This window comes from Peromyscus californicus, unplaced genomic scaffold (assembly GCF_007827085.1).
Source record: "Peromyscus californicus insignis strain IS unplaced genomic scaffold, ASM782708v3 Scaffold_9__1_contigs__length_137607984, whole genome shotgun sequence".
Classification (NCBI taxonomy): domain Eukaryota; kingdom Metazoa; phylum Chordata; class Mammalia; order Rodentia; family Cricetidae; genus Peromyscus; species Peromyscus californicus.
In genome coordinates this window covers 36,610,935-36,683,023 of record NW_026294617.1, presented here as the reverse complement: position 1 = coordinate 36,683,023, position 72,089 = coordinate 36,610,935, and the positions used below count along the sequence as shown (strand labels likewise).

At 40.8% G+C, this 72,089-nt stretch overlaps 1 protein-coding gene and 1 pseudogene across 2 annotated transcripts; both read left to right on the top strand.

The window, feature by feature from the left end:
- The first annotated feature begins 33,449 nt into the window (after window positions 1–33,449).
- On the top strand, window positions 33,450–48,330 carry Tm4sf1 (transmembrane 4 L six family member 1). Of its 2 annotated transcripts, XR_008216599.1 has the most exons (6): window positions 33,450–33,844; window positions 35,283–35,372; window positions 35,459–35,604; window positions 38,813–38,993; window positions 41,273–42,522; window positions 47,333–48,330. XR_008216599.1 is itself a non-coding variant. In XM_052731415.1 (5 exons), the coding sequence occupies exons 1-5, from the start codon at window positions 33,668–33,670 to the stop codon at window positions 41,285–41,287; spliced, it is 609 nt and encodes a 202-aa protein (XP_052587375.1). In that variant the 5' UTR covers window positions 33,450–33,667; the 3' UTR covers window positions 41,288–48,330. The 2 variants fall into 2 exon arrangements, 1 of the variants encoding a protein (XP_052587375.1); XM_052731415.1 differs by having other exon boundaries at window positions 41,273–48,330.
- A 5,504-nt stretch (window positions 48,331–53,834) lies between these two features.
- LOC128106014 (proliferating cell nuclear antigen-like) lies at window positions 53,835–56,508 on the top strand (annotated as a pseudogene).
- The last annotated feature ends 15,581 nt before the right edge of the window (window positions 56,509–72,089 follow it).

Below are 72,089 nucleotides of genomic sequence, written 5' to 3'. Positions count from 1 at the left end.
TGCCAGGTAGCTGGGGATGCAAGAGGAAAACACTTTCCCAAGGTGAACACATGACTTCAAGGCATTTGTACTTACAAACTGTGTGGTGTGTCAGAGGAATCCAGAAATGGATTTGATTCTAGGCTTGTCACTTTTTATGTGATGCCAGGCAAACCTTTTGACCTCTTTGAGTATTCATTTTCCCAATCACAACATAGTAACAATGGATAACACCTTCTCTACCCATATGTTAACATTGTTTCAAGCGTCAAATCAAATAGCCCAACTCTGGTCACTAGATATGACAGTCACTTAACAAAAGTGCCCTTTTGGTTATAAATGTAGATGGGATGTGAAGACCATGAAGCTATACATTAAGGGAATTATTATTAATAAAGAGTGTAGCTACCACCCACCTTCTTTTTGAGGTTTTGATTTACTTCTTTGTTTTAGAAAAATATTACTCTAAGGATTAAATAAATGTGGCTCTGAATGCTATGCAAATGTTACTGAAATATTTAAATTTTGACAAAACTGACTCTTTTTTTTTTAAATACTTCTTGAGTGATAAGCTGGATCATAATAATCAAAACCTAAGCAAAATCAAATTCCCTTTTGGAGACATATAGATAGAGAACTTGCTGCTTCTTTGTCTCCTTACATGGTCTTAAAGGAGTTAAAATCTGGGAACCACCTCTGACCTAATTTACCATTGGAAGATCCCGTGCCGGATGAAGCAGGCCACGCATCTGCTCTTCTGTCGAGGGTCAGCAGTCAGGGCGATAGAGAACCTCTTCGAACTCATCAGAGGAAGGGACTTGTGAGCTCCTGGAGCTGGGCTTCGTGTCCGTATTGATGTGGCCAAAAGCTGTGTGTCTGGGTGCAGCATGGGAAGACTTAACAAAATACTCACATCTTGTTTTTATTAAGTAGAATAATACTACGATGCTAAGAGCAGTTTCCATGGCAGTATGGAATGAGGTTTGCAAATATGTACTCAGAGAGGTAAGAATCCAGACAGACCACAGCAGAAAGAATAATGAGTATTTGTTTTTTAACAACTGTATGAAGACATTTTTATTTTCTTTTTAACTTAGTTCTTATTCCTGAATGGGACATATTTAGCCTCATGTAAGATTTGAATGATGTTGGAGCAGGTAAAAATAGAAAAAACAACCAGGGGAGCATCTTTACAGCTTTCCATCTTTACTTCAGTATGGTCCGTGAAGGGTTCACTGCCATCACAGAAACTGTAATTGCTTCTTCCATAATATTATGAGATAAACTTTCTCATAATGGGCCTATGTCCTGACTAAAAGATAAAGTGGTAAATTATTTACAAAATGATACATTATCTCAAATTGTGACTCACTTGTAATTGGTTATTGATTGATATCTTTATAATACCAAGGTTGCCATATGTGTTTCATGTACTAAAGATATAATGGCTTTCTGAACCACTCCGTAAATGGCAGATTGTCTTCATTTTAAATCTAACCCTGTTTTATACTACACAGCATATCCATAGGCCCCTTTATACTACATAGCATACCCATAGGCCCTTTTATATTATATAGCATATCTATAAGCCCCTTTATACTACATAGCATATCCATAGGCCCTTTTATATTATACAGCATATCCATAGGCTCCTTTATAGTACATAGCAAATCCATATGTCCTGAGAATTACCTTTGATTGCCTATATGCATTTGAAAAAATAGAATAACAAGGCATTCCAGGGCTTTCTAAATAGTAGTCAAACAGATAAAATTGGAAGGGATTCCCACGGCCAGTCATCTTAATCTAGTTGAAAAAAATGGTGGATAAATGGTGAAATTTATATATACTGGGTTTCCTATCATAATGTTTATTATTATCATCTGTTACATAAGGGCAACAATAAAAGTGGAAAATGATACTATGATAAATTATGGTTCATAGTACCCATAGATAAGCCTTAAAGATATGTATTTTCTGATATACTATTTCACTTTATTTAACATGAATATGAAACAATGTTTTTTTTTCTCCTGGATACCTACAATGTTAAGATAGTTTTATAGTGAGAAAAGCTAGACATACACAAATGTAAAAATAGCATGAGAAGTGTTAGCTCCAACAAATGTTAACACACAGACAACTTTGTCACCTGTAGTCCACACACAACTACTCCAATATGTTTTGTTTTCCTTGTTTTGTTTTGAGACATTGTCTCTCTACGTAGCCCGTGCTGGTCTGGAACTTGCCAAGACCTAGTCTAGGCTCACTTTCTTCCACTTCCCATGGACTAGGATTAGAGATGTGCAGAACCATGTTTCGACGTATATTCTTTAAGACGTGCATAAGCCTTAAGTCACACTCATTTTTACAATGGACTACGGTTTCAGTATTAGGAAAGATTGGCAGCATATAGGGAGAAGAATGCCCATTAGGACTTAACAATTACTACCATAAACACTAAGGTTTAAATACTCACTTCAAAGCAGGTCCAAGGCATGACTTGATGCCTCAAAAATTATACTTTATTGGTACATGTCACACTATTCCTAATTTCCTTTCATAACTTCCTGTGGATGGGTGGATGAGTACTTTGATGGTCCTCATGGGTTTAGGGGGACAAGGTGGTTTGATAAGCCACCAAGTGGCAGCAACAGAAGCTCCTAGACCCTCCAACAGGTGCAGGGTGCTCTATTTTGCTGTGGACCATATTTGGCCCCAGACACCTCTTCCTTAATATTCTACCATTGAAGTCGCCTTTTCTTGGTCCAATGGTCTTGAGCAGTAGTGAGAAAAGGAAACAGAGGAGATCAGTCTTCTGTAAACAGGGGACTTGTAAATAGACAGTGTTTGCACAGTGCTTTACAACTAACAAGTCATTTCCCCAATGTTGCTATTTTTAAGCATTGCCACAGCCCTGCCAGATAGGTGCGACTGAGTGGGGCATGCGCCAAGGATGAAAGGGAAGTGACAAAGAGATGGAGCTGTGGTCCAAAGATACTCTTGCAAATCATGGTTTTTCCAGTTTTCTTGGCTGCATGTGGGTTAAAGTTTACTTTCCTCTCTTCCTCCCTCCCTCTTTTTCCTGTCTTAGGGTTATTATTGCTGTGATGAAACACCATGATCAAAGCAACTTGGGGAGGAAAGGGTTTATTTGGCTTATAATTCCACATCTGCAGTCCATCATAGAAGAAAGTCAGAACAGGAACTCAAGTAGGGTAGGAACCTGGAGGCAGGAGCTGATGCAGAGGCCATGGAGGGGTGCTGCTTCCTGGCTTGCTCCTCATGGCTTGATCAGCCTGATTTCTTATTGAACCCAGAATCACTAGCCCAGTGCTTGGTCTCACTGACAATGGGCTCCCACATCAATCACTAATTAAGAAAATGCCCTACAAGTTTGCATACAGCCTGATCTTATTGAGGCATTTTTTTTTTTCAGTTGAGGTTCCCTCCTCTCTGACACAGTTAGCTTGTATCAAATGACACAGGACTAGCCAGCACAACTGACCCCTTTTCAACTTGACACACAAACACATCACTGTTAAGCCACACCCTTTCCTTTCTTGTTCATTACCAAGATTACATATTAATGCTGACATCACGACATAAAATATTTTCACTTAAAAGTCCCACAGTCTTCTAAGTTCAAACACTTTAAATGTTCAGTCTCTTTCAAAGTCTCTTATAAAATCCGAAGTTTCTTGACTGTGGGCTCCTATAAAATCAAAACTAAGGTAAATACTCTCCTATTGCAAAAGGAAAGAACCAGGGTACAGTCACAAACAAATTAAAGCAAACCCAACTCCAACTGTGAAAGAAACTTCACTGTCCAATGTCTGGGATCCACTCATAATTTTCTGGGCTCTTCCAAAGAGCTTGGGTCACTTCCCTGGTTCCACCCTCTCCACCACACAAGGTTTGTCTTCTAGGCTCCCACTATCTCCGACTCCACCACTGCTGCTGTTCTTCGTGATCATCCCATGGCACCGGCATCTTCGAAATGCTGGAGTCTTCTGCTGCAACTGGAATGCACTTTCACTAACAGCCCTCTGCTGGGCTCTTCCTGGTGCCAAACCTCACCTTCTTTGAATGAATGACCCCTTCAGTCCTGGGACTTCCACAGGTGTCACCTCAGGCTATCAGAAAACACAGATATTTACATGATGATTCATAACAGGAGTAAAATTACAGTTGTGAAGTAGCATCAGAAATAATTTTATGGTTGGAGTCACCACAGCACGAGGAAAAGTACTAAAGGGTCGCAGCATGAGGAAGGTTGAGAACCACTGTCCTAAATTTTCCCTCAGTTATGAATTTAGATTCCCCCCATAGCATTTACTAGTTGTTCTAATGATTCTGTCAGCAAGAGAAATACAAGACATTTTTCTACTAAACTAGAATTGTTTTAGACCTTGAAAATATCCTCAGGCTCACTACAGTTTGCAAGGATCCTACTATTTCACCGGGTAATCAATATACATTACTTAACTTGAGGTTTTAAAAATTATTTGATAACTATATTTCCATACAATTTTTTTTGAAATTATACTATGTGCATCTTATGGTATGCATTTAAACATACAGCCATGTGAAGACATGTAACTATCACTTGGCTACCATGGGGGTCCCCAGTAGAAATAAACATCTTAAAATGTGCTTTGAAGAGACATTCATAGAAAATATGCCATGGGAACAAAACTCTCCAAACATTTTTTTATGGCAAAGAATCTTTTGTTTGAGATGAGCTGGAGACTTGAGACAGACTTACGATGTATCCCAGGCTGCAATAAACAGTCGCAGGAATGATTTTATTCCTGGAGAAATGAATAATTGTTGAAAGCACACCGAGAACGTGACATGGTTCCTGTGGTGACTCCTAAAAAGAGAGGCTTTGGAGGGGCAGGGCAAGGACATATCTGCTTGTAGCAATCAGCCAAGGGTCAGATTTCACCGTGAAGAAGACATTCTGCATTGAGTCTCGAAAAGACATCTGTTTCATGCAAAAAGTCATGACCTGCACCAGCCTCTACGCAACCCCTCAGCTACAGCTAATCAGATTGTGTATGACGTAATTTAATAATCTAATTTTCAACTGGAAAGCACTAAATCATATGTCAAATATGCTCACATAAGGAAATCTATCTGCTAATGCATGCTGATTCTCAGAAAAAATAAAAAACATTGTGAGTCTTAACCTGGGCATAGATAAAATTTGTTAGATGTGATATGCCACCAGTACATGATGGCTGTTCCAAAGTACAAAGGAGAGTTTAGAAATCAATTAGGTAAGTGTCACAGTAGTGTATAGAGCATAGTATTTAGAAATGGACAGAAAGGTGTGTGGTATACACATATATACTGACGGCTTGTATGTTTACAGCGATAAACTCTGTGGTTTGGGGAGCAGAACAGTTTTCAAGCATTTTCCTCGACTGGTCGTCTTCCTGGAATCTTCTTCCTGTTACCATTTTTTCAACACCTTAGTATCTTCGAAGTTATCACTGCCTTGTACAAACTTCCTCTGACTTTGCTTCTAGACCCAGCCCAGATTTAATTGCCCCTCTTCACTACTAATGCCCTGTTTCTTCTGCTCTCACACCGGACACCTATTTCTTTCCAACCACAATTCAGTGTGTTACTCTGGGCTGTGGACATCTTGATACTGGAACTGTAATTTTGAGTTAAAAGCAAAATAACAATTCCTCAAGATTTTCTGCAGAATTAATAGTGGAAATGAGTGAAGCTAACCATTAAAAGGCGGACAATAAGTCTCAGGCCACACGATAACTGAGGGGTGTGTAAGGAAGGGTGGAGAGGCTAGCTGGCACCAGTCAGTCTCATGTCCAATGTTGACAGGAGATGTGTGTGTGTGTGTGTGTGTGTGTGTGTATGTGTGTGTTCATGAAAGTAGTGGTAATGCAAGAGTAGTGAATGTTTTACCTGTGTATAAATATTTTCAGTGTAGCAAGTATGAAGACCAATTTGTTTTTTATGGTATATAAACGTTAACATTTCTCTAAATTTAAAACAATGTATGCTTTTGCTCATGTGACTATAGAAAATTCAATTTTTATTGAGCCTTATTTCCTAGGTTCACTCAAATGGTAAATGGGATGACAAGCTAGCGAGAACCCTGTCATCAATACCATCTATGGTGGCTAAATTTCTGAGGTACTGGACAGCTCACAGATTCCAACAGACTTCTTATGGTGGTTCCCTCCTCTGCCACATCCAGGTCCACAGAGACCATCAAGACCTCTTGAGTCGGTGCTACAGGAAAGTGCTGACTCACTGAAGCATATCCTAAAATCATTTCCGGTGCTTAAACATTAGGGAGCCCAGGTCTTTCAGAAACCTGCCAGATTCCTGTGACTATTCCATACTCCTAGACCACGCAAAAACAAACTCCCTCTTCAATTCGGTAGAATCTGTGCCTAGAGTCCCAGCACCTTGACTCCTTTGCCCTCTTCTGGGGAGCACGGTCCAAACAAGCTTTAACACCAAATGCCTTGGGTGGGAGCTAGACAGGAAATGTCAGCTAGTTATTTCTTAACACTTCACTCTGACAAGGCTGGGGAGACAACTCTGCTGGTAAAGTGTTTGCTGTGGAGCATGAGGACCTGAGTTCGGATCCCAGCATCGACAAAAAAGCAGAGCTAGGTAGCATGTGACTGTAATCTCAGGACTGGGGAGGCAGAGACAGGTGGATTCTTGGAGTTCATTGGCTAACCAACCTAACCAAATCTGAAGTGTGATTGAAGAAGACACTCAACATTGTTTCCTGACCTTTACATACACACATAGGCCCGCCCCCACATGCACACAAAAACTAACTCCTTGTACAGTTCTTCTGATATAGCTGGAGCCTTTATCCTGTTCTCTCTCAGTCCTAGCCTTCTGAACCTAGCCCTGAGGTTCCCTGCCACCAAAGCCAAGTCCCTGCAGCATGGAGATTCTCAGTCTTGGCAGTTGGCCCAGTTTTCCATATCCTGTTCAAGATTCAAAACAAAGCAAAACCCCACATTCTTATATAAAAACAAGTTAGACGTCGGTTCCTATCAAGAACTCAAATGCGTCTCCTAAGTCCACTATAAAAATGCATTATATCAATTTAAATGATCTGTTCATGTGTGTTTGTGTGACAAGACCCTATAGAGTTATGTACCACACAAGAAACTTTAGCTTCTAACAAAACATCAAGCTGCCTTCCAGGTGCTAAACCATATATATGGAAGTAGTGTCTGTGCTTATTATAAAGCTGCAGCATTTATAAATTTGTTCTGCAGCTTGAATAATTGTGACATTACTTATAATTTCATATTTCAAAGATGTATTTTGGACCACAGAGGACACCACTTGTATCATGGTAAAACTTGGCTCTGTTTTAGAAACAGTATGAGACCCGTGAAGGGAGTTTGAAAAGAGGAAACATTTTAGTGGTCTAATAACATAATATTTATGTCCCTTACAAAAGGCAGTAATTAGGCTACACTTACAACTCAAGACTAAAACTGTACCTCTTTTATGGGTAGGTCTTCATTTTAGAATAAATGTATTATGCTGGGTAAGGTGGCATACGCTTTTGGTTTTAGCACCCTGAAGGTAAAGGCAGGTGGATCTCTGTGAGTTCTAGATCAGCCTGCTCTACACAGTGTGTTCCAGGACAGACTGAACTACATAGAGAGACCTGTTTCAAACTAAAGTAAAATAAATTTATGATGAGAACACAAGAAACTAATATTTGAGACAAAAGTGCTGAACTTGTGATTCTTACATACTTCTCTCCAGTGCCCCAAACAGTTGTTCAAGGCAAGATACCCTCAAGGGTACAATAGTGGCACTAATGTTTTGGGGGTTACCAACAGCTGCCTAATTGAAATTAGGGTACACTAAATAGGAGGGAATTCACGCCTGGTACTCTAAAGGTAGCCAATTAGCCATGGTTGGTGAAATCATGAACCCCAGAGGATACTGTACTACCGTCGCTCTCCCAAATCAGTGAAATATGTAACTGTATTATAAACATGTATCTTTATGCCCAAAGGTGCATGTAGTTTTCATCCCTCATCAAAGAAATTTCTTTTTGAATCAGCTAGAGAATTATTACAGAATTCCACAACTGGTCAAAATACAGAGAACAATTTAACATGGGGTGCCCAGTCCCAACTAATGCATCTATAGTGCAAAGATCAGGTCCCTAACAGGCAGAAGACATCATGGAAAAGGAGGAAGAAAGCTTGTGAGAGCCAAAGGACCAAGGTATCTGGTGTGAGACAGTGTCTTTCAAAAATATTGTTGCCTAAATAAAACCTGCACAATGGCAACACTAGTTGACATTCCAATATGAGTGGGGAAACCCTCACAAGGTCCCACCCCTAGATATAAGGCTACAAGCAATTCATTATTCCTGAGAGAGGAAGAAGGAACTTTCTCCAGGGACAAGCTCCTTGACAGGTTATACAATCCAAGTGATCATCCCTAAATAAATACACATAGAAACAACACCAAATGTTCTCAGCTGCGTGCGTGTGTGTGTGTGTGTGTGTGTGTGTGTGTGTGTGTGTGTGTGTGTGTGTGTGTTAACCTTATATATTCTGTTCAAACATTAAATAAATGAAATCTACTACTTTAAAACTTCTTACTGGGTTGTATCTAGGCAATGAAAATACATGTGGAAGAAGAGGTCATGAATTTGAGAGAGAATTGGGAGCATGGGAGGAGTTGGGAGGGGGAGAGAGAGAGAGGTAGAAATGATGTAAATATAGCACACATATATGAAATTCTCAAATAAGTAAATAAAATCATAAAAATAGAAAATAGTGCTACCAGAAGTTGGTTATGAGGACCTATGATTCAGAAAGTAGAGATAGGATAGTGTGCTGGCTTTGTCTTTGAGTACGCTAAGATTTACTGCTGGAATGGAAAATACTATCAATGTGAAGAAAAGCAAAAGTCAAGGAAGTTGTTGGGAATGTTTTCACTAGGGATTCAGAGTTGAAAACTGCTATGACAGAACTTTTCTCGGCTTTGCTATTGAGTGGGCTGAAGTCCAAAGAAGCGGGCAGGTATGAGTATAAGAGGTATTGCCTAGGAAGGCATTTTAAAGTAGTAGATTTTATCTATTTAATGTTAGAACAGAATTACAAAGTTTAATATATAAAGGACCTATAACTAAATAAGAAGATCTCACAATGGGTCTAATAATGATTGTATTTCAGGGAACAAATGGACACAAATGCCATGTCACATATCTACAGCAATTATGGTGTGACACAAAATGCCTATGACTTTTATTGGTAAAGGCAAGGCTGTGTTAATACTGTTGTGGTTCCTGACTACTTCATAAAGATACATGTCATTTAGGGTTAAAAATAATTCTACCTTACTTCTATATTCTTTCACAAATTTTCACAATTTTTACAAATTTCACAAATTTTACCTGTAGGGTAAATTCTTAGACATGTTTTGAATCAGCAACAGTGACCATATTTATAATTGAATATGTGTGTACCATGCAGTCAGGAAGATGTAGTCATTACAGCATTGAATGAGGGTGTGTTTGTAGTTTAGTCTTTGCCAGTCTGATAGGTAAAATACTATTTTGGCCTATGTTTCACTTTGCATTGACCTCATTACAAGTAAACAAGCACATTTTCATGTATTGAATAGCTGTTTTCTTTTCTATGTGCTCAGTTCCTTTGTTCTTTGCTCTTTGGTTCCTTAGGCTTGTGTGCTGTAAATGCCAGGGAAAGTCACCCAGGGAGACATCAGGTAGACAGCACCCCCTGGAGTTGGCAGTGCAAAGACCTGGATGCTGGTGCCATTGTCTTTTATTATGTTTTCCCTATTTGATTTGTGTGTGTGTGTGTGTTTTTTTTAATCCCTGAATAGAATAAAACAGAATCTAGAACCCTAAGCAGACCTCTTTCTTGGGTAACAACCCTGGCTAAGAAAACATCTAAAAGAATGCATGACAAACTGCTAATTACAGTCATTTCTCACAGGGAGGGTGTCATGGGAAGGGTATAAAAAGAATCTTTAATGACTTTTTTGAAATATGTATTTATGAGTGACTTACATGCAATAAATAAAATAAGTATACATGGTAAAACTAAAGAAGAATATAAAAAGAATAACACAAAAATTCCCTTTCCTGCCTCTTTTCAACATATGAATTAAAGTCAATGAATGGCTACTCCTCCTTCAGCCTGTACAGTGTTTTGAAGTATCTTTCCCACTGAAAACAACCAGCACCCTTAAAGAAGTGACCAAGTGCAGGTGAGGACAGGAGTGTGCAAGGGGAGCCCACTATCTTAATAGGTGAGAAACCCACGAAGATGAAGATAGGGCCAGAAAAGGTCTCAGAATCAACTTAAGAGACACCTACAGGCAGAAAAACTTGTTTTAACACACTGAAAGATGCTAGAAACTCACGGCATTCTGATAATATTGAACAAAATGAAAATTAACTGGTCATACTGAAAAACCAACTGTTTAGTTTGAAAATTAGTAAATCAATAAAAAGGGTCTATTTTCTTTCTGTCTCTTCTTCCCTCCCTTTCTTCTTTGTCACTTTTTGCGGCACTAGGGACCAAACCCAAGGTGGTCCCTATATGCATATATGTTAGGCAAGTAATATACCATTGAACAATATCCCAACTCTAGACTATAATAATTGTCTTAATTTTCTTGTGCAGACATGTCTGTGTTCACCAAAAAAAAATTGATGAAAAGAGAGTTCTCTTCATAAAATGTAGTCCAGCAAACGAATGAAGATAATATAATAAAATGTGCCATTTGCCATTTTGCCGATGACTTGATCTTGGTCACTACCGATGCAAACCTTTCCCAAGCAAAACAACTAGTCAGACTGGAGATACTGTCTAAAAGAGAACAAAATGCCATGGAAAAAACTTGTCTTGCCAAAACCTATGAGACACAGACAGAGAGAGACAGAGGGAGGGAAAGAGAGAGAGAGAGAGAGAGAGAGAGAGAGAGAGAGAGAGAGAGAGAGAGAGCTACAGAGCAAAGAAAGACTATTAAAAGCTGCAAGAGAAAAAGACCAAGTAACATATAAAGGCAGACCTATTAGAAAGACACCTGACTTCTCAATGGAGACACTACAAGCCAGAAGGACCTGAATAGATATGCTGCAGACTCTAAGAGACTGCAAATGCCAGCCAAGACTATAATACCCAGCAAAACTTTCAACCAACACAGATGAAGAAAATTAGGCATTTCATGGTAAAACTAAATTTAAGTAACATCTATCTATAAATCCAGCCATACTGAAGGGGCTTCAAGGTCAAACTCCAATCTAAAGACCTTAACTACATCTAAGAAAACATAGGGAATAAATAATCTCTGACCAGCAAAGTTAAGAAAAAGGAAGAAGGAACACACACACACACACACACACACACACACACACACACACACACACCACCAACAACAACACCACAACCATCACCACCACCACCAACAAATTAACAGGAATCAGCAGTCATTGGTTATTGATATTTCTCAACATCAACAGTCTTACATTCTGAATAAAATGACACAGAATAACAGAATGGGTATAAAAACAGGTCCATCCTTCTTTGAATCCAAGAAACACACACCTTAACATCAAGAGTAAACTTCACCTCAGTGTAAAAAGATGGAAAAATATTCCAAGCAAATGGACCCAAGAGAGAAGCTAGTATAGCCATTTTAATATCTGACAAAATAGCCCACAAACTAAAACTAATCAGAAAAGATAGCAAAGGATACTACAAACTCATCAGAGGAAAACTCACCAAGATGACATTTCAGTTCTATGCCACAACCACAAGGGCACCCAAGTTTGTAAAAGAAACACTACTGTATCTTAAATCTCATATTGATCCTCACACATTAACAGTAGGAGACTTCAATACACGACTCTCTCCAATAGATAGGTCATCCAGACAAAAACTAAGCAGAAATACTGGAGCTAACAGATGTTATAAATCAAATGGCCTAACAGATATTTAACAGACCATTTCACCCAAAACCAAAAGAATATACCTTCTTCTCAACACCTCATGGAAAACTGACCACATACTCAAACACAAAGCAAGTCTCAACAGATATAAGAAAATTGAAATAATTTTACATTATTTCAATTCTACATCCTATCTGATCACCACATATTAAAGCTAGATGCTAACAATAGAAACAACAGAAAACTTACAAACCTACAGAAACTGAAAAACATTCTACTGAATAAAAAATGGGTGAAGACAGAAAGTAAGAAAGAAGTCAAAGACTTTCTAAAATTAAATGTAGATGAACACACAACATACCCAAACTTATGGGACACAAAGAAGGTTGTTCTAAGAGAAAAATTCATACTACTAAGAGCCTATAAAAATATGGAGAGCTCTCACACTAGCAACTTAACAGAACACCTAAACACTCTAGAACAAACATCAGAAATCACACCCAAAAGGAGTAGACAGCAAGAAATAATCCGACTCAAGGCTGAAATCAACAACAACAACAACAACAAAAGCAAACAATGCAAAGAATCAATGAAACTAAGGGTTGGTTATTTGAGAAAATCAATAAGATTGACAAACCCTTATTCCAAGCTCACTAAAAAGCAGAAAGAGAAGATACAAATTAACAAAATTAGAAATGAAAAGGGGACATAACAACTAAAATTTAGAAAATACAGACAATCATAAAGACACGTTAGAAACCTGTATTCCACCAAATTGAAAAATCTAAAAGAAATGGATAATTTTCTTGATACTTACAACTCACCAAATTTAAATCAAGATCAGATAAGCAACTTAAACCAATCTAAGTAGAAGTAATCATTAAAAGTCTTCCAACAAAAAAAAATGTCCAGGACTAGATGGTTTTAGTATAGAATCGATCAGACTTTCATAAAAGAATTAATGCCAATATTACTTAAATTATCACACAAAATAGAAACAGAAGGAACATTGCCCAATTCATTTCATGAGATCTCAGTTACCCTGTTATCCAAACTACATGAAGAAACCAACAAAGAGAATTACAGCCCAATTTTTCTTATGAACATAGATGCAAAAATACTCAGTACAATACTTGCAAACCAAATCTAAGAACACATTGAGAAGATCATTCACCATGATAATCAGTCTTCATTACAGAAATGGTCAACATATAAAAATCAACAAATGTAATCCACCAACAAACTAAAGACAAAAACCACACGATCATCTCATTAGTTGCAGAAAAGGCCTTTTACACAATCCAACACCCCTTTATGATAAAAGTCTTGGAGACATTAGGGGTACAAGGGGGAATACTTCAACATAAAGGCAGTTTATAACAAGTCCATGGCCAATGTCAACATAAATGAAGAGACACTCAAAGCAATTCCACTCAAGTCAGGAACAAGACAAGGTTGTCCACTTCCTCCACATGTATTCAATATAGTACTTGAAGTCTTAGCTAAAGCAATAAGACAACCAAAGGAGATCAACAGATACAAATTAGAAAGGAAAAAGTCAAAGTATCTTTATTTGCAAATGATGGGGTAATATACATAAGTGATGTGAAAAATTTCACAAGAAAACTCCTATACCTGATAAACGCTTTAAGTAAAGTAGTTGGATGCAAAATTAACTAAAAAATCAGTAGCCCTCCTATACAAAAATAACAAATAGTCTAAGAAAGAAAGCATGGCAACAAAACCTTTCATAATAGTCTCAAAATATATAAAATATCTTGGGGGTATCTCTAACCAAGTAAGTGAAAGAATCATATGATAAAAACCTTATGTCTTTGGAGAGAGAACTTGAAGAGGCTATCAGACAATGGAAAGATCTCCCAGGCTCAAGGACTGGTAGGATTAACATAGTAAAAATGGAAATCCTACCAAAAGCAATTGACAGATTTGATGCAATTCCCATCAAAATTCCAACACAATTCTTCACAGACCTTGAAAGGACAATTTTCAACTTCATATAGAAAAAAAAAAACAACACAGGATATCTAAAACAATCCTGAACAATAAAAGAACTTCTGGAGGTGTCCCCATCCCTCATTTCAAGCTGCACTACAAATCTATAGCAATAAAAGTGTATGTTATTGGCAGAAAAACAGACATGTTGATCAATGGAATTGAATTGAAGACCCAGATGTAAATACACATATCTTTAACACCTAATTTTTGGTAAAGAAGTCAGAAATACACACTGGAGAAAAGACAACATTGTGAACAAATAGTGCTGGTCAAACTGGAGGTCTGTCTGCATGCAGAAGAATGCAAATAGATCCATGTTTAACCATCTTGCACAAAACTCAATTTCACATGGATCAAAGAACTCAACAAAAAACCAGATACAGTGAATCTGAAAGAAGAGAAAGTAGCAAATAGCTTTGAATTCATTGGCACAGGAAAAGACTTTCTGATCATAACATCCTTAGCACAGGCATTAAGATCAACAATTAATAAATGAGACCTCATGAAACTGAGAAACTTGTGTATGGCAAAGGATACTGTCATTTGGACAAAGCAGCAGCCTACAGAATGGAAAAAAGATTTTCACCGACTACACATCTGATAGAATGCTAATATCCAAAATATATAAAGAACTCAAGAAACTTGATATCAAGAAAACAAACAATCAATTAAAATTGGGGTACAGATATAAATAGAATTCTTGGGGGTGGTGGTGGCACACGCCTTTAATCCCAGCACTTGGGAGGCAGAGGCAGGTGGATCTCTGTGAGTTTGAGGCCAGCCTGGACTACAGAGTGAGTTCCAGGAAAGGCACAAAGCTACACAGAGAAACCCTTGAATTGTCTTGAAAACAAAACAAAACAAAACAAACAAACAAACAAAAAACAGATATAAACAGAATTCCCAATAGAGGAAACTCAAATGGTTAAGAAACACTTAAATGTTCAACATCCTTAGCCATCAGGAAAATACAAATTAATTCATTTGACATGTTTATCTTATACCTGTCAGATATAAGTGACAGCTCATGCTGGTAAGGATGTAGAGTAAGAGGAACACTCCTTTTTGGTAGGAGTGTAAACTCTTGCAGCCACTATGGAAATCAATGTGGCAGTTCCTCAGAAAGATGGGAATCTACCTACTTCAAGACCCAGCTATACAATTCTTGAGCATATAACCAAAGGTTGCTTCATCCTACCACAGAGACATTTATCAACCATGTTCATGGCTGCTTCATTTAATAGCTAGAAACTGGAAACAACCCAGATGTCCCTCAACAGAAGAATGAATAAAGAAAATGTACATTTACACAATGGAGTGTTACTCAGCTGTTAAAAAATGACATTATGAAATTTTCAGGCAAATGGATGGAACTAGAAAAAGAAATCATCCTGAGTGAGGTATCTCAGATACAGAAAGACAAATATGGTATGTATTCATTTATATGTGGTATTAGCTGTGAAGCCAATGATAACCAAGCTATAATCCATAGAACCACAGAGGGTAGGTCATAAAGTAGACTATGAGGATGACATAGACTAGGGGGAACAGATAGATCTCATTAGGAAAGGGAAATAGAATAGATAGATAAGGATGGAAGAGGGGGATGGAATGGAAGGAATAAGTGGAGGCGGTGAGAGCTTTGAAGGGAATACAGAGAGAGACAGTTAAAATTAAGAGGTTTTTGAAGGGTAAGTTGTATGGAAACCTAATACAGTAGAAGCTTCCTAAAATATATATGTATATGAAAGAAATCTAAATGAAATTGCCAAATAATGGGGGAGACAGAGTTCTACCTGGTCATCTCTTGTTGCCCAATGAAGTTTCCAATACCTTGATTGGATTACATCTAATTGAGTTGTTATCCAAAGGGGTCTCACAGGAATCCCCAAATAACCCAGGCTGTTGCCAAGGCTATTGGTTGCTCTCCACAAAAGGACAGGAAGACCCCATTGCTGAAGACAACACCTACACAACCCATTGAAAACAGATATTGAGGTAGTGCCTACATAGGTGTAGTGTGGGACTGGGCAGGACACGGGAAAACTTCCAACTACAACAGAGCCTTCATCCCTATGTTGCAGTGTCTTGGTACAGGAAGGCACTCTGTACACTATCAAAAGAGAAGCATGAACACCAAGCCAATCACAAACTCTTTATCTACAATGGCATACCACATGCAAGACAGTCTAGTGTAATGGTGGCACAAAGCTTGTAGGAGTACCCAATCAATAACTGATTTGATTTAAGCCCTACCTCACAAGATGAAACCCATATGAGGTACTGCTTGGGAGACCATAACCTGAGACTAGATAGCCCAGAGATCTAGAGTAAAACTAAATAATACTGGTCTAAGATAAGAAAAAAAATGGAGTGATAAAATTGATGTTTTCTGCACCCCAATAAGCCTCTCTGCCGACCCAGCAGCAATCCAAATCAAACCAAATCAGACCAAATTAGAAAAAGCCCTGGTTTAATGGGTAGAGCATTCCTGGGTGATTCTCCAGCCCCCTAGAGAGGAGATGGGGACAAGAGATCAGAAAACCATGTGTCTATTTTTCTGGGATGCAGTTTAAATACCCTGTGGAAGTGGTCTTGAGCATCTCTGAGGGAGGAGTTATGTTTGGCAGGCTTTGGGAGGGCAGGTTTGAGGAAAGAGATGGTGTGGGGGAGTTGAGGAGGACCTTCCACCAGAACAAAAATGACCCCAATGACATTCTGCTATATTCAGAAATCAGAGCCTTGTGTAGCTGTCATCAGAGATGCTTCCTCTTGCAGCAGACTGAACAAAAATAGAGACCCACAGCTAGACACTATGCAGAGAGTAAGAGACCTTGGAACACTCGGCCCTAAATGGGATGTCTCCATCAAATCCCTCCCTTCAGGGCTCAGGAAACCCTATGGAAGAGGAGGTGGAAAGAGTGTAAGAGCCAGAGGGGATGGAGGACACCAAGAAAATGACATCCTCTAAATCAACATAATCTAAACTCATATGAACTTACAGATACTGAAGAAGCATGCACAGGGCCTGCACAATCTGCACTAGGTCCTCCACATATATATTATGGCTTCTAGTTTAGTGTTTAGGGATTCCTCAGTGTGGGAATGAGTGCATATGTAATTCTTGTACCTTCTCTTGGGCTCTTTTCTTTCTGCCAGTTAGTCTTGTCCAACTTTGATGTGATAGATTTTTTAAAAAATCTTTTTATGTTATATTTTAAAAAATGATTGATTGAATGAATGAATGAATGAATGAATGAATGAATGAAAATCTATCCACTAGGGTAAAGGTTAACAACTGAGCTATCATTTATACCTGCTGGGAATGGGAAAATCAGTTTTCTTCAATGGAATGACACTGGGTGTATCATTCGCTTCAGGACAGGTCTTATGTTCAAGAGTTGTTGACCAACATATAATTAGATATCACTATTCTTTGTGTGCTTTAATTTGGTTACAGTTTTGTTTTGTTTTTTTTTGAGGCAAGGTTTCTGTGTAGCTTTGGAACTCACTCTGTAGCCCAGGCTGGCCTTGAACTCACAGAGATCCGCCTGCCTCTGCCTCCTGAGTGCTGGGATTAAAGGCGTGCGCCACCACCGCCCGGCTTTGTTTTTCTTTTTGAGTGGTGTTTTATTTTGTTTTCTTGTTTTGGGGGGTTTTGTTTTGAGAAAGAACTTAAAGTTGGGTGAATCGGAGAAGGAGAGAATCTGGAAAGACTTGGGGGAGGGGAGGAACATGATCAAAAATATATTCAAATTTAAAAATTGGGTTAAATAATTAAAATATTTCAAAAGGAAAAATACTAGTAATTTGTACTATTTTGCATATTATAGTAGATACATTTTAAAAATCCACTTGTTAAGGATATATAATGAAAAACTTATGGATGAAATAATATGTTTAGAATATTTTTTAAATAATATTGGAATAAATTGGGGTATTAAAGCACTAACATTGGTCATGGATAATTGTTGGAGCTGGTTGAGGGGAATCTGTGAGTGTCTACATGTTATTCTAATTTAATGTTTTTAAACTTTTAAAATAAAACCAGTACAATCCATTCTCTTTTGAATAGGATGTTGTAGCATGAGCAGAGCTGAGTTACCTTGTTTCTTTCAGGCCCTATTGCTACATTAAAAACATAAAAAACAAATTTTAAAATTCTCCTGATTTATGTTTCTGCCTACACTTCATAGGCAGGAATAGCCATGTAGCTAGGCAACCTAGGAAGTGAGAGATGGGTATGTAGACTATGGTGAGACCAGCTTCCTAGGAAGCAGATTCTTCATGGTGAGGAATGTGTAGCTTTTTGGGTATCCTGACCTGGTAGTCATCACCTGTAAGATACAGGGATCACAGGAAGAAGGGTCAGATGTCACCAAAAGGTTTATTGTCACACAGGTGCAACAGAAGCACAGGCTTAGCCCGTTAGGAAGCTCTGTGGCTAGGTGGGCCTTGTGGGTTGTTCCAGTTGAGATCTGAGGCTGTGTGTGCTTTTCTTCTCCAGGTTTGCAGGTAGTCTGCTCTCTGGGAAGGGGCTTGCCTTGTATCAGGCAAGTTGCTTAGACTAGGGATAACCCCAAGAGTCCTGGCTATGCATGACTAATATTTTATCTCAGCATCTTGTCATGTAAGAGGGTGGGGGCCTCAGGCCAGGAGGCATCCCAACAGTGCCCCACAGAATGCTACAACACACCATCACACTATCTTTACTGCCCACCAAGCCCAAAATTATAGGTCCTGGGTAAATAACATGTAGAAATTAGTCACAACTGGCCAGTATTTTACCTCAGATTCCTGAGAGCACAGCCAGCCACATGAAGTGACAAAAGGTGATGTGTCAGTCATACCCTTTGTGTGACATGATGTCTTGCATTTCACAGTCCTGGCATTCTCCACATGCCAAAGCTCTCAAGATTATTTCTAATACAATTTTAATGGTGAAATCTAACATTTAAAAAATTTTGTCTTGAAATGGTTGCAAACTCACTGAAGTTTTAAGAATATTGCCTAAGCCTCCCATACATTCGTTAGCTGCATTTGCAGACTGGGAAGATTTTGCCACTGCTAAACAATGTCATAATCAAAATCAGCTAACTCGACAGTTATACAGTACTATTATCTCATTACAGTCAACACTCAAGTTTACCAATTATCCCTAAAATGTTCTTTTTAAAATTAAAAACACTTATTTTATTTATTTGTTTATTTATTTATTTATTTATTTATTTATTTGTTTGTTTAGTGTGTGTGTGTGTGTGTGTGTGTGTGTGTGTGTGTGTGTGTAAACAGGCACAAACATGCAGTGAAGCATGTATCTGAGATCAGAGGACAACTTTAAGGAGACACCTTTTACCTTCAACCTTGTTAAGGAAGGATCTTTCTTGTTGCTTTCTGCCTCTGCAGAAGCTAGCTGGCCCAGTTCTAGATGATTCTTATGTCTCTGTCTCCATAGGAGGCTGGGATTGCAGTTGCCATCACAGCATCCAGTTTATCTTTTCCTAAATTAGGGTTTTGTGCTGTGACTTCAATGGCCTTAAGGACTGAACTGGCAGGGCAATGAGGGGATGAAGTAAAGGACAGCCACAGAGCCACACAGCCACACAGACAATGTACAGAATGGTTGGATCAGGTGGGCCTTGTGCTCTGATGAAGACACACTAGCAGCCGGGAAACTCAGTCACCCAGAGTAGGAGGAAGCTTTAGCTGATAATTTCTATCTACACTGTTAACATTGAAAATAGATCAGGAGAAGGCTTTGTATTCATATGGGTCTGAAGGTTAAGGTACTTGACATGGTAATGCTCATGTCAATATTCATTCATTTAAGACTTACTCTACTCCTCACAGTTTTGGGTTCATTTAAAAAGTCCTATAATCTTAAAAAAACCTGAAGACTTCATAAGTTTCATGTCTATTAAAAAATTTTAAGTCTCTTAACTATAAGATCCCATAAAATAAAAAACAAGTTAAATATTTATTTTTTCCCCCTGAAGGAAAGGTTTCCTGTTCTCCGTTGTCCTCTCTTGGCCTCTTTTCAGGGACCCTGACCCTGACATATGGCATCAGTCCTTAGCTTCTCTTCATGACCCCATAATCTTGCATCTCTCATGCCTTCAAAACCAGTTTCAGGTGGGAGACATATGCATTGCCAAGCTTGGCTACCAGCATTGGCTTCTCTGGACCATAGATTCAGCATGCTGACCCTAAGGAAATACTTCCCAGAAGACTTCACCTCAGTGATGCCGAAATCTTTTATCACCGCTAATTTTTCACTTTTCATCTAACCAACATTGATGATGCTAGTAAAGCAAAGGGTTCACTTCAATGATGCTGACCTCTTTGAAAACCACAGCTGCTTCTTCAGCCCCAGCGTGACCAGCAACTACAGATTCTTAGTCAAAATATGAACCTGTATAAATGGTCCCTAGTCTAGTTCTTAAGTCTCTGCTCCCCTCTGAAACTTCACAAGGCAGACCTCCATTGCACATTATCTTCCAAGCTCCCATGGGATTTCATTAAGCTCTGGGCACTCAATGACTTTTATAGCCCAAGGTTCTAAATTATCCACAAAATAGTCTAAAGGCATAAAATGCAGCAAGGTCAGGTCCCAAAACAGCAACATCCTAGTTTCCTTGGTAGTTTCTATGTTAATCAGGAGTCCCTAGAGGAACAGAATCAACAGAAAGAATATAGGGGATGTATGAGTTTGGCTTACACAATGTGGTCTGGGTAGTCTAATAATGGCTGATTCATACTGAGAATCCAGTAGTTCTTCAGTCCATGAGGTTGGAGGTCCCAGTTTGGCATTGTGGGCCTAGAGGATTACTGGAGAGCTCCTGGACTTCAGAACACGCAGAAAGTTGAAGAAAGTGGTTCTGTCAGTGAAGGAATGCAACCATGGCAGCAGCGGGTTAGATGAATTTCCAGAAAGAGTGAGAACAAGCAAGCAAAGAGCAGAGCTGTTCTTCCACGTCCTTTTCCCTGCGCTGCCACCAGCAGATGCTGCCACCAGAAGGTGCCACTCACAGTTAGGACTGCTGTTGCCACTTAAAATAATCTGATTAAGAAACTCCCTCACAGGGGTGCCTGTCAACTCGCCTTTTAGTTGATTTTATATCCTGTCAATTTGACTGCCAGGATTGCCATCACAGGGGTGCAGGGTCACTTGAACCTCATGTTTCCTTTCTCAGTAAGATTGCATTGAACCATTTTTTTTTTTTCACTATTAATGTGTCTCTTTAATTGGCCTGTTGAGAATGCGTGGCTGATCCTGGTTTGTTAGGGCTGCCAGGCCACAGGCTCTGACCCTAGCAATTCCAGTAACATGAGAACTGAATGAGAAGTACATGTAAGGTTAGACTCATGCCCGGCACAGTGACTACTCAGGAAGCAGTTTTTGAATAATTTTCCGTGGATGAGAACTTGACTGAGGAATGACAAATGGAAAAGCCTGCTCCGAATCCTTTTAAAAAAAGAAAGCAAATCTGTCAGAGACATTATTCTCTTGGGAGACTATTTCCCTTCAAGAATTCCTTTTAGGGGCTGGAGAGATGACTCAGTCATCCAGAGCTTATTGCTTGCTGCTCTTGCAGAGGACACAGGCTCAGTTTCCAGAATCCAGCCGGTGCCTCAGTGCCATCAGCAAACTGCAGTTCCAGGACTGATGCTCTTCTGACCTCTGCAGGCTCCTGCATGCACACGGTGCACACACATGCACTAAGCTATACACACAAATACATAAATAAACGTTTTAAAAATAATTTCCTTCTTTCCTGTGTGCATTTGGTGTGTGCGCAGATGTGTGTGCTGAGGCATGTTTGCTCATGTCGGTACATGTGGAGATCAGAAGTCATTGGTGTCAGGATGTCTTCTATTGCTTTCTACTTTGTTTTTCTGTCTGATTTTGAGACAGAGTTTCTAACTGAACTTGGGCCTAGGCTGTATGACCAATGAACCCCAAGATCACCCGTCTCTATGACTGGGACTACAGGTGCATGTCCCACGGGCTGCTTTTATGTGGGTGCTAGGAGTCCAAACTTACGTCCTAATAATCATACAGCAGACATTTTCTCCATGGAGCCATCGTCTCCAACCATCTGTTGTTATTGTTAATGTGCTTTGTAAAAATGGCAGGTCACCCTGCAAAACGTCACATAAGGATTCTAGGGAAAGTAAGGCTGAGGCCAGGCTGTGTTCTGCTCTAAGTGACGATATATCATGTAAAGCAGTGGCTTTCAAAGCTTTACCTTCCCCCAGGAACTCTGTCTTAAAGAAGACATCTGGCACTACTGTGAGTGCAAACACAGACGTGACATGACTCTCACAAGCAACGTTACAAGTGTTGACACCACCACCTACTTGTCCGTCACTGCCCATGAGGGATGGACTGATACTATTCCCAAAAGTTAAAGGTGTCACCTATATACCCACAAAGCAGTTTGGGAATGTTTGGGCACATAGTGTATTAAAGCCATATCAAAGAAATCATTGAGAATTTACCTAATACATCATGACAACAAAGTGAACAATAGCTTACCTGAACCATATAAAATGACAACTGTAATGGAGATACTCCTATGAGCCTGTCAACTACCTCAGGTGTGTGTTGGGGAGATGTTCCTATGAACCTGTCAACTACCTCATGTGTGTGTTGGGGAGATATTCTGATGAACCTGTCAACTACCTCGGGTGTGTACTGAGGGACTGACAGGCATAGAACTCCTGCTTGTCTCTGAAGTCTTTGATGCTTTGGCTCAGCGTCCTGATTGATGTCGTCACCCACCAGAGTTGCTGTTCTTCGTCATGTCCTGGTCCTATGCCTCTGTGGCTCTACTTTACCCTGCAACCCAAGAGCTTGGCTCTGTGGATCTCCAGAAAGTCTGCAGCCAGATTAATGGGGTCTACTCTAAACACCTGCAGTGACTCTTCATCTATGCCTCAGCTCTCTGCCTCTGCCATCTGAAGCTTCTTTAGCCCCTTTTTAGCCATTCTGTTTTATGACATATTACATATTATACAACATTCTGCATATACCTGTGCAAAGTATAATAAGATGTGATCTAAGAGTTAATGTTAGCAATTATGGTTGATTTTGTTGTTCTGTTTGTTTGGTTTTTGGTCTTTGAGATAAGGTCTCACTTTTTACCCCTAGATGGACTGGAACTCTCTATGTAGACCAGGCTGGCTTCAAACTCTCAGAGATCTGTGATCTGCCTCCTTCTTCCTCGAGTGCTGGGATTAAAGGCATGCACTGGTACACTCCACCAATAATTAAAACCGAAAAAACAAAAACAAAAACAAACTGTGATTGCAATGTTCAGCCACCAAGAGAAATCAGAATTACTCGGTAAGTTGGAGGAGCAAAACTGATACAACTTGTGAATTCGTTGTTTTACAACCAAGTCTGACACTGTGGAAAACACAAACATATCTGTCTGTTTCTGGTATAGAGCACTAATGGCATGGGGATAAAAGGAACTCAGAAAGGCCTCATACCAAACCTAGATGTGACTTTGTCTGGGCCCCTAACTCCTAAAAACAAATCATCAAAGAACACACCAGGATCACTAAAAGGATGGCCAGTAAGTCAGCTGGGCAGGCTGAGGGCCATCCTCCATGGAAGAGTGAAAACCGAAGGGGTCTACATCTGCAAAGGAGACCAAGGCAGTATGTGGATCCCACATCCTGAGCTTGCTTTACTACTGAGATCTTTTCCGTACTCCCAAATGCCTGATTTCACTCAGCTGAGGGACAGCTATCCTGATCTCCATAGGCAAGCTTATCTAGTTCCCTTTGAGTAAGAGGTAAATGCATTATAAAAATTCCAGACAACTTTTCTGTTGAAAATGGGATTTCAATCTCTTTGCAATTCTTCACATGCCCACATCTGAAAAATTAATTTCCGTTCCACCCAGAAGGCATTACAGACAAATCCTGGCATTATCGAATCTCATAGGCATTTGGAACAGCCCAGGCTAACGGTTCAAACAGAAAGTGGGAAGGATTTTCCATTAAGCTGCCTATAGTAACCTAACACAATGAAGGCGATTGTCACTAGATGACTCATCTAGTTAGAATCTCAGCTCCCTTTCTGGGTAGGGAAGCTGAGGCCTTATTGTTACATTAGACTCCAAGCTAATGCTTGGATTCAGCTATCCTGCATCCAAGCAAGGAGGTAGGCAAGCCAAATGCTCACTTTGGCCATCATTGAACCTCATAGCCTGTCTAAGCATGTCTAAACATCTGTCATTGTTCTATGGTGTCTGCCACTACACACACACACACACACACACACACACACACACGTCTCAACTTTCCACTGTTGTGAGGCCATTCCTGATAAAATTCCCCAGGGCAATATCAGAGGTAACCTGAGTTTTCAGTCTGGTCAGTATCAGTGGGAAATTTGCCACGCTGGTATTTGACAGCTACAAAAACCAGTTTGACTGAGAGTGGCGGAGCCATGGGCTTTCAGTAGAGTATGAACTCACTGATTCATAATGATTACTTGGAGCATGCTCACACTGCATCTTACATGTGCTTCAAGCTCAGTTTCTAAGAGCTCTGATGTCAGAGAAACACCTGACACAGATGTTCGACAGGACGTCTTTTCATTCACAACCCAATGGCATATGGCATGGAGAAACTTCTCTATCACCAGGGATCAGTGAAATGTGGTGCTGAAAATCACCCTCATTTCTCATTCTTGTGGCACCAATGAGCTTTCAATGGCACCAAAGTGGGAGAGGAAGAGATCAACACCCAGCCTTCCGTCTAACAGCAAGCGTATCATTGCATAAAGCTTTAAAAGGCAGGTAGGCAAGGCAGGTAGGTAAATCCTCTTACAATTTAGATCAGCAGGAAAGAAATGAGAGAGAATAATAGGCTCTTTTCTTTTTTTAACTGAGAGAGAGAGAGAGAGAGAGAGAGAGAGAGAGAGAGAGAGAGAGAGAGAGAGAGAAAGAGAGAGAGGAAGAAGAAGAGGAAGAGAGAGAACTATGTAGGTTGTCTTGAACTTGAGATCCTTTTGTCTACCTCTAAAATGCCAAAATCACAGACCCGCCCTTGCCTGGATGAACGTTGTTGCGTTTGTCTTCTTTTGAATGTAGGTGGTGTTTGTCCCTCTTTGCCAAGAGTCAACTGTGCTGTAGTAACTGACACAGAGCGCCTGGACACCGGCCTTCACTTAAGCTTTGAGTTGTCGGGCAGGTTTCAGGCCATTCAGCTCACATCAGCAGAGCATCTTACATAAAAGTTGTCAAATTAACCTTAAAACCACGTGTCTCAGTGAAGTGAAGTTCAAAGGGCGAACATTTTGAAATCATGTTTTTCAGATAAGAAATCCCTGAGTCTGTCTATCCAAGTCTGATTTTCATCAGAGAGGAGAAGCAGTAAAAATGAACCAAACATGCAGAAAAGAGACCGGCTGCCTGAGTCAGAGAGAGCCCAGGAAGAAGAATCCTGTTTGTTACCTACCCGCCAGCCTTGTGGCCCTGGCCTGCTTGCTTAGCTCACATGAGCTCCAATTTTCTCACCTGGGAAGTTTAGCTACCATCATGGGAGGCCAGGCATATTAATCCTCCTTCTGCTGCCGCATCCCCAATGCAATGAAACTGAGTAAGTATCACCTGGGAGCCTTGAACAGTTACTGAAATCATTCCCAGGCAAGCCGGCTGTAGCAAAGCAAGCCAGCGGGGAGACAACTTGGCCTCTCCACAATGGACGGAGAGTGGGAGTCTGATGCCTCTTGATCCCATTTCACAGGAAGAACCATGTGATTCTAAATGTGTAGACAGACAGCTTATTTAGTCTTAATACTTCAGTTATTTATTTATTATGTAAAGTAACTCCCCCCCCAGCACTTTTATTGAAAATAGATTCTTTTCTTATACAATATATCCCGATTACAGTTTCCCCTCCCTCCACTCCTCCCAGTTCCTCCCAACCTTTGTTTTAATCTTTGGCTTTTCTTTTCAACCCCAGTAGCATTATTTATAAAACTGTAAGTTTGGACCTCCTCCATCAGTGACCTTGAGTTCTGGCTGTTCATCAGAATCCCTTGAGGGCGGAACTTAAAATATATTTCCTGACCGGCCTCAGAGACTGTTTCCCTAGGGCCAAGTCAGCAGAAGTGTGTTTGGAGAGCTTACGCTACCCTCTGTGGAAGGCCAGGCTCACATGTCAGGAAGATGATACTCCATTGGGGAAACAAATCTTTCTTTCTCTTTAGTGTTAGTTCGCGAGTTGTCTCGCGCATGTTCTGAAAACCTCTGTTTATGCCATCCACTGGGACAAGCCTGCTGCTGGGCAGGGAGCACACTCACATCTGGAGCTTTCAGTTGAGGTCCAGGAAACTCAGGGAGTGTTTTGTTTGAAAAACACAGAGGAAGCCTTGGAGATTCCTCAGCAGGGGGCTGCTGTGAGATACTCAAGCAGAACTACCAGATGAGGGTGAGGAAGTCAAGGAATAAGAGGATGACCCGGCGGTGGTGGCACACGCCTTTAATCCCAGCACTCGGGAGGCAGAGCCAGGCGGATCTCTGTGAGTTCGAGGCCAGCCTGGGCTACCAAGTGAGTCCCAGGAAAGGCGCAAAGCTACACAGAGAAACCCTGTCTCGAAAAACCAAAAAAAAAAGAGGATGAAGGTGAAATTAACCCTGGTTTAATCTTGAACCAAGAATTATATTTCAACCCAAGAGCAAATTGAGATGCAGTCTAAAGGGTAAAGTCAGGAGGTTGTGTATAAGACATCTTCACACTGTTTCTCCCTGGCTCTCCTTCAGTTGTATGCCATGATTATAGTTTCAAATAAAGGAAACTACAGATCACCTGCATTAGTGGACTTCAACTCTGGGTGTGCATTAGACTCACCCAATGGGGTGTGCTTCTCTGCATGGCTTCAGGCACAGTGACTAAGTGCAGTGACGACTTCTCTCATGTGATTGCAGAGATGGCTCCCGGCAGCCGATGGTTAATTGTGCAGGCTCATAGGTGGCATCTCTGATGCCGTCTTATCCAGTGAAACTCAGTTCCTCGGAACCGGCTTTGGGTTCAAGTCTCATGACTTGAGGAAAATAGACAGCAGTATTCTTCCATGTGGACTCTGAGTCTGATCAGGAAACGAAGGCGCATGGACAGACAGAATCAAGGGTGGGTGCAGGAGGAAGAATGATAAAGGCCCTTTGCCTTCCCCTTCTCCCCGAGTCCCATGATCCTATCTGTCATTCTCCATCTTCAAATTCATAATGAATGCTTCTTTAGCTAAGGTGGCTGAGCTGGCTTCTGTTACTTATAGTCATAAGCTCTAATGAGCATGGTTATTATGTGTGAGTTACAGCATTTGTCACGCTCACAGAGTAAGAAACCAATGTCTTCTAAACAAGGAAGAAAATAAACGTAGACAAATACAACCAGGAGGCAGGAGAACCAAGTCTGAATCTTTCTCTAGACTCTCACAAACACAGGGAACCATAGGCTTCGAATTTTAAGTCCTTAAAAGTTACCCAATTCCGTTGCCAACCAACTCAAAAAACCCTGGGGAAGGTCTTTTATTTAACATCGTTGACTGTAAGGTGTCCCCTGTGGTCTATGAAAGGGTGAGGGTGGAGTCAGTCACTCTCTTGAGGCTCCTTTCAACATGAAAAGCTGTACTAACATGGTACTTGGAGCCATAGGAGTTTTCTTGGGAATTACTCTTGAACGTTTATCATGCATATCAGATGGAGTGTACAAACAAGCATAAAAGTGTGTACCACATGCTTGTGAATGATGAGTAACACTGAAATGTTTTTAGATTGAAATGTTCCTATTTTTAAGGCTGGGGAGATGGGGAAGTTGCTAAAGTATTTTCAGTGCAAACATGAGGATCTGAGTTTGGATCCCCAGTGACCATGTAAAAAGTAAGGCACCTGGCAGCCACACATGCCTGGAATCCCAGCCCTGGGGAGACGGAGACCCTAAAGCTCACTAGCCTGCTGGTCTAACCAACTGGTGAACTCCTGGACTCAAAAACTAAGGTGGATAAGAAATTGAGAAAAAAAAAGAAAGAAAGAAAAGAAAAAAAGAAATTGTGAAAGAAGCCTGACACCAAAGCCCTGGCTTCCATGTACACCCACTCTCATGCACACACATGAACAGGTACACAAACATGATAAATACCGACTTTGCCTAGCTTTTCAAGCTATGTTGACTTTTCTTAAAGGCAAATAACCTTAGAACCAAACATACTCAACTTCAACCTACTTATGTGAACAAATATAAAATCATTTGGCAATGTTTCTTAACAGTCACCGAAATGCCTGACGTTGTGTCAACCCTTCTGCCTTTGTGGAGTGAGTAGAAGGTACGAATCTCTGGGATGACGTCAGACTTAGTCTGGGCTGACCAGGATACATAGTCCCACATCACGGTACAGTGAGTATCACAGCGGGGTATGTTGTGTCAAAAACAAAATCCTGAGCAGTCGGGGAGGGAGGGCTGTGGTGCAGTACACTGGAAGGCACCATTGAAGAAGCAATGAGTGCAGATCAGGGAGCAGGGGAGGGGTGGAGCAGGGCAGGAGAAGCAGACTCTTCTGGCAGTGGAGAAGCATACTGAAATATGGTTTTGAGAGCCTGTGACCAGTGCTCAACAATCTGCAGGTCTACACTGTAGTCAAAGCCATTCCTCCCAGGGCATCTGTGTATTAACCCCAGAGGTGTGGGGGAGCTGGAAGTGAGCCAGGGCTGTTGAGACTTTAGTATTTAAATATTAATCAGGAACAATGAAGAGAACCAATGATACCAGACTGATGGAATCTTAGAAAAATAAACAAAATGTGTCACAAATGAAGTTAAGGCATCTTACCCGGGAGAATGGGTGGCTGAAATTAGGAAGTAAATAATAAATAATGAGAACCGTGCTGTTGCTAAACACCACGTGCTTCAAGCTTTATACACTGACTCATTTCTTCACATCATACTCTATGAGGTAAATTTTATTATCTCTCTCTGAGAGGTCCTCTCCATCCTGTCCTTCACCTAATCCCTCTTCTGCATTCATAATAATCTTAGACAGTCTGTAGTTCACTTACAAAAAAAGTCTCCTCGTAGAATGAACACTCTTTAAGAGCAAAAGCTTTGTTTTGTTTGTGGTTGTGTTTTCAGCTATTCATTAGAAAGACATCCTAGGAGCACAATGATCAGAAATGAAGCAAGCACCGGCATGACACTTAGCAACCAAGGCACAGATAACTTGCAGCAGACTAAGGAGCCAGGTGATGTCAGAGCCAAGGAAAATGATGTGAATAGCCAAGAAGGCTTTAGAGAGGGGACCAGGAGCTCGCAGAAGGCACAGAAAGCAGAGGGACTACATTTTCATCCTATTAAGGTGCATGAGCTGGCTTTCTGGATCCCATTACCTATGGTTGGACACCTTGCTCATCCCTGAAAAAATGGGGAGGGGCTTGGTCCTGGCTCACTTGAATGTATCAGGCTTAGCTGTTTCCCCATGGGAGAACTTACCCTCTTGGAGGAGGGGAGAAGGGATGGAGGGGAAGACTGGGGATGGGGTGGGGAGGAGGGATGACAGGAGGATCTGTGGTTGTTATGTAAAATGAATACAAAAAATTTAAAATAATATTCTACAACAGAAAAGCTTAGAAGACCATCAAGGAGTAGGGAGATGGATCAGGAGTCAGGAGTGCTGGCCACCCTTCCAGAGGACCTGGTTTGATTGCAAGCACCGGCATGATACTTAGTAACCACTTGTCGCTTCAGCCCCCTGTGATGCAGTGATTGGACACCCTCTTCTGCCCTCCTCAGGCACTAGGCATGCACACGCACGGTTCACAGACATATATGCAGGCAAAACACCCACACCTAAAATAAAAATAAATAAATCTTCAAAAATATTTGTGAAGAACATCAATTCACTTGTTTTATGCATTCAAATGTTTGACAATATTTTACTGAGCCCTTTCGCTGCACCAGGTGTTGCGTCAAGCATGGCAGTAGTGGCGGAGCACAGAGGGGCCTGCAGTCTGTGGGAGAGAGAGAGAGAAGTGAGGCAAGAGATCACACAGGATGGTTTCAGGGGTAACGGTTCTGCAGTGTTAACAGAGCAGGGTGTGATGGGATGAAGAACAGTGGGAGTGGGCTAGAGTGTCAGAGGATCAGTCTTCAGAGAGGCCCTCAGGAAAATTACACGGGTTTATTATCCTTTGTTCAACACCAGAGCCTCCAGATTACATATTTTGAATGTTTTCATATGTATAATGAGATACATGGGGAATAAGACCAAGCTGGAGCACGAAAGTCACTTACCATTTCATGTATACACTTAGCACAATACACTTGGACTAATTTTAGCAGTAAGTATTTTCAATGCATCTTTAGTTTGGAGGTTTAATTTATTTTTTATTTATTATTATTATTATTATTATTATTATTATTATTGTTTGCCATACTGAGGATCAACTTAGTGACTATGTTCTGACTTTGCACATGCAAAGCAAGTACCAGTGAAGCACATCCCTAGGCCCTGAGCCAATGTTTTGATGGCAGCCTACTATGTAAGATCAGATGTGGAATTTTTCAGCATGTGCTATCACATCAGTGCTGAAAAGGTTTTGGACTTTAGCACATTCCAGATTTCAGATTTTCATATCCCAGAAGTTTAACTTGCCCGTGAGTAAAATCCTACAAAATAATGCTCGAAGAGAAGATGGTGCTCAGAGCAGAAACAGAGGCAGGACCAGCACCAGGGATTGTGGCATGAACTGAAAAGGTTCAGTGGAGGTGGCAATTGTGCATATCAAACAGGTTCGTGGCCCAAAGGAAGGCCATGATTAGCTCCCTCCTAAGGTTTGATTAGTACCATGGTCACATGGTTAAGAGATTGTCCCAAAAAGCATACTTAGTTTTAAGTCAGAAACCCAAACCAGAAACAACTCTGTTTCTTCTGAGGTTAGGTGAGCAACTGCAGAGTAGAAGCATAGGACACTGACAAAGACAGAGTGTGTATGGAGAAAGGATGTACTACAAAGGGCCTTTGGGGGCAAGTATGTGGCTATGCCTGTGATCTCGGCTCTCAAAAGGTTGAGAGAAGAGAATCACGGGTTCTTGGCTACCCTGTGCCTCTCTCCCTTTGCCCTCCCAAAAGGATAAGGTAATTTTGTCAGTTCATCTGAAAAGACCTTGCACCCAACCTTTGCAACAGCTTACATTCTACCATAAGGTGGCCATAGTAAAGACCATTAAAGGAGGTCCTCAGGGAACATCAGGAACATCAGTGATACTTTATTTGGGGTTTTGACTCCTGAACTTGAGAGAACAAAAGACTCATGTAGAGTTATAAAAATGCATAATGAGCCAGGCAGTGGTGGTGCACACCTTTAATTCCAGCCCTGGAGAGTTACAGAGTGAGTTACAGAACAGCCAGGGCTGCTACACAAAGAAACCCTGTCTCAAAAACCAAAACCAAAATGCATATTGCCACACCCCATCTAAACTTTTTATTATGTTGAGGGTAAATCTTCATGTGTGATTAAAGTGGTCTCTAGACTGGCTACACCTTGAGAAGTGTGAAAAGGATCTACTAATTAGCTTCAATTAGAGTTTATGAATCTCTAGAAACAATGAGAAAGTGATTGTTTACACACAAGGATTTTTTTTTTTTTTTTCCCTTGAGAAGAGAAAAGCTATTCTAGCAACACACTCACAGACTTGCTAAGTCTGAACCACTGGTTCAGAAGTTCATCTAGTGTGGTTGTTGAGCAGACCAGGGGACATTCCTGAGAGGTAAGTGATTTGCCTCAGTCTACAAAACTGGAAAGCAGAAGGCCCAATATGCCACTTAGAGAGATAACTTATGATAAAACAGAGAGAGATGAGATTTAATCAATGTACTGTGAATAGTTGTCCAATGACCCCAAGTTCATCTTTAGTGTACTGAGGTGAGCTTTGTGTTTAGAGAAAGAACTGGGACAGTGGGGTAAGGGTGATGGTTCTGCAAGTATTCTGAAGAGGTTCTGATGGCTTGAGAAAGCAAACTGGTTCCCTGTAGACTATTAGGAGAGCTCCCGGTACAGCCTCCCACTGTGAATAACTGCCCTCATGTGGAGTGTGCTGTGTTCTACCAGGCTCAGCTGTTTCTGTAACGCACGATGACCAAAGACCAGGGACCATGAGACGCCTTTTGGAGGCCTAGAAGATTGACGGAAAGAGGCCTAGTCCTTTATCTTGTGCTAGTCTCCTCAAAGGAGAATAAGACAGGCTAGGTGTCACCAGTTTCTAGACAGACACATCTTGAGCGATTAATGCACCAGCATGTTCAGGTAAGTAAGGCACCTAGAATAAAGGAGACAAATGCAAGAGTAGAGACGCCAGGCTCTCTTCTGTCTTTATTAACCTTGTAGGCAAAGTGAGGAGTGGGTTCTTTTCAGGAAAAGCGGTTTCTAAGGGCTTTTAAAAGAACCCAGTCATTCGCCTATATCGCCATCTCAGTCTTATCAGCTATGGGATGCTGTCTCTAAACAGGACTCACAATCAAACAGAGAGACCACAGACTCCATTGTTAGAAGTGTTGGTGACCGAGTGGGGCGTTTATGGGGACTCACTCTGCACATATCCAGATGGCTCAGGCCTTTCTGCATTTACATTCGTTTCTTCAGCCCCATTGGCATTGGGACCTCACCCTAGTTGAATCCCATGTCACTAAAATGTCCCACTCATTGCTGGCCTCCTCACGTAGTGTTTCGTGGTTAGTATGTATCCTACTCTATAGTTTGGGGCTACATCTGGTCTACGCTGGAGTCTCTAGGTTCAGCAGCCTTTCTCGGCTTCCTCTTCTGACCTATGAAGGAAGGGCACACGAGTCCCTCTCTTCTTCCATCTCCCCCTAAGCCATGCTGCAGGCCTTCCTTCTCTGTGTCTGGCACTGCTTTGCTGCACAGCATTAGTCAGGGATGTTTGAGCTGTCGTGTTGCTGGATACCGTGTTGCTGGATACCGTGTTGCCGTGGGGCAGATGCCCTCAGCAGCGCAGTCCAGGGAAATAGGCTATGGGGTCTGTCCTGCAGAGCTAGCCGCAGGCAGAGGAAAGGAAGCCAGTCTGTAATTTTCCCAACAGCCTCCTTAAATCTGTGGGTGACAGCATGGGCACCTTGTCTTAAAAAGACAAGGAAATGAGCTCAGAGCTGAGGAAATTTGCCCCAGGTTGCAAATTAAATCCATGCTGATGCAGATGTGAACACAACCTAGGATTGGAAGCTGTCCAAATGGCTCAAAGAGAAAAATCACAGCTCTTTCGAAGCCTCAAAGCGTCCTACCACCGGCCCTAGGCAGTTACTGGAAGCTGTGCCAGACTTCCCCGTCATCTCTATCCTGTAAGCAAGTTGCACCGTGATTACTCATTTTCTCTCTTGCCTGTGACTGAGGCTATTTTCTCACATCCTACTCCTGGTTTCAACCCAAGGATTTCGTTTGAAGGGCGGGGCATTCCTTCACATCCCTCCACCCCAACCCCAACCGGAGCCTGAAGTCTGGACCAATGAAAGCAAAGTACCTCATTTACTGGCACTAAGAACTGGCACTATTTAAGTGGTAGCAGGAGTGGGCTGTGAATCGCGTCTGCTTTCTCCACAAACGGGCACACTGTTGTCTGATCTGGGGCATCTCTGAGCTGAAGAGAGGGAACTCAGAAAGCCTGTAGGACTCCTGCTGCCGCCATGTGCTTTGGCAAGTGTGCAAGATACATCGGATACTCTCTGGTGCTGTTGGCTGTCCTCTGCATCGTAGCTAATATTTTGCTCTACTTTCCTAACGGGGAGACAAAGTATGCTTATGAGGACCACCTCAGTCGCTTTGTGTGGTACTTTACCGGCATTGTAGGCGGAGGCATACTGGTAAGTTTCTCTGAACTGTTTTCACTACAAAATTCCTCTCCTCTTGAACAACAGTGTGCATTCTTCTCACGCGAAGTTTTCTGCAATGCCTACCTGTAAATCCCGTGCATTTAGTGGTTGTCGCTGCTCTTTCTTTGGAAAGCAGAATATTTCAAGGTTGAGTTAAACTTTTTGCTAATTTCATTAGATGTTGTTTTAATAAAATCTCTTATCTTAGAGTGAACTCTTTTCCCTAAAGCTTTTAGAGGCTATCGGGTTTCTGAGTGCGGGAGTGACTGTCACTTCTCATTTGCTCCAGGGAGCTTCTGAAGAGAGGTGGCTGCTTCCAAGAGAGCAGTCCGGGGTCTAAATTACTCTCTGTTGCTTATTTTCCCTCATCTGTATAGGGAAACTATTAAGTGAGTGCACTGGTATTTTCAAGTAACTGGAGGCTTTCTCCTGGGTTTGGAGTTAGAAGCAGGTTGGTATCAGTCTAATGACGGAATGTGTTGTTTTTCCACAGTTTGTTTTTAGTTGAAGTGGACAGGAATTTACTTGACACATTTAGCTTCGACCTCAACACAGATGGAATGTACATACATTTGAGTCTGCTCATTTAAAATGCAGGAAGAATGAACTGCAAAGAGACATTTTATGGAATTGTTGCTGTCATAGAGAATACTATTTTCTTTGCCAAGTAAAAGATGTTAAGACATTTAAACCGAATATACTCACTGTGGCATAGCTTAGCAAATGTGCTTTGAACGTAAACATCATTACCATTCATGTTCCCACAATTAATACAAATACAATTATATGAACAAACATAGTCACTGCTTAACAGCCACTGTGCTTAGTGTCTTTGGACTTAAACTTCAAGTAGTTTATCCTTATTTGAAGAGCATCACTGCTGAGTTGAAACTTTTTTTTTTTGAGACAGTTTCTCTGTGTAGCTTTTGAGCCTGTTCTGGAACTCTGTAGACTAGGCTGGCCTCGAACTCACAGAGATCTGCCTGTCTCTGCCTCCTGAGTGCTGGGATTAAAGGTGTGCACCACCACCGTCTGGCGAAACATATTTTTTTAATAGAAAATTTTTACCTTTTTTACTTACTCAAAATGTTTCAGCCATTCTCCTCAAGATTTGATCTTCTATGTTTGACAAGGGGGAAAATCAGATTTAAAGACAGATTTTAAGATTTAACAGTGCTAACAGCTTTCATATGAAAATACATTAGGAATTCTTCCAAAATGCTCACATTTATAGGTTATTATTTCAAATTCTGTATGCTCACCACTGTATATGGAAACAAGCAAATGTAATATGTTTTGTTTCTACTCAGGCTTTCCCATCATTTGTGATATTTGGTTAATCTAATAATTAGAAATAGTTATGTTTTCCAGGAATGCCATATGAGCTCGGGGAAAGACAATGACTTGATTCTGCTTGCCTTCTGATTAGATACTCCTGCCAGCGTTTGTGTTCATTGGACTGGAGGAAGATGACTATTGTGGCTGCTGTAGCTGTGAAAACTATGGCAAGAGGTGTACAGTAAGTCTCCTTGCGCTGTCTCCTGGTGAAAGTTCTTCATTCCCGATGCAGGACTGTGGCTTACTTCTTGCTTTTTCTCTCCCTAGATGCTTTCTTCTGTACTGGCTGCTCTCATTGGCATTGCGGGATCTGGCTACTGCGTCATTGTGGCAGCGCTGGGTTTGGCAGAAGGACCAAAGTGTAGTGATTCCCACGGTGTGTGGAACTACACCTTTGCCGACACTGAGGGAGGGTACGTGATTGTTCTCTACCTAGCAACACATTCTTAAGGACCACACATAAAACTAAGTCATCTGTCTATCCATCCACCCAATATTTCCTTACAACAACTTATGCAGTGTGTAAGGATGGATGGGCAACCATTAACCCAGGAAAATCCTAACAACTATTGAATACATGCACTGACTCTGATCTTCCAACAGCCCTATATAGATATAGATACTCCCATAGTTACTCCCCTTCTACAAATGAGAAAAAGAGGCAGAGAAAGATGAAGTGACTTATCTAAGGTCTCATTGCTAGAAAGAACCACTGAATCTTTGAATCCAGGCTGTCTGCCTCATAGAGTTTATGCTCAGATACTGTGTACATTAAGTCACAACGATGGGGAGATCAAAAGAAATACATTTTACTAGTTCATAAGAAATTATTATGATATCCTTATGTAATCAAAGCCCGGGACAAACCAATGCTCTCATCCTACACCTGCACTTGCTGCCTCACATGTAACATATAAACACTCTTGATTTAAGTTACCAGGAGACATAGGAAAGGTCTTATCCACAATTCTAACTTCAGTGTAGTTAAGTGAGGCCCCATTGTTTTGTGTTGGAATTTTCTTTTTATCGCTTATGACAAAGAAACAATAGAAAAGCTGGTGGAAACTGGTATATGTGGAAATGAACGAGTACAGTTTGTCCTTTCCTGACTTGGTTTCTTTAAAAGAAGAGATTTTATTTTCATTTTTAATTTTTATTTGTGTGTGTGTGTGTGTGTATGCATGTGTGTGTGTGTATGTGTGAGTGCAGGTACCCACATAGTCTAGAGGAAGGAGGTTTCAGGTACTCTGGAGCTGGAGTTACAGGTGGTTGTGAGTTGCCAGATGTGAATGGCAGGAGCTGAATTAGGGTCCTATGCAAGAGTAGCACATGCTCTTAACCCCTGACCATCTCCCAAGGCCTACTTCAGCTTCTCAAGTTTGAATTTTGAAAGGTTACGTTTTTGAAAGACAAAAATGAAAAAAAATAATGACTATGGATTGTACTTTATATCATTAATAAGACTGTTCCTAATGAATTGTATGACAAGGATGTGGAGAGAGAGGGGGGGAAAGAGAGTGTGTGTTTAATTTTTCCTTCATGAGATAAAACACATGAATTAGACTTGGGTCCAGTCTCAGCTCCACACTCACTCTCTAAGAGCAGGAAGAAGTGAATTGATTTTTCTGTAGAATGGAACTAATGGCAGTGGTCATGAGCACTAATGAGATGATGTACTTGTGAACTGTTCATGTGAAGGGTGGCACACTGTGACATTAACTTAGAATGAACATGGCAGAATGATGGCCTCCGAAGGAAAACTAGTACTTACTGGAGTTGGGGTTTTAGTGTCACCAGTATGATTCATCTTTGTTCAGAACATCGTGTCCTCATAGAAAATGATTCATGCTTGTACAAACATGTAGAACTGTTGCATGAAACTACCTCCCAGGGCAGTCATGATGCATGCAGCTGGGATGCATGGAGGGTTATGTCTATCAACACATTTTAGGAGCCATTTGTATACCTCCCCCATTACTCATTTATGCTTCTCAAAAAAATCTTCCTCTTCTTCTCGATCATTCCTTATTTGAACCTGTCCAGGGATCTCAATATGTAGAGTGACTAACACTTTCAAACCACTGATTAATTTTTCAGTAGTTAAATAGAGCCAAAGAAAATCTGACTCTGTGACCTGAAAAACAGACTTTGTTCTATTGACAAGCAGAAGCACAGAGCCAGAATGGCAGATTTTTGTTTTGTTTTTTAGGGGTGGAGTGGTGGCAGTGTGTTTTGTTTTAAATCAACAAGTTGAATATCTTATTGGCTCAATGTACTGTTCCAAATTTATATGTCTGGTTTCAAGCTGGGGTAGGAAGAAGTGATAAGGAATTGTACCAGGTCTCTTTGTGGGCTTAAGTCACTCCTTAATGTCCTCACGTGGCTGAAACCTATTTCTCTGAGAATTCAAATATTCTGTGAAGTAGCAAGGGCTGACATTCTATAAGAAATCCAACACCACACATACACCACACACACACACACACACACACACACACACACACACACACACACCCTCGTGATTTTTAACAGAGGGAGTTCAGGTTGTTATTTATCATGTTGTGGTTTTTAACACACACCATGTTCCAGACACTGGGCTGATGGCTGGGTTTAAGAAGAACAGGCCTTGCTCCTGCCTCACTGTACCTCAGCCTTGCTGAGTAGGTATAGAACAGGTCTTCTCTCTGGAAGGTGGTTTTCCTTTGGAGCCTTTTTCCCGATCAGTGCACTTGGCATGGACATTCTCAACCCTTGCTCTTTGGTGAGAGTCCATATTCTGGAAGGACAGAACCCGCCGTTATGTTGCAGCTCCAGTTCAGACTTGGACTCACACAGCAGTTCAGTATCTCAGTAAAACAGCTGGAGGAAAGGAGTTCCACGTTGCTACAGAAGCACCATGAGAGTAAAGGGCCTGGACTTAAACCCTTGGACTTTCTATTGCCAATTAACTTTTTGATTAAAAACTTCAAAAAAACTGTCAACAATTTCATTTGAAAATAAAAGCCACTTGAATTCTAATTTGGCAGAATTTGGATAATTTTCAAACAGGAAGGTATTTGGTATCTTAATGAAATGACCAAAATTAATACCTTAAAGTTTAAAAATCTAATGTAAAATATATTTTCCAAATAAATATTGAATATCTTTCCTGTAGATAGTAATTAAGCAATGATTAAGCAGGGTAACAGAATAAAAATATGCTTTAGAAGCTTTCTACCTTTCAACATGAATTGTTTTCATTTGTCCATATCTGCTTCAGTTTCCATCCATATGATATATGACTTGGTTTTAAATATGATACAAACATAGCTTTGCCTTTTTTCTTTCAAGAAATCTTACATCTTTTAAAGAATATAAAAATCTCTAATGTGAGATTATTTTTTAGCCACAGAATCCTAGATTCATGTCAAAATTTGTGCTTTAATTGTGTGTCTGTCATCGCAATAACATGTGGGCTGCAGCTTGCCATTTGTTGGAATGGCAGTTGCACAAGAACCTAGCACACAATATTGTGTTAATTCATTTCTGCGTTTCTGAATATAAACTTCCCAACAAAAAAGTAGGTCATGAGATCTCCTCCATGCTCTAGTCACGTGCCTGAAGTTTCTCTTCTGACCACAGGTACCTTGTGCATCCTGATACATGGTCCAAGTGTCATGAGCCTGAAAATATTGTGGAGTGGAATGTGACCCTCTTTTCTATTCTCTTGGCGCTCGGTGGAATTGAATTCATTTTGTGTCTCATCCAAGTCATCAATGGAGTGCTGGGAGGCATATGTGGCTATTGCTGCTCCCGCCAACAGGTGAGAACTTGTGTGACAATGTTGAGGCCTAGCCCTGTAGTGTTCAGTTGCCACAAGGCACTGTTCTTCTCATCAAAGAGAAAAGGTAGAACCAGACACGCTCAATCTACCAGCACTTACTCTTACTTTGTCTTTGCAGGTAGGAATTTATCAGTTCAATTTGGCTTCAGTGCTGAGTCTCACAGACTCAGTTATCCTGGTTTGTAGATGGCTCTGTGGGCACAGGAATGCTTTGCCCATAGACATAGTTGTTGGTCGAATCTTAGAATGTCTTATAATAAAAAACCTAGAGCTAGATATCAGAGTGAAAGCTGAAAGATCAGAGAAGCAGAACAGCCAGTCACTAGTTCTTACCTCTACGAAATACTCAGTCTAAAGAGTGTGAGTTCCTGTTTCCTCATGCCTTATATATCTTTCTCTGTCCAGACATCACTTCCTAGGATTAAAGGCATGTGTGCTTCCCAGTACTGGGATTAAAGGTGTTTGCCACAACTGCCTGGCTCTGTTTCCAGTGTGACCTTGAACTCACAGAGATCCAGACAGATCTCTGCCTCCTGAGTGATAGGATTAACAGTGTGTGCTACCACGGCCTGACCTCTATGTCTAGTCTAGTGGCTGGCTCTGTCCTCTGGTCCTCAGGCAAGTTTATTAGGGTACACAATGAATCACCACACACAGTACCTCTTTCATGTCAATCCCTGTAAGTTTCACTCACCCCACTCTAGTTACAGCTACACATGAGTGTCCACGATGCTTGCCTTCACGTTCCTAAGTAAACATGAAGAATAGTAACCAATATGGATTCCATCAGATGTAACACTAAATTCACCTTCCATGAGAGTCTGACTCAGGCATTAAACAAGATGTTTAAGATCACTCAGGCAGGAGATAACAGACTTCAATTCTTAGCCCAAACCCTTCCTTTCAACCTATATGCTGTACTTCCTGTCCTGCTAGATTCTCTGTGATTCTGCCCTAATAAGGAGTAACAAAAATGCCTACGCACTAAGCATGGAGTACAATTATTAGCCTTTGAATAGCCTTGTGAAAGCAACTTTCTACGTGAAAGAAAGCCAGGAAGTTCTGATTTCCTGGGGATATGACTTAGGAGTGAAATAGCCACTTGTTTGTAATGGAGAAAGTTGTTTTTTCCTTATCTTCCTAAAAATATATATTATTGACCAGATAGGAAGTTAAGGTCTGGCCCATTTAGGAAAGTTGCTGTTTTATGTCTTACTCTTTAAAACAAGATGAAGTAAGCAAACTTACTTCATTTATATTTTCCATTCCATGCCATGTATCCCTCTGATTCAGTATCTTCTGACTTTCCTTGAAAATAAGGAAAAACAAACAAACAAACAAAAAAACCTAATAAAAGCCAAAAGTCACTGCTACCAGGAAAACCTTTGCTGTAAATATATGGAAACTTTCTATACATTTTGAGAGGGAGTTAGAACACACATCTAGCTTTCCCTATTGGGCAAGTACCTCAAGATTAAGAATTCCTTTGGGATCTTGCCAAGTTTCCAAAAAAACAGCCAAGTTGGAAAACTTCAGTATAGCATTGTTTTTCAGCCAACTGAGGGGAAAGAGAACAGAATAAAACCTTTGGGATTGATTCCTAAATGCAAACCCCTACTCACTCTTGAAACTCATAGGAGCATAAACTCGGCTGCTTCTGGACTTCCATGCATTTGGGGCACTGGCAGAAGGATTTGTGGACAGAACTGGTTCTGTGCTTTGTGAGGAGAGATAACCTCCTGAATTGGAGGCAAGCACATGGGTCCTCTTAGGAGACAATGTAGAAAGGGCTTCTTCCTAACTTTTAGGACGATCTGTTACCTTTATGTGCAAGACAAAAGATGCTCTCACAGGACAGGACATTTAGTCCACAAGAGCTGGTTCCCAGCTTGGGAGCATTTGATTTGAAAGGTTACCCACAGTAAGCCCACACCAGGGCAAAGTTTCCAAGGCATTATTTTAAATTCTCCCCCCAGAGTAGAGACCTACACAAACACACTACAAGCCAATTCTGTATCAACATCCCGCAGTTTCCGTGAACACTTTCTGTAACTTTTCCTGGGGAAGAAAGTGGGTCTGGTTTGTTAGGAAACATTTTGTGAGCCTTGTCTGAGCCCTAAGTGTGAGGCTGGCTAAGTTTCAATCAAAACTGAGGTCGCTCTATGCTATGTTTGCTTTGAACAGGGGCACAAAGTACACAAATTTCACTGTGTGTTGACACGGATAATAACCTAATGTAAATTTCATTTTCTTTACAGCAATATGACTGCTAAAAGAACACAAGACAGAACCACCCGCTTCCTTTATTGCATTGTAACTTGTATATTTTACTCGTGTTATGAAACTTTGTACTGGTGTATCATATTCCATATATTCTGCTTTTATAAAGAAATGTGCTGACATCTTCATATGATGTCAGTGTTTGCATTTATCAAGCAAACTTTGTTTTAAAGAATGAGGCAACAAACTGCACTCACTCTGGAGGTATTTCACAGACTGAATGACCGTTCTCAGCATAGCTGAGATAGACTTGTCAATATTTAAGATAAAAATCACATTTAACTATTGTGCATATGTGTACTTGTTTTTTAAATAAAAGATCTCCGGTTTTCTTTTCAAGACCAAGAAGAACTCCAAACCCTGAAAAGTTGTTTTTAACTGTTTACATGGTGTTTCCCATTTGTATGTGTACAAATCTCTAAGAGGCCCTCGGAGGTGAGGGAAAAGCACTTGCCTGGATTTGGAAATCTCACTGAAAAAGCGCTAACCCAAGTACGTGAGAGAAAACATGTAAAGCTGCCAGTGGCTGTGAACGCTACTGGATGCTGAAGTTTTCTATCATGTAGAAAACTTTTTGCCCTCCAAAGACAAAGACTGTGGATGTCAAGAGGAAGCCAGGATAGTTGAACAAGAAGGAAGATGGGAAATGGAATAAAACAAGGTGGGGAAATGGGATTGGTGGAGTAGGGGTGGAAGATCACATGGGAATCCCTCAAACTTGCTTGTTGTTGAACATAAAATGAAGTACTCTCTACCACTCAGCTGTCTTTTTGTTTTTATGTGAGAGGAGACAACTGCTCTGGTCAGGTAATTTATCAGTCATGTAGAGAGGACGTCTTCCCAGTGCTTAGGAAGATCTATTTATTACCTTTTGTGGAAGACAAAGTATGTTTCAGAGTGCAGGCTTTGGGTTCCAGAGAGCTGGTTTCTAACTTGGCAGGATTTGATTTGAAAGGTGACCCATGGTGAATATATCCAGTGGGACACACCAATGGTGTGGTTCTCCAGCTCCTGCTTTTAGACCCTGTCTGTGGTCTACAGGATGAATGGCATCTGTGCTGAGGTCTTCCTTTCCTCTGGGTCCTCTCCTCTGCTTTCCATGCCTTATCCTCTCTTCTACCTTCTTCTTTCTATCAACAGATGATCACGGCTATGCTGTCTCTTGAGGCTGTCAAGCCAGCTAGGTATCTCTCTTTTCTGCTGGGTGCTGCAACAATCAAACTCCTGGGTAAGGTAGCATGTTTTTCTCTTTTAGTGCACAAACTACATTTTTGTTTGGTTTTGTCTTGTTCTGGTTTTGTTTTGATGTAAAAGGATTCCTTAACCCACTGCTTGGCAGAACTACTCAGAGGGAGCTAGAATTATTTATTTTGCCCACAGTTTCAGAGGTTTCAGTCTGGGGTCACAGGCTGTGCTGATCCTAGGCTTTCGGGAAAAGTGGTAGGAGCATGGAGAAGAGGACACTGGTCACTTCATGGTGGATAGGAAGCAGGTTGTGTAAGGGACTGGAGACCAGATACAGCCTTCAAAAGCATGTCCTCCTACAGCCCACTTCCTCCAACTAGGTTCCACTTCTAAAGTTTCCACCACCTCCTAAAACCATCCAGGGACCAACTGTTAAACAGATGCATTCAGATCATCATAACACCTGGGATTTTATACAGAGGACTTGGCTTTGGTTCATTGTCCCGGGCAACAGACAAGATATCTAATAGAGTTTTACTTGCTGATAGACAGGAGCACTCTTCCTTTGGGCAATGAATCTGCTGTGATTCCTGACCCAGAGTTCTACCATCTTTGTGCTATGATCACTCTGGCAGTCTGGTGAAGCCTGAAGACTTTTTCTAATAATACCTATAAACACATAAAATAAAATATATGGACATAAGAAGTAAATCAATACATTGGACTATTGGGGCTAGAGAGATGGCTCAGTGGTTAAGAGCACTGACTGCTCTTCCAAAGGCTCTAGTTTTGAGTCCCAGCATTCACATGGCAGCTCACAACCATCTGTAACTCCACTTCCAGTGGATCCTATGCCTTCTTCTGGTTCCCACAGGAATTGCTTTCATGTGGTGCACAGACACACATGTAAGCAAAACATCCATCCACAAAAATAAAATAAAAAATTTTAAGATAGAATTATATAGTAGCTGTCTTGATATCCTACTGTGTGGCTTCACATCTGTAGACAAGCAGTTGTCCATGTGTTCTAGCTAAAGTCTAGATGCTGGAGGAGGTCTAGGTTCTGGTGATGCTGTAAGTAAAACAACTTACACCTTTAGAACAAGATGTTAATTAAACTGAGATTTTTGAGGAACCAAGTTCAGTGTGATATGAAAACATATATGAATACGCTAGATCAAAATGTGACATTAGTTTCAATACTACTTTGGTTAATTACATGTAGTCATAATTAAAGGAAATCTAGTTGGCATTTTGGTTAGAGGCTTATAAAAAATAATTGCTGCTATTGCTTTTACACTGAAGTTTGACCCCATCCCCTAAATATCTACCCATGGGCTGATTGGGAACTCTTGGGCACAGGGTTAAAATCTCTGCAATAGAAAATCCAGAAAGGCAAGATAAAGATCAGAAGCTGCCTGTGTGTAACCCAATGAAGGAAAAGGGTCTGGAGGACAAAAAATAGACTCTCTTTCTACCAGCGGGGAGGGTACAGATGCATAGTTCTGCCCCAGCAAACTGAAGTCTTTTATAGACCCCGATGCAGCCTCAATTGTGATTTGTGGCTTCAGTGTCGAAAAGAATTTCAGGATTAGCCAGTATAAAGATGAACTGGTGACTTGGTTAAAGAGCGTTTAATATAAGCTTTAAGACTGTGGGCTAGGAGAAAGTTACTCAGAAAGAAAGGCATACCCAAGTGTCAGTGTGGACTTCTCAAGAGTGTCAGAGAGTGAGACAGACCCAAGTGTGGATAGAGGCTTTCCAAGGGCGCATAACATGGTAAAAACTGGAAGTGCCTAGAGCTTGACAAGGGGTTTAGTGCATGTCCTTTTCATGTAGATTGGTTTCTAAGGAGATTCCTAGAAAACTTCAGGTTTCTAGATGGAAAGGGAAAAAGCCTAAAGCACTTGCAGTCTGTCTTAGTTAGGGCTTTTATTCCTGCGAAGAGACACCATGACCACAGCAACTCCCATAAAGGAAGGTGTTTAATTGGGGCTGGCTTACAGGTTTAGAGCTTTAGTCCATTGTCATCATAGTGGGAGCATGATGTCGGGCAGGCAGACATGGTGCTGGAGAGGTAGCTGAGAGCTTCACACACAGATTGGCAGGCAGAAGAAAGGCAGAGTGACACTGGGCCTGGCTTGAGCATTTGAAACGACAAAGCCCACCCCAAGTGACATGCTTCCTCCAACAAGGCCACATCAACTCCAACAAGGTTACACCTCCTAATAGTGCCACTTCTTATGTGGCCTATGGAGGCCATTTTTATTTAAACCACCACAGCATCACCCTGGAATCCCTGCTTCTCCCCCAATGTGAGGGGCTCCTTTCCCTTCTCACTCCTCCGTAATTTTCCACCTCCCCATTTTGCCTCATTCCTGAGAGACAAGGAGCAGATGAGCTTCAGAAAAACACAGGGCATCCAGGACCTACTGGAAAAGGAAGGTATGAGAACCCAGAAGGGAGACCGTAACCAAGGATGTGGATCTGAGGGAGGCTGGGAGCCAAAATTGCAGTGTCCAGTTCCTCCTTTCCCAAGGCAAGCAACTGTACCAAGGTTATAAGTAAGGCGGCAGAAAGAAAGAGAGTTTATTAAGAATGGATGTGGCCAGTGACCAAGGAAACGCATGGGCTCAGAAGCACTGGGCCACAGATCTCAAGATCCTTCCCACCCCATCTCATTTTGGAAAGCTTTTAAAAATGAAAATTTTATTTTACTTTTCAAGTTATAAGCTATGAGCATGTCAAAAAAAAAATACAGTCCAGTCCACACAAAAGCAGTTCCAGCTATTCAAAAGTTATAGAGCATGGAGAATGCACTCCACAATGACTCAGTCCCATGACTGTTAGTTGTATGCAGCATGGGATTGTTCTGCACTATGGAAACAGAGATGTTTAGGCATTCAAAAATTGAGAAAGTAATTCAAAGTAAGAGTAAGTTCACTCTGAGTAGAGCAGAATTTGTACATTCTGATTAGCACTAGAAGAAGGTATGACTTGAAAAGATCCATCCTCTTCTACTTCATTCAATTTTAATAACATATTACAATATAGTGTGCTGTTCTGGGCAAAAGTAAATTGCTAGTTTTAAAACTAAGGGAGACAAAAATTAATTTGTTTGCCATATAGGAACCATGCTAGCATAGTTAGCCTAAAACTATTTAAAATATGCAAAGACATTTAAAACTTAACCAAAGACCAGTGATATATATATTTTTTCTCTTTAGGAGTTAAGACATACATTTAAATTCATCATGAGTGTTTTCTCTCCATTTTCTGTTTAAAAAGACAATGTGTGAGCCATGTACCAGGAACATGTTTTAGTATAGCTCTATTTACCCAAGGCCACACAAGTCAGAAAATTACCTTTCTTTTTTCTTTTTGTTTTTTTCGAGACAGAGTTTCTCTGTGTAGCTTTGGAGCCTGTCCTGGAACTCACTTTGTAGCCCAGACTGGTCTGGAACTCACAGAGTACCACCTGGCTCTGCCTCCCGAGTGCTGGGATTAAAATCGTGTGCCACTGATGCCTGGCTACCTTTCTTAACTTTAAATAGATAATACGCTGCTCTACAGAACAGAACACAAAGTGGAAGGATTATTCATGTGAGGGTGGGTAACAGGGAGCCTTCGGGCCTAAGTTTATTTGGAAGTCTTAGAAGTTAAGTGTGTCACAGAAAGAAACGCCTTGGCTTCCACCTTTTCTGTCAGATTCTACCACAAAGTTAGATTTAATGCTGACATTTTAGTCTCATCAGTTCAAGAGCCTGCCCTTTACAGGTCATCGCTCAGACCCGCCTTGTCTTATATTTGCATGCCCCCCTGCTCAGTGCGTGTTCTCACCACACCACACTGGAACTCGGCCACTCCCACACTGAACACCATCCCTTCCACTCCTAGGACTGACTCTCCATCATCCTTACCTTAGTGTCCAAATTTAAGTGACTCAAAGTTTCCCTTCGTTTGTGTATTCCTTATAAACAGACATTGCTATCGTTCAGAGGAAACAACGTCCACAAGACAGCCTGCATCATTGTGCAGTTCTGTTTTTAGCCAGTTCTCTGGGTCTGAAATGTTCTAGCCATCTACATTTGCCTAGAACCCCCTTGGGAGATTGTACCAAAATAATTTCTTATTATCTGGCAATACAAAAACATATTAAAAACTATTGTAGATTCTGATCACTTGAAGAGCAGGCATGGCTTCTGAACGTCTGTAGCTTTTTGTTTTTTGTTTGTTTTTTGGTTTTTTTATTTTACCAAATCACAGTTGCCCACCTATATAAAAAACATTTCCTGAAGTGAAATCTAAGAAGATCATGGTATGCTGCCATCATCACAATTTTAATTTCTTCATGTAGGTGAGGTTTCTGATAACGTTTCCACCACTTTTTTCTCATGTAGAGAACTATGAGGCTTAGTGCAACTCATCAGAACAGCAGATTGTATACAGTGTGTATATCTATACTCACTTGATATTTTTACCTTTAGAAATTTATTTTTGGAACATCATCAAGAATGCTCACAATAGTTTAGTTCCCAGAGATTATCGTAAGCCCACAGGCTCCTGTTTTGAGTGTTCCCAGCTGATGGAATTACTTGGGGGAGGTTATGGATCCTTTAGGAAGTGAGACCTGCCTAAAAACAATAGACTACGGAGGGTGAGCCTTTGAAGGTTTTAGCCAAGGCCCTGGACCAAGCCCCTTTCTCTGCTTCCTGTCCCAGCGTGATGCAAATAGTCTCTGCCCCGTGTTCCCACCACTTCCCTGGCATACCTCCCCTGTCAAAAGGTACCAAACTCTACACATCTGTGAATGATGAATGTGAATTGTCTTTTCTCCTTTTTCTTCCTGTCAGGGATTTTTCATCACCATGACAAAACTAATACTGTCTGATAACAAAGAATTGTTTTGATGAAATGGAACCAGAACAGTGTGATCAAAAGGAGATACTAAGTCAGAGTAAGTAAGATAGACCATATAGCCATTAAAAAGCTTCAAAAAAGTGATTGGAAAGATGTCTCAGTGGTTAAGAGCACTGGCTAGTATTCTAGAGGACCCAGGTTCAATTCCCAGCATCCACATGGCAGCTCTACAGCTGTCTGTGAACCCCAGTTCCAGGGATCCGATACCTTACTTATTTATCATGGAGGCAAAACATAAAATAATTGTTTTTTAAAAGTTTCAAAACAGAGCATAATGCGTCCTATATTTATATCTATATGTGCATAGATATTTAATATGTTAAATGATTTTAATCAACTTTTATGATTTTTTTGTCTTGATTTAATTGACTTATCTAAACTTTCTGAAGTTCTATAATAAGTGCACATTGCTTTTAGAAAGAAATCAAAACCGAGAAATGGAAGATGCATACCAAATAATCATTTAGGAGCCTATCTACAGTCCCTAAAGCAATCTCTTTAAGTGCAGGAGAAAGCCACTGTCCTTATGGTCAGACAGAAAAGTCATTCTAACGGAGACACCGGGAGATAAATATACCTGCAAATAGGTGGATGGATGGGCCAGGCAAGGTTGGAAAGGTTGCTAGACTAAAAAGATTAGGGGGGCCCTAATTTCTGCACAGCGTTTGGAGAACATTGGCATGTAACTTCTGCTTAGTCTAGTAACTTTTTTCTTTCTTCAAGCATCCATGTATCTTTTTTTTTTTAAAAAATGAAATTGATGGTACACTCTCACTTTGAGTATTTTTTTAAGTCAGAACTTTTTGTAATACTGGTTCATTTTCCTTGTTTCTATTTTCTGAAGTCAGAGAATGGTTTAAAATTTGTAGAAGTTGGCAAAAGCTGGTCTGTGGAAATAATGCCTTAATAAAAAGAAAAGTTGACTCACAGATTTTATGCAATTAAAAAGTATTTCTTTTTCTCCTTTGACATTAAGTGTGTGTGTGTGTGTGTGTGTGTGTGTGTGTGTGTGTGTGTGTGTGTGTGTGTGTGTGTTTTCTGGTCAATTTATATTTAAATATATAAATATAAAAAATATAAACACATATTTGAATTACTGGAGTTCAAGAAGATTTTCTCAAAGCTCAATTTCAGGTTGATTCCTGCTGTCCCCCAGTCCTGTATTAACATACCCCAGCACACAAAAAGGTTTCTTAACAACCAGCTCTTACAAAGAACATATGACTGCTATATTAGATGACACAGGAAGATTTCACAAACCAGGACAGCTGAGCCCACCTCCTTACTTCATCCCCTAATGAGGTCATGCTTCTGGATGTAACTTCTGCTATCGTACTAACTTCTCAAAACAGAGAAAAGGCTTCTCATATGCAGCAGTCACAGTCAAGATGGTCTATAAAATAGGAGGGACATTTTGGTCCCCTAAATGTTCTTCTAAGATATCTGTATTAAACAGACACATTCTCCAATTGGAATACTGTACCAAGGGTTCCTCTTCTTGTAATTCTTATCATCTATTCCATGCACAGATATCCTGGGTTCAAGTGCAGGCAGGGCTCAGGGACAATCACATTAGCCAGTACTGTCTCAGGCACCTGATGATGCCTAGAAAGATTCGAAAGCAAAACCAAAGTAGCCAGGCTGAGATCTCTTTAAGACTATTGAAGGCAACTCTTTAGATAAAGCATTCATCCTAAAACTAAAGTCAGCACTTTGAAATGTGCTGGTAACCATTAAGTATCACCTTTATTTATGTTACTTTTTATATACAATAAAATGTATGGTCCAATGAATATTTATTTGCATTTAAATGATGTAACCATCATCCATATTAAGAATGAGACAATTTCAGGATCTGGAAGTTTCCTTTCATGTCTTCCCTCAGATAATTCACCGTACACATACACAGAGGAACTATGCATTTGACGTTTGTAGTGTAACACCCAACTACCTGCTGGTCTTCTGGCAATACCACTTTGCTGTCTTTTATGTTACAGTGAGACGATTCAGGCTCAAGTAACTGTTGTTGATTTATTAACATCCTTTTAATAAAACCATGATGAAAAGCAACTTGGGGAGGAAAGGGTTTATTTCAGCTGGATGGACTGATGTCCATCGTGAAGGGAAGTCACAGCAGAAACTCAAGGCAGGAACCTAGAGGAAGGAACTGAAGCAGAAGCCATGGAGGAGTGCTGCTTACACTACCATACTCTCCATAGCTTGCCCAGTCTGCTTTCTTATATCACCCAGGACCATCTGCCTAGGGGTGATCCTGCTCACAACGGGCTGGGCCCACCCACATCAATCACTGTCTTAGCAATAAAACACCATGACCAAGAGCAGCTTGGGGAGAAAAGGGTTTATTTCATCTTACAACTCCCAAGTCACACTTCATCACTCAGGGCAGGTAGGGCAGGAACTCAAGACAGGAACCTGGAGGCAGGAACTGAAGCAGCGACCACCACAGAGGAACACTGCTTACTGGTTTGCTCCCTGTGGCTTGGTCAGTTTGCTCTCTTTTATGCTCTGGACCCCCAAAGGCGACATGGGCTATAGCGATCAGGTCCCTCCTACATCAATCATCAATCCGGAAAATATTCTACAGACTCTTTAGGCCAATCTGATGGAGGCGTTTCCTCAACTAAGATGCCTTCTTCCCAGAGGACCCTGACTTGTGTGGAGTTGACACACTAAACAGCCCAACCACTCTAGCAAACATCCAGTACAGTGCTTCTAGCTAGAGTCACCATGCTGTCCACCAGTCCTCAGAATTTGTAACTGACCTTTTGTGACCTTTGAACTGCAAGCCCACGTTTCTCAAAATCTAGATCTTAGAAACCACATCCTAGTCTCTGCTGCTACAAAGCAAACAGTTTTAGATTCTACATACAACTGAGAATTTGTAGTTGACTTATTAACTTAGCAAATATCCTACAAATTCATCCATGTTATTGCAAATGACAGAATATTCTATTTTGATAGCTGAGCAATATTCCAGCATATCTGTGTCCATTTTTAAAATCCATTGACACATTCATGAACACTTCAGTTGCTTCCCTGTCTCAGCTACTGTAGATAAGGTTGCAGGCAGCAAATACAGGGATGCAGCCCTCCGATGATGTAGTGATTTTATTTCCTTTGGATGAATATCTGGAAGTGGTGTTGTTGGAGCACACAGTAGTTCTATTTTTAACATTTTTCAGACTCCCCACCTTCTCCTCTCCAGTGACTGGGCCAGTTTCTATAGCCCAACAATAATGCACAGGCCCCTTTTCCCCATCCCTTTGCTAGCATCTATCTCTCTGGTCTTTTGGTAGTATTCTTATGAAAGTGAGGCTAATCTTCTGTGAGATGCATATCTGGCAAGGATATTCTCCCATTCTGGGTACTGTGTCTTCACCAGACTGACAGTTTCATTTGCTATCCAAAAGATTTTTAATTTCATGAGATCTTATTTGTTGATTATTGGCTTCTGAATAAGTTAGAGTTTCTATTGCTGTGATAAAACACCATGGCCAAAAGCTACTTGGGAATTAAAGAGTTTATTAAGTTTACGCTTCACATCACATTCCATCAATAAAGGAAGTTAGAGTAGGAACTCAAGGTGGGGCAAGAACCCAGAGGCAGGAGCTCATGCAGAGGCTGTGGAACGGTGCTGCTTATTGACTTGTTCTTCATGACTTGCTCATCCTGCTGTCTTCTATAACCCAGGACCACCAGTCCATGAGTGGCACTGCCCGCAATGAGCTGGGTCCTCCCCTATCAATCATCAACCAAGAAAATGCACTATAGACTTACCTATAGGCATTTTTTTTAAAAGACAGTGTCTCACTGTGTAGCTCTGCTGTCCTGGAGTTCACTATGTAGACCAGGCTGATCTCAAGGAGATCCACCTTCCTCTGCTTCCTGAGTGCTGGGAGTGAAGGTGTGTGCCACTTTGCCCAACTTCCTATAGGCAAATCTTATGGAGGAGTCATAGTCTCATTTCCTGAGCAATTGGAGTTCCTACTCAGTCTTTTGCTATGCCCACATCTTGACATGTACTTTCTACTTTTTCTTCTAGAAGTTTCAGAGTTTCAGATCTTATGTTGAGGCCTCCAGTCCATTTAGAGTTGATTTTTGTGAAGGGTGAGAGGTAAGAACTTAGTCTTCTTCTTCTTCATGTAGATATTCAATTTTCCAAATATCATTTGTTGAAGACATTGCCTTTCACTCAGTGTATATTCATCTTCCCTGTAAAAATTTGGGGACTGTAGTTGTCTGGCCTCATAGTTGGGTCCTCTATTCTATTCCATGGCTCTATGATGCTGCTTTCATGACAATGCAATTCTGTTATTATTACTATGGCTCTGTAGTATAATTTGAAATCAGGTATGATGTAACTGATGTAATCCCCAGAGATACTCTTTTTGTTCAGAATTAGTTTAGCTATTCAATCTTTTGCATTTCTGTATGAATTTTAAGATTTTTTTTTAATTTCTATGAAGAATGTCATTGGAATTTTGGTTGGAATTTTTAGATATTGATTAGTATTCTGCAACTTTACTGAATTCATTTATTTCTTTTATTATTCCTTTTAATAGTTTTTAGGGTGGGATCTTTGGAGTTTTATAAATAATATAGTATTATTTGTAAACAAAGATAATTTAACTTCTTCCTCTTTAATTTGGATTCAAACATTAATTTAATTTTAAAGATTTATTTATTTTATTCTATGTGTATGAGTGTTTTGCCTGCATGTATGTCTGTGAACCACACGTTTGTCTCCTACCATCAGAGGCCAGAAGACAGTGTTGAATACCCTGAAACTAAGTTATAGATGACTGTGAGCCACTGTGTGGGTGATAGGAGCCACGTCCTCTGCAAGAGTGGCAAGTCCTGCCAACTGCTGAGCCATCTCTCCAGCACTAATTTTGAATAAAAAAAAATCTCTTCTCTTCCCTAATTACACTGACCTAGTTCCAGTGCCTTGTTGAATAGGAGTGACATGAGTGAGCTCTTTGTCTCTGGTCTTACAGAGAAAGTTCTCAACTTTTTATCACGCCTAATTTGCTGAGATACTTAGTTATGAAAAGACAGAGAAAGTTGTCAAAAGATAATTGTCTCATTCCACCTTTCATTTTGCTTGTGTGGTCTTTTTCATCTGTTAATTTGCATATTTTGACTTGCAAATTAATTAATAGACTAATAAAAAAATCCTAAAATTCATACAGAAACTCAAAGGACTGAATAGCTAAAGCAATCCTGAACAAAAAGAGAATTTCTGGGGATCACATCAATTACATCATACCTCATTTCAAATTATACTACTGTGGTTGATATTGTGTACCCCAAAATATTGTGCACCCTAATAAACTTATCTGGGGTCAGAGAACAGAACAGCCACTAGAGGCCAGAAAAATGGTAATCCTATCACTTGGGAGGCAGAGATCCATCTGGATCTCTGTAAGTTTAAAGTCACACTGGAAACAGCCAGGCATGGTGACTCATGCCTTTAATCCCAGGAAGTGATGGCAGAAAGCAGAAAGGTATATAAGGTGTGAGGACCAGGAACTAGAGCTGGTTAAGCTTTTAGGCTTTTGAGCAGCAGTTCAGCTGAGACCCATTCGGATGAGGACTGAGAGGCTTCCAGTCTGAGGAAACAGGATCAGCTGAGGGATTGGCAAGGTGAGGCAGCTGTGTCTTGTTCTGCTTCTCTGATATTGCAGCATTCACCCCAAAACCTAGCTCCAGGTTTGTTTTTATTAATAAGAACTTTTAAGATTCATGCTACATACTACAGAGCCATAGTAATAAAAACATAATTTTACTGTTGTGAAAACAACATATTTCAAGTGTTCAAATGCCCCAAACTAGTGGGGGACATCTCATTCAAATCACTATACTTCTTCATTTTCCCACTCCCTTTCTACTCATCCTCTCAATATAATTCCCTGACCCACGCTATTGATTTGCATATTTTGAACAATATTTGTCTTCCAGGGAGAGTTCCCACTTTATCATGTGTTGAGTATGCTTTGTTAGGATTTGGCCATGGATTTTCACCTTTGTGTTCCTAGGAGATATTGGTTTAAATTGCACACCTTATGTCCTTATCTTGCTTTGGCATAGGTGTAATGCTGACTTAATAAAATCCACTTGTAGTATTTTTTCCAGTTTTTGGAAGAGTGAGAAGTATAAGCACTAATTCTGTCAATGTTTAATTAAATCCATCCATGAAGTCAATGTTATGTTTTTTCTTTGAGCATTTAAAAATGTGTTTTCAAATATTCCATACACATATCTATAATGTACTTTGTTGTCTTTTTTTAAATTTCCCCTTCTGTCTCATCCCTTTCTACATCCCTAATAGTCTTTCTTTTACTTTCATGTTGTCCCTACATTCTACAGCATGCCATGTCTGTCTTGTAAGGCTAGCTTATTTCAGTTAACACGATGATCTACAGGCCCATCCATTTTCCTGCAAATGGTATAATTTCTCCTTCACTGTGGCTTAATAAAGCTTCATTGTGTACATGTCTCATGTTTTCCTTATCTGTTAATCTACTGATAGAAACCTAAACAGATTTCATAATCTGGCTTTCTATTAATCTCTCCAGATTTTCTATTTCTTCATGATTTACTCTTGAAAGGTTGTATTTTTAGGAATTTTGGGGTTTCTTCTAAATTATAAATTTTTCTCAATGTATTGTTCATAATAGTCTGCTATGATTGCTCATATTTCTGTAGTATCAACTGTAATATCTTCTCTCTCATTTGTACTTTTATGTGCTTGGATTCTCTCTTTTTTCCTGGTTATTTCTGAAAACTAATTTGTCTCAGAGGTTTTTACTGTTAGATTCCTGGTTTCATTGCTTTTGCTCTGTCTTTATTATTTCCTTCCCTCTGAAATTTTGGGTTTAATTTTTCTTGGGTTTTATTTTGTTGTTGTTGTTGATCAAATTTAGTTTAATTTAAAATGAGGATTCTAAGTATTTACCTTTATGTCATTCTCAAACAAAGTATGTTTTAGTAGATGATCTTACTGTCTTAGTCTATTTTCTATTGCTGTGACAAAACACCGTGGACAAGGAAACTTATTTTAGAAAGCATTCAATTGGGCTTACGGATTCAGAGGGTTAGAGTCCATGATGGTAGAGTCAGGGCTTGAGGGCAGGAACACCTGAGAGCCCACATCTTAATCAGCAAGCAGGAGGCAGAGAGGGCACACTGGGGATGGCAGGAGGCTTTTGAAACACTTCCTTCAACAATGCCATTCTTCCTAATCCTTCCCAAACAGCAACCAACTGCAGCTGGTTGTTCAAGTGTTCACGTGCCCAAGACTTATGGGGGACATCTCATTCAAACAGCTATGCCTTTTCTTCATTTCCCCACTCCTTTTTCCTCAACCCCTCAATATCATTCCCTGCCTTAAGCTCTTTTGTTCTTTTGGGTCATATGTCCTTTTGCCCTCCCCTCCTCATTCTCCAGCACTTCCTTTTCCTCTTTCTTGGTCTCCTTTCTAGTTGTTAACAGCTCTACTCACTTTTACAACCCGTCACGCACATGGATACATATATTACAAGCTAGGATCTACATATGAGACAGAGCATGCAGTTTTGTTTTTCTGAGTTTGGGTCACCTCACTTCCCAGATCCATCTATTTTCCTACAAGTTTCATAAATTCATTTTTCCTTACAGTTGAGTAAAATTCCATGGTGTGTACATGTACTCCAATTTTTTTTTATTCATCTGCTGGTAGATGTCTAGGCTGATTTCATTTTCTTCTTAGTGTCAATAGATAGAGCAGCACTGAGCAAAGGATGAGCAAAATACCTTTGCAATGGGATATACAGTTCTCTGAGTATGTGCCTAGGAGTTGCACAGCAGAGGCATATGGCAGCTTTGAGTAAGCACCACACTGATTTCCATAGTGACTATACCAGTTTATACTGCCATCAGTGAGGGAGGAATGGCTCCTTTCCCCCCATTCCTCACTTCCTCACTACCATTTGCTGCCTGTTTCCTTGATGACAACCATTTCAGGTGACTGTCTGACTGATTTCTACCCTGCTGATTTTGTTTTGATACCCAGGAGCCCTAAACTGGCCACATCTCCATCTTTATTATGGTCTCTAGCCCATCACTGTAACTCTGCCACCATGTTCAAGTATGCCTGGTTCAAGCCTCTTTCCTGGATAAGATGCTGGAGGCATTCATGGACCTCATTAACTAGGCCAGCTGGGAGGTCATCTTGGGGGTTATGAACCTGTAGAGCACAGAGGCATCTCAATTCTCCTTGCTATAGCTCATCCTGTGTTCTAAATGCTTTGATGTATACTGCTATAAATGTAACCTGGCCATGGGGTGAACTTCACCAACCAGTCCAAAATATTAAAATTCACTGGCACAGAGACCCCATTACATTAAGGGCCCCAAACAACACAGATAACTTGATGCTAGTGTTTGAAACACCAAATCAAGAAAAAGTTTCAAACTGAAATTCAATTAATGGATTTAGATGTTGAGCAATTTGGGATATAGGAGTGCAGATATGCAGTAAAGATGCTGTCTGGTGATCTGCACATATATGCTGATGCCTTGGTCACCTTGTAGATGCTGTTGTAAAATTCTATGTAAAATATGGGGTGACCTTCTCTGCAACTGAAAGCATTAGGTTGTCACAAATAGGTATTATTTTATAAAGAGGTGGAAGTTGTTACTATGGAGATGAAGGAGCCAGTTCAGCTAGCTTTTAAACTGAGGTACCTGAATTTATTTACTTTTTAACAAAAGCCACTCCATTGTCTCCTACAGTAACACTCAGTATGTCTGTCTATGTAACCCTTATTGTAGAGTATAAACCATGGCTGACGTGGGACATTTAAACTACTGTTTGGCTCCCAAGATCAATGATTATCTTAGGCACTAACAGTATCTGAGAAGATGGGGCTTCTGAGGTGGCAGTGTGTTCTGCTTTTACATCACTAAATGTGACCTGAACATATATGTAGATATCTTCTGTAAGTGACCTATTTGCATTCCCTGGTATTTAGGGATATGAGCACTAAAAAACATACTTCCTGGATATTGTTTTTCTTTTGAAAAGTGCCTGTTGGTTTTATCAGTTCACTTGTTATTTTGTTTTTGGCTATGTGATATGTATAGTTAGAGTGGTTGATTTTATATATATATATATATATATATATATATATATATATATATATATATATATATTTCCAGCAAATATACACATTTGGTAGAAAGTTCCTTTTTAGACTTACTTTTGATGAATCCCAATGTTTGGTGATGTTGTGTTTTAATTTTTGTCTCAAGCTTTTTATAAATTTCTATTTTGGTTTATTATTAGAGCCATTTGTTATTCAAGAATGTATCATTTAATTTCCTCGTGTTTACAGAATTTTTAATAATTAGCAGGGGAGGCTACATGCGGGTAGGAACAGCTGTGTACACAGAGATGGGAGGCCTATGCAGACTGAACCTCTGCTCAGTTTTGTTGTGAACTTGACGCAGTTAAAAAAAAAAAAAAACCAAAACAGTTTCTACTTTATTCCAGCAATTGCCAAGGCTGAGAATTACTACTTCTGCACAAAGTGTCACCCTTATAACAGTGATTCTTAGATTTGGATGACATCACCAATTAATCCTCGATGGATGTCAGATCACAACCATCAATTAAAACCACTATGGCACTATTAAAAGCTATGTGGGTTGATCAGCCCCATCCTCTGAAACTGTGGTCCAGTGACTCCAGCACTTCCCTTCATGTCAGAAGTTTTAAAAGCTCTTGGGATGATTCTAGTAAGCAGAATTATGACCACCAAAAATGATGAATTCTGGAAATACACACGTCAAATTCTCCAATCTTGCACACATGGTTAATGCCATGAGTCTTTCCCAGTACTCTCTTCCAATGAGCCTGGACACCGTTTTAGCACCCTTTTCTATTCACCTTGTTTTTCAGGCAGTGGTAAAGGACCAGAGTCACCATGGAGTCTGCTTTGGTATCACTCTACCTTCAAGTCAGTCAGTCTTGTTAGATCTGACTTCCCTCCCCCATTTCTGCCACCACCACTATGATCTGACATTTTTATAGGACAGCTCTTCAAGGCATCTACTTTGGGATGGCTGTTGAGGCTCCAGAATGCTGCTGTGAGTTCATTCATACCATGCTTGCAATCTTCAGATCTCAAGGACTTCCTGCCAACATTAACTCATTTGTTTGAAACGGTCTGATCTTATGAGGACTAATGAGACAGTGTTTACAAAACTCTCAGCGTTCCCAAGATGACAGCCATCATGCTATACACACAAGTCACGTTTATAGGCCTCTGAGAACTTGGAAGAGTTGGCTGCTTTTTTAAAAATGGCTTGGCTATGACTATCCTCTAGGGCCAAGGGCCAGACCAGACTGCTGATCTTTAGAAAAGATACAGGGAGTGGGGACAGGCAATGAGGAGATGACCCACATCTAACTCCAGCCTCTGTTCCTGTCTAGTTTTGTTACCTTAAGCAAGTTCACCATGTCATTCAGCTTCTTCTTCCTTGTTTGTCCATGGGCATGGGAATGTCTTGCTGAGATAATGTGTGTGAGAAGCTGGTCAAAAGCATACAGTGCTATGCTAAGAAGCCGAGAGCTGCCTCTGGCTGATTTTGAAACCCATGTATGTAGTACATTTATAGTATAGGTGAAAAAAGGCAAAGTGAGGTGTGTATCCTCACTAGAAAATGTCTGATCCAGGAACCTTACCCTGTAATGCCCAGTCCCAGGCCCATCTGGTGTCTGCATCCTCATGTTCTCTTGACCCAAGTCCAGCAAAGGACCCCATCTACATGCTTCCTTTTTACTCTCTCTACTTCCACACCTCCCCTCCATACCCAGGTCCAGCCTTGCTGAGTCTGACCCAGGTCCTGCCTTGTATGCTGATCCTTCAACCCAGGCTCATCTGGGAAGCAACATCCATGTTGTCTCTTGGTGAGTCTGTTCCTCCTCAGACATCAAATGATAGTGCCACAGTCTTGGACTTCCCAGGCTCTAAAACTGAGAAAAATAAATTTCAATCACTTATAATTACCCGGTCTGTGGTATTTTGTTACAGTTGCAGAAATGGACTGAGATTACAAGACAAATTCGCCATGTCCCCAGACAATGTATTTTGACTGCCCAGGCATGGGCATTAGCATATTCTAGTGGGTAAAAAGACAGACCATTATGATTTGCAAACCCCCAGGATCCCATAGGATACTAGAGTAGAAGCCCCCAAATAAAAACAAAAAGGGAATTGAGGCAAAGCAATGTAAGGGTGCTATAAATAGCCTTCACGGGAACCCCATACAGGATGGAGAGACATGAGAAATATGGAACAGAGTGGAGTGGTTCTGTGACACTATCATTCTAATCCACTGGTCCCTGATCAAGCGCATATGTGCTCTGTGGTAGAATGCAAACACCAGAGCAGATACCAAGGGGCCTGCTCTAGCCACCCACCTTGATTCATTTCCCATTTCCATCTGCCTCTAGGTACCTCTTGGCCTTTCTAGCATGGCCGTTTCTCCAGAAGTGGGCATTCAAAATTGTATCACTAAGATCCTGAACCAGGAGGCAGGATCTTTGGTTCCTAATATGCTGCTTCTCAATAGATGTGGAGTCAATCCAGATACTTAAATGGAACATAATAAAAATATGGGCAGTACTAGGATGAGGGAGAAACGGGAGGACAAAACACTCCTAGAGGACTAGATATAATCTCAAAGTATTATACTACAAATCTCTAACGTCACTGAAAATAGAGACGAGAGAATGAAAATCTGTTTGGCCTAATTTGTCATAATCCCACAAGAGACAGTAGCCTTGTCCTGCATCACCTAATTATTTTACTTAGAAAATGGTGCACACTGACTTTTCCTCAAGAGGCAGGATGAAAAACAGCTTCTTCCACGGAGTGGGATTTTCCTTTAGAGGATGCATGCATACCATTAAGTCCCAGAAGACACATAAGTAAAGAGTAGCTTAGGTAGTGCAGAAAAAGCCTGGGCTTAAATGACTCTCTTTGAGGTGGTTGCTGGAGTTAACACTGATGCCCTTGCCCTTGGCCCTCAGGAGAATGCAAGGCCAGAAGGTGGGCGCAGAGCTCTATGTATATGTAAACTAAAATAGCTACTTATGAAGGACTGCTACAAGGAAGCCCCAATATTGAAGGAGGCCGCTGTTTTCCACAAAGGGCCCTTAGAGCCCCCCAAAGGGGCTGACAATCTGCTCCCTGAGAAAGAAGCGTTTTAGTCAACTAAGGAGGTTTCGATAGTGACACCATGTGGCCGAGAGAAGTAAACACAGCGATGGACTAATGGTCCTCCTTGGGCTGATGCAAACTTGAACAGCTTGAGATGGGGCACCTGCAGAGGAAGACACTTGCCTTCCTGGTACTGAAGTGAGTAGGCACCACGGCGGTGTTTTTCAGTTTTGTATCTCAAGTTCTTGTCAGTTCACATTGCTTGGATTCATTCTAAAACAAACTTTATAGGTAGTCTTTGGTTACATTTTAAAAACTTGGTCACTAAATAAGGCTGATTTTTCCAAATTTGCTTGAGTCTCTGGCTTTTGCTCCAGGCTACCGAACATAAGCTTGGCTTCATTTCCTCTATCACTGCATCTATGCCAATTGCTTTTATTAAATAAAAAGAAATATGGAAGAAGGGTAGGACCCACAACTGAAATAGCAAATAAAACCATCCAGTGATCATGACATCTTCTCTGGTACATTTCAGATCAAATGCCTACAAATTGTCTGTCTGTCTATGTGTGAAAATGTTTTGTCTAAGCCTATGTATGCACATGGATGCCTGGTACCTGCAGAGCTCAGAAGAGGTGTCAGATCCCCGGAACTGGAGTTAGAGGTGGTTGTGACCACCATGTGGGTGCTGAGAATCAAACTCTGCTTTTCTGCAAGAGCAACCAGTTCTCTTAACTGCTGAGCCATCTTTCCAGACACCCCATTTAGTGTTTAAAGAATTCCTTAGGGGAAATTATTCATGTCACTCATCATGAACTTCTAATTGATAAAATGCTTAATTTATTCTAGGTGAACATCACCGTCTCAATTTCTTGAATCATTTCTTTTTTTTTTTTTTTTTTTTTTTTTTTTTTTTTTTTTTTTTTTTTTTTTTGGTTTTTCGAGACAGGGTTTCTCTGTGTAGCTTTGCGCCTTTCCTGGAACTCACTTGGTAGTCCAGGCTGGCCTCGAACTCACAGAGATCCGCCTGGCTCTGCCTCCCGAGTGCTGGGATTAAAGGCGTGCGCCACCACCGCCCGGCCTTGAATCATTTCTTAACACATGGGAACATGGGTGTATAAATTAGTCAATTTGATATTGCTTATGTATCTTAGAATAGGAGTCCTACTAGATGCCAGGCACTTCCAGGGCATGGAGGATACAGTGTATAGAGTAGAAAACACCCTCTCCACTCAGATATCCACTCACCCAGAAAGAATGGCAGGTACTTAGAAGAGGGGCGAGGAGGAGGTCTGAGGCAGCTTCTGTTTCCACTCCCTCCTGATCTTGAGGGCATACAAGGCACAGACAAGCGCCAACACCCAGTCTGTGAAATCAGTAATTTACAAAGCTGGACAAGGCGCTCAGAGGTTGGGATGTTGGGTTTTGAAGTTGAGACGACTTAGTGTAAAGTCCAATTTCACCACCTGAACTTAGCAACTGTGTGAGCTTGGCATCTCGCTCTCAGGCCCCAGCTTTGTTACCAGTGAGCTGGTCAGAACATCTGTCTCTAAAGAGGTTTAAGTTAGCTGGCACTGGAAAATGGCGGTGCTGCATCTCTACACATGGATGTGTATCGTAAAAGTGACAATGAAACAAAAATGCTAAGATCAACCAGACCACCAGTGAATTTTGTCATTTTTCAAATAAAAATGGAAGGGCGACAGCTGCAGTGGTTCACACAAGACCTTCACAAGACTGAATGAGCCAACATTCTAGCCTGGGGGAGGAGGGGTGCATGAGCCCCATTCATGGCTGAGGAGCTATTGACCATTGAGGGCTTCTGAGGGAGGGTCAGCCATTTTCTTTAAGGTGTGCCCATGGAAAGCTGTCAATGTTCCAATTCATATCCCCCAACAAGAAGTATATAGGTAGCACAAATCAGACTTGGGACCATATATATATATATATATATATATATATATATATATATATGTATTATATATATTATATTATATATATGACATGAATTTGGGAAGGAGGGAGGGTGGATTTCTGAAGAGTTTGGGGTGGGAGTAGGGGGGTGCAAATGATCAAAATACATTGTATGAGTGTATGAAATTCTCAAAGAATTACTAAAAATTATATATATATATATATATGAATATATAAATTGTTTAGTAATAGTGTGCTTGGCTGGTATGAGCAAGGCCCTAGATTCTATCAGCAACACCACTAAATTCAATAAATCAGTACCAGCAGAGTCAATGGGATCATCAAGCAACGGTTTACACGCCCCCCCCCCCCCCCTTACAATCTGGCTGCAGAACGGTTTGAGAGAAGAGGTGCAGAAAAGCTCAGTGGGAGGAGGGACTGAGGACTTGATACACCTCTGAGGGCAAAGCGCTGGGAGATGAATCGTGACGAGGAGAGGGGGCTGAAGTGGTACATGAGACAGCCACCCTACCAAAGCTGCCACTGAAGTCAGAGGGAGCCTGTAGCCAGGGCTTGCACTGCTTCCCCCATACGCAATGCTGCCCAGCCAAGAGACCACCAAGACAGAAACTGAGAACTCTTCTCAACTCAGCACAATTGTGCCTGACACGAAATCTAAAAGGAATTTGGTCTAAACACCACCAAGTCAATCCATACTCCAAATGTGTTTTAAAGATCTGAACTGGGCTGGGAGGTAGTGGCACATGCCCTTAATCCCAGCACTCGGGTGGCAGAGGCAGGCAGATCTCTGTGAGTTCAAGGCCAGCCTGGGCTACAGAATCTAAACTGGTATTATCAATCACATCCACCCATCAATCTAGTTTGCTATGTGAAACACCACTATAGAAAGGGAAATAATTCAAAACCAATCCCACCAGGGAAGAAATACTGATGAATGAAATGTTTTGCTTGGTTTTGTTCAATTTTATGTATATGGGTGTTCTTCCAGCATGTACGTCTGTGCACCATTTGGATGCAGTGCTATGGAGGCCAGCAAAGGGCATCAAATCCCATGGATATGGAGTTGCAGATAGTTGTGAGCCACCATGTAGACGCTGGGAATTTAACCTGAGTCCTCTGGAAGAGCAGTCAGTGCTCTTAACCTCAGATCCATCTGTCCAGTCTTGTTTTTAAAATTTATTATACTTTTTTGTTGTTTTCTCCAATTATTTGGAGAATAATTGATTAGTTTCTGTGGGCAACCCCTTAGAGATAAGACCTTACACATTTGATACAATGTGTTGGCCCCCTATACAAATGGGAAATGTTAAGTTTAATGTTTTTAGATCAGTGTGCCCATTAATTTCTATATAGTGTCTGTGTTAGTTAATTTCTATATAGTGCCTTATTAGTCAGGGTTCTCTAGAGTAACAGAACTTATAGAATGAATCTCTCCCTCTCTCTCTCCATATATATATAATTTATTGGAGTGACTTACAGGCTGCAGTTCACGTAATCCAACAGTGGCTGGTTGTGAATGGAAAGACCAGTAGTTGCTCAGTCCACAAGCCTGGGTGTCTCAACTGGTCTTCTGTAGATGCTGGAATCCCAAAGAAGTAGACTCCAATGCCAGTGAAGGAATGGATGCACTAGCAAGGTGAGGGCAAGCAGGCAAAGAACAAAAGCTTCCTTCTTCCATGTCCTCATATAGACTCCCAGCAGAAGGTACGGCCCAGGTTCAAGGTATGTCTTCCTTCCTCAAGATCTAGATTAAAGGCCTATGTCTTCAGGCCTCAAGATCCAGATCAAGGTGTTTGTCTTCCTACCTCAAAGGTCTAGACTGGAAGTGGACTCACCTACTTCAAACCAAACAAAAAACTTCTCACAGGTGTGCCTTCCATTTCTGGATTGTAGTTCATTCTAGACATAGTCAAGTTGATAACCAATAATAGCCATCACAGTACCCAAGAAAAAAATAAAGAAATATCTGAGTTAAATTGAACCATTGATAAAATGGATCTAATAGACATCTATGGCTTATTCCATTCAAACACTCGTGAATACACATTCTCCTGACCAGTCCATGGAATTTTATCTAAAATATATTATATACAGGTTCAAACCAAGTCAAGAAATACAGGAATACTGAAATGATTTATTGTATTCTATCTGACTACAACGCAATAAAAGCAGAGATCAACAGAAAGAGAAACTACAGAATACATACAAACTCATAGGAACTGAATGGCACACTGGGAAATGATGAATGCATGAAATTAAGAAACGTAAAATTTCTTAGAACTGAATGAAAATGAAAACACAACACACCACAATCTATAGGATAAAACAAAAGTGGATCTAAGAGGGAAGTTCATATTTATAGATATCTACAATTTAAAAATTTGATAAATCAAATAAATAATAATACAGCTTAGAACCCTTGAAAATAAGAACAAGCCAAAGCCCAAAGGAATAGATGAAAACAAATAATCAAGATTAGGGTAGAACTTAATAAAATGGAAATAAAAAACAAAAAGGAATCAATGAAGTGAAGAGTTGGTTCCTTGAATGAAGGAACAAGATTGACAAATCCTTAGCCATATTAACCAAACTAAAGAGAGAGAAAATATAATTAACAAAATTAGAGATAAGGGCGACAGGACAACAGTTACCAACACAATTCAGAGTCATTATACTATATCTTTAACGTTTATAATTCACCAAAGTGTAAAATTTAAGAGAAATGGACAAATTCACAGATTCATACAAATATTTAACCAAGATGAGATAAATAGGTTAAACAGATCATAATAAACAACAAGATTGAATTAAAAAATATCTGATTTAGCTCAGATATTTCTTTTCTTTAAGAAAAGTCACATCCTAGATGGGTCCACTGGTAAATTCTATCAGGTCTTCAATGAACTAATGCCAATGTTTCTCAAATAATTCCATAATAGAAAGTGAAGGAATGCTACAAAACTCTTTTTATGAAGAGAGTATTACCCTCACCTAAAAATGAAGGAAAAACAGAACATGAAAAGAAAAGCATAGAACAATCTCTCTAACAAACATAGATGCAAAAATTCTCAGTAAAATACTTGCAAACCAAATTCAAGAACACTTCAAAAGAGACTATTTACCCTATCATGTGGGTTTTATTGTAGAGGCACAAAATAAATTAGTAGCCATCCTATATACCAACAGCAAACATGCTAAGGGAACAAAATCAGAAAACAATTCCACTCACGGTTTCCAAAAGAGGAAGAAACAAACAAACACATTTTGGAATAAACCTAGACAAAAAGTGAAGGATCTCTTCAACGATAACTGAAAAGAAATTGAAGATGCTAAAAGACAAAACTTTCTATATTCATGAATTGGAAGAATTAGTATTGTGAAAATGGTTACCAAAAGTAATCTATAGATTCAATGGAATCCCCATCAAAATTTCAGGGACATTCCTCACAGAAGAGAAAAAGATTTTAAAAAGACAACACAAAAAAAATCCTTGGATAGTCAAAGCAATCTGATGTGGTGACAGGAGAGGAAGACACCCATAAGGCTGTAAATATCATTATATCTGCTGTGAAGTCACACTACAAAGACATAGTAATAAAACCAGCATGGTACTGGTACAATAGACCAGAATACAGGACCCAGGACCCAGATAGAAGCTACAGTTGCTTGATTTTTTACAAAATGCCAAAAATGAGCATTGGAGGAAAGACAGTCTTTTTAACAAATACTGCTGGCAAAGCTAGACATTCAAATATAGAACAATGAAATTAGATTCCTATCTCTCCCCTTGCATGCAAATGAAAGACCTTAATGTATAGAAACTGATAGAAGAAAATGTTAGCTTTCTGAATAGGACTGTATTGGCTTAGGAAATAACACCAACAATTGGACAAATGAGATTTCACAAAATTAAAAACTTTTGTACCACAAAGGAAACTTTTAATTGAGTGAAGAGAGAGTCTATAAAATCGTAGGAAATTTTTGTTAGTTATATATCTCTCAAAGGATTATTATGCATATACAGATCATTCAAAAACCAAATAACAAGAAAGCTAACAACTCAATAAATAAGCTAATGAAATGAACAGATAATTTTTTAAAATTAGGTATTAATGACCAATAAATGTATGAGAAACTATTTAACATCACTAGCTATCAAGAAAGGTCCAATTACACTACCTCCAGATTTCATCTCACTGAATTCAGAACAAGAACAGTCATAAAAAAAAAACAAGTAAATAATAGCCAGGTGCATGCTCCCCCCACCCCCAGCACTCTGGAGGCATAGGCAGGGAGGGCATCTCTGTGATTTCAAGACCAGCCTGGTCTACACAGCAAGTTATAAGCCACCTTTTTGGATCTAAGGTTTCAAAGCATTCCTTAATGATCCTCTGGATTTCATTGGAGTCTATTGTAAACTGAAATCTAGAAGATACCAACAAATTTCTACACACATATGGCCTATCAAAATTTAAACTGAGATGAAAGAAATAGCTTAAACAGACCCCTGAGAAGCAATGGTATACACATAGTAATAAAAGAGAAGATCCAATATAGAGAAGCCCAAGATTCAACAGATTCATTGCCAAGTTTCTCCTCCTCATTATTTTATGACACCATTTCAGAGTAAGGTGTACATATTGCTTAGCTATTATAACTCCTCATAACATCATTAATATACCAAAATTAATATCTTTCTGAAAATACCTGTTGCTCTCTAGATCTATGTTTTTTTGCAATTGTCCCTGAAATACATTTTACTATTCCTGTTTCCAAACTAAAATCCAACCAAGCTTCATGCACTGTATTTATTCTCCCAGTTAATATTTCACTCAGTTTTCCCAGTTGCTTGCTCCTTAATCTGAAGACTCCACTCTGTCCCCAGCTTTTAATAGCCTTATTAATCCCTGAACCTCCAATCTACTAATCCACTGGGATGATTTATACAATCCCATGTCATATCAGAAGCCAAGGCTAACCGATTGGAAATCGAACATTTTGTATTACAAATCTCTTGTTGAACACATGCTTCCTTAGCTAGAGTGAGAATAGAAAATAAGAATCTTGGCCTCTGAAGCTATGTCAATACATGTTTGCAGAACAAGTGACTGAATGCAGTTTCTCAGCAGTTCCCTGTGAAAAGTTTGAAAAAATTAATAGACTCTCTAGGATGCTTGGAGCCAGATGAGAGGAAGTAGAGGATGTGTAGTGGTCTGAGGGCATCCAAATCACAGAATACACCCGGGGAGCTGTGGATAGTGACTGTCCATTCACTTTATCTCAGGAGGCAAAAAAACTAGATGTTCACCATTAGCTAGAGACAAACACGGAGTCTATTGGCAACACTGGGGCCAGATAGTCCTAGAGAAAGGATTGTAAACACAAAAACCAGGAAGACTCTGTCATGCAGTCCATGCTGGTAGCATAGCTCTTTTACTGTTGCCCATTGGATGTGGTTTGAAGCAAATACTCATTCCCAGGAAGTCCCACACCTGGATCCTGTCCAAGACTACATCACCACAGCCAGTGTAGGAAATTGCTACCATCTGCATTGAACTCTCCTGGTGATTTTTTTTTCCTCTAAATATTAGTCTTTTCTGTTGTTAGGTTTTTTGATAAACTAGTTTCAGATGCTTCTTTTTTCCCCACTTTCCACCTCCTGAAGGATTAGTTCTAGGATTGCACAACACCTCTGACCGCAAACCTACTCACATGCTGCTCACTAAGCCTGTGTTAGGTGGAGTGCTGCCCCCTGAATCATCAAGTCCCTGGGCAGCAGGCATCCTGTGGATTTCCTCATCTTCACAGGAAGATGAGCAGGATGCTGAGACCAGAAGCAGACAATTAGCCCAGAATCTCAGTGACTCCTCCCAGTGACTGGAACAAGAAAATCCTAGTTTAGGAGAAATTATTTGGAAAGAAAACCAGGAGCTTACTAGAGGTAAGTAGCTTCAAGGATGTTATTTACAGGCACATTTCTTTCCTCAGAGACCAGTTAAAATAGTTTTTTAAGATTCATTATATAATATATAATATATATATAGAGAGACAAATATTATATATGTATACATATATATATTGACAAATTAAAGCAAGCTTTATTCTGTGCACAGTAGAACCAGCATAGCAGCTGACCCCCCTAAGGCAGAGTTCAAGAGGTCAGCCTCCAGCCAACTTCCCATACCTCTTTTATAGTGCAAAACCATGGGGTGAGGGGGAAGGGTTCTGCAAGCAAGTGTGATTACAGAATGGAGACCAGGCAGTTAGGATTCTACAAAACAATTAAGGAAGTCTTCCTGGAACATTTGTTACACAGTGTTTCATGGTTACAGGTGGGGTGCAGCCCAGCTCTGAGAAACAGAAACTTAAGTTTTACAGTAAAGAGAAACTTAGCTACAGATTCAAAATGGCTCTGAGCAACAAAATGGCATCAGGCTGGTTTCTCACTTCTCTCCCTGAAAAAGATGTCTTCATTCAACACCACAAGCCTACTATATCCTCTGGTCTTCTGAATTCTGGTGAGTGCACTCTTCCTGGGTAACTTCTGGGTAATCAGATGCAGTCTCAAGCCCAGAGTTACATGTTATCAGGGGATGCCCTGGTGACTTTTGGGTAAGGTGTTGGCATTCACCCTTTGCTGTCATTCTGCTGTGTTGGGTGGGCAAGAACATGGTGGCTTGTCTGATTACTATTATTGTTTACATTATTTAGGTGAGGTGAATCCCAGTAGGGACACACTTGAAAGAGTAGTCATCTTGGCCTGTGTGTGTAAGTTTTGTTGTGGATATGGGAGCAGGACCAAGCACGGCTACCTCCTTGCTAAATAGTCTGTCTCCCATCTCCCTCCTGGAACTTGCTCAGTCTCTATCCCTCTCATTGGCTCAATGGAGCCTGCTATTACAGTCCTGAAAAATCTCTTATCTCTGAGCTTTCTTTGTTCTCTGTTTGCTCTGGTTCCTCCATCTGGTCGACTGACTTAGTTTTGAAGGAATTCAGATATCTTTTGGGTATGGACAATACTGTTTTATGCTGTTCTAATTTATTAAATTATTAAAAACCTGGCTCTGGAGTTGAGTTATGGCCCCTTCTCCTGACCCAGGCATGCTTGTTTAAACATTTCTTCAAATCTCTGTCCTAAATCAAAAGGCCATCTAACTCTAGGACAAAAAGAGATGGAATAAAACAGAACAGCTAAAAAGTAGACTGTTCCCTATAGGAATTACCATTGCTTATCTCATACTCCTTTGTTTAATTCTAAAACTTTTGTTAAAATATAAACTTATCTCAAGTTTTATAAGACTATTATATAAACTTTCTAACCTTAAAATTTCTAAGCTTATTGGATATGGTTAAATATCTGTAAAGAAAACTGAGAATAAGGAGGGAACCCACCTACGAAAATGAGGACGACTACAAAAATGTTCCCCACATTCAAGGTCATGGATATTCAAAACTCTGCTGAAATGTAAATGTTTCTCTCAGGATCTGTAAGAACATTGCAGTAGGGCAGGATCACCTGTAAAATTCCAAGCAAAAACTTAACTAAGAGGTATAAAACTGTAAAATCCTAATTGTAAAAGCTACTAACTTATAAACTGTTGAAGATAACTTGGACATTCTTTTTAAACATAATTTCTTTATTGATTCTTTGTGAATTCCACATCATGCACCCAATTCTGCTCATTTCCCAGTCCCTCCATAGCTGTCCTTCCCCTTTGCAGCATCCCCCTGAAATTAAAAACAAAAACAACAACAACAACAAAAAATCCTTAAAAGCAAACCTAACCAACCAACCAAACACAAACCACTTCACTCCTCCATCTTTGTCACCTCTCTAACACCTCTTCATTTGTCTTAGTGGCATAGGGAGCCATCGTGTGTCACTCAGTACGCCCTTTTATTTTTTTCAGCTTTATTTGCAAATGTTCATTGCAGTGGTCTGGTTCAAGGCCTCTGGTTTCTGGTCCACCATCATCACTGGATCTTCACTGAATTCCTCTCACATATCCCATGGCTGCCCCATGTCATGGAGATCCTGTAAGTATCGTTCCAAAGGACCAGTCCCTTCACATACTCCAGGTGAGGTAGATATTAGGGTGGGCCAATTCGAGGTGCTGGATATAGACCTGGGTGGTAGTTGAGCTGGTCAGTCTTGGCCACTGGGACTGTCCCCCTATTTGAGGCAGAAGGGGGGAATCCAGCTTTCCCACGTGAGGGGTGAGGCCATCTCTCCCAAGTGTAGGAAGTTGGGAGATGGGGTGCAGGTGGCAGATCTCCCGTGTCTGGGCCATTGGTGCCAGCTCTACCATGAGGATTGGGACTAGCTCTCTTTCTGCAGTATCCAGTGAGCTTTCCCAGGGCCAGAGAAGGGAAGGGCCAACTCAGCATGACCCTTGGATTTCATCATGCATGGTTCTTATGGCCCCCTATGGTAACATGGGCCACAGACATCAACACAGACCCCAGCTGTAGCAGGACCACAGACCCAGACATGGCCCTTGGCAGCAGCTCAGGCCTAAATGTCACCATAGCCCCTGTGGCAGCTCAGGTAACCAAGATCAGTATGGCCCTGGTGGCAGCATAGCTCTCAGACACCAACATGTTCTCAGGTGGCTGACGTGTCTCTGGGTATTCACATGGTCCTTGGTGGTAACAGGAGCCATGGACATCAACTGTGACCCTGGCTACTGTAGGGTCACGGACCCAGACATGACCCTTGGCAGTAGTTCAGGCTGGGACATAATCATGGCTCTGGGTAGCAATGCAGGCCATCCAGATCAGCATGGCATAGCTGCAGCATGGCTCTTGGATGCCAACATGGCCTCAGGTGGTGGGCCAGACCCTGGACATCCCCAGGCCTTTGGTGGTAACAAAAGTCAATGACATCAACTCAGTCCTTGTCTACAGTAGGGCCATGGACCCTGACATGTCCCTCAGCTGAGTTGGGTCCTGGATGTCACCATGGTACTGGGTAGCAGTGCAGGCCACTCAGATTGGTAAGGACCCTGTGGCAGCAGCATGGCCCATGGATGCCTGCATGACCATAGGTGGCAGCCGAGACCCTGGGCATCCTCATGGCCTTTGGTGGTGACATGGGTCATGGATGGCCACACAGATCCCGGCTTCAGTAGGACCACGGACCCAGACATGGCCCTTGGCAGCAGCCCAGTCCTAGACATCACTGTGGCCCCAGGTGGCAAGCAGGGCACCCACATCAGTTTTCTCCTTACCACCTTTACTTCTTCAGTTCCACCTCTTTCCACAGCACATGAACCATTCTGCTTCTCTTTCTCTCCCATTTCTCCACCACGCATTTGCTCATCATAATGGCACCTCCCACTCAGAGCTGTAAGGCATCAGGAGGGCCCCTAAATGTCTACAGCCAGTCCGGGCCTTGAGGCCCTGGCTGGCCTGATTTATTGTATTTTTTAGGGGTGTGTGTGTGTGTGTGTGTGTGTGTGTGTGTGTGTGTGTGTGTGTGTGTGTGTATGTGTATGGTGATATTTTATTTGTACTGAAATGTGATTTTATTTGTATGTTAATAAATAAAGTTGCCCGGGGGTCAGAACTATTAGAGCCATAGCAAAAGCTGGGCGGTGGTGGTGCACACCTTAAATCCTAGCACTTGGTAGGCAGAGCTAGGTAGATCTTTGTGTGTTCAAGGATACAGCCAGCATTGGAGACACACGCCTTTAATCCAATACCAACCATAGAAGAACTGGAGGTCTGTACAGACAGGCAGTGACGTGATGAGGCAGTCATGTGGTTGGGTTTACAACCAATGAGAAGGCAGAACAGAAAGTCTATATAAAGACAAAAACACAGGAAGTAGGTCTCTTGTCTGAAGAGGCTAGCTGCAGCAGACGGTTAAGGCTCTTAGCTCTGACCTCTTGACTTTCTTCTTTGCATTGGTTCTGTGTTTCTTATTTAATAAGACGGTTGGTTACATCTACAGTGTGTGTCTATGTGTAGGTTATGTGCATGTCATGCAGGTGTCTGTCAGTACAGGTACCCATGGAGGCCAGCATTGTCAGATCCTCTGGAGATGGAGTTATAGACACTTGTGAGGTGTTGGATGTGGGTGCTGGTAACCAAACTCAAGCCCTCTGCAAGAGTTGAATGTATGCATAACAGATGAGCCATCTTCTCAACCACTAACATAATTTTTAAGAAATGAAATTAAATAAACCATTTAGTTCTCTGGAGAGAGTTCATTAGGTTTTTCACTGAAAGGATAACCAAAGACAAGGAAATTGCTCAACCTCCTTTTCATGATTTGATGAGCGTTTCCAGCTAGTAATCTCTCTTTCCTGAGTACTCATCCCACCAAAGCCAGCAGGCCTTTAGAAGGACACCACAGGCAGCTGTGCTAGCACACATGCAGAACGCTCGCGCTCATTCAAGACCTATCTATAAAGGTTAAGAAGGGATCCGTGTGTGGAGCTGTATTCGGTGTGAACACGACAGGAAGGTTTTAGGCTTAACTTCTACCTGAGCGAGTTCTAAAGCTTTTTCTTAGCTCTAT

What these genes read in the sequence shown, in the direction of transcription:
- Tm4sf1 (XM_052731415.1), top strand. Translation starts at nt 33,668, where the DNA reads ATGTGCTTTGGCAAGTGTGCAAGATACATCGGATACTCTCTGGTGCTG. An exon ending in ACTATGGCAAGAGGTGTACA is followed by an intron (nt 35,373 to 35,458) that starts GTAAGTCTCCTT and finishes TTCTCTCCCTAG; the next exon opens with ATGCTTTCTTCTGTACTGGC. An exon ending in TTTGCCGACACTGAGGGAGG is followed by an intron (nt 35,605 to 38,812) that starts GTACGTGATTGT and finishes TTCTGACCACAG; the next exon opens with GTACCTTGTGCATCCTGATA.